This window comes from Balaenoptera borealis (genome assembly GCF_965194805.1).
Source record: "Balaenoptera borealis genome assembly, chromosome: 2".
Lineage (NCBI taxonomy): Eukaryota > Metazoa > Chordata > Mammalia > Artiodactyla > Balaenopteridae > Balaenoptera > Balaenoptera borealis.
Window position 1 is genome coordinate 26,186,791 of NC_138867.1, and position 72,089 is coordinate 26,258,879.

The 72,089-nt window shown below is 34.8% G+C and overlaps 1 long non-coding RNA gene across 1 annotated transcript; it reads right to left on the minus strand.

The window, feature by feature from the left end:
* Positions 1-20,737: 20,737 nt before the first annotated feature.
* LOC309624467 lies at positions 20,738-31,757 on the minus strand. Its single transcript, XR_014241950.1, has 2 exons — positions 23,008-31,757; positions 20,738-22,651 (listed from the first exon to the last, which is right to left on the minus strand). It is a non-coding gene; the product is annotated as an uncharacterized lncRNA (long non-coding RNA).
* Between the last annotated feature and the right edge of the window lie 40,332 nt (positions 31,758-72,089).

Here is a 72,089-nt window from a genome sequence, read left to right on the forward strand (position 1 = left end):
CTATCTTGACCTCCGAATACATAAAAAATCATTTATAGTTTCTTAAATCCCCCTGAGAGAGCCCAGAACACCATATTTAATCTTCAGAATAATTATGATCAGCTAGAGGAATATGTCTAAACTTTAAAAATATGGTCCAGATTATTTTCTTATCTTGAAGAAAAGCGGACATTAAATATGTGTAATATGTGAAACATTATCACTATTTATGACAAAATTACTTTTCAAGTGATGAAATGTTATTTGAAGACATTAACAATGTTAATTGTGAGAACTGCACCATAGTGAACCTTTTTTAAGCATTCTCTTTAACTAGCAAAACCAGCATCTAGACAACATATAGATTCTTGTTTTCAAAAGTTAATTTTTCAGGTCATACATTACTTTAAGCAATATTTCAAGAAATCTGCAAAACAAGAATTTCATATGAGCAACCAGGGATTAGAGGAGAATAACTGAATACATTTTATGAAATAAGCCATACATTCTTAGTAATTAACATTTTAAACATAAATGAATTCAACTATTACAACCATGCAGGCCTAAGTAGAAACATGTTTGCATTTAACTTCTAATCCTTGTTAATAGACCATTGGTGAAGACCTTCTTGAACTGTCTTCTTACTTTTTAGTCATCATGGTTTTGTGTCTCATAAATAAAATATTCATTTATAATTTTAAATTGCTCTCCTGGACTCACGGTATTTCATTTATGGCTATAAAAGATTATCCTTACTGTCTAAATTCAGTTTTAAATGTTTTCTCCCTCACCTTCTTGGAACCCATTAAATGTATCTCCAGTACTGTTTGCCTGTCTCTTTTCATATTTACTATGTACACCCTGAACAGTGCCCGGAATTGAATATGACTTATATGTCTCTACAATAACTCCTTTCCTTTACTGTGGTTATAGTTCTATTCTTCTTTTTATAGTAGTAATAAAATAATCAAGTTTACTTATTTTCTAAATGTTTTCTTTTGTTCTTTTCTGAACACTGAGCTATTTGTTCTGTAGTGAGGAAGAAAAAGACCTTATTTTTTCTAGTCTGTGTCTCCTGATATATTGGTTTACATGGAACATATCTTTATAGTTAAATTTCCCCAAGAGATTCACTGAAATTTGATTCTTACTCTTAAATGTTGACTGTTCCTAGTGTCACTAGAATTGCATTTGGGAATTGTCGACTTGCAAAAAAAAAAAAGCTCTCAAATTGTGTATTGATATTATGAAAAAAAATCATTCCATTCTACAAAATGAGGGAGTCTGGGTCCCCGATTTATGAATAATTGTCCCATTGAGGCACCCAGGTTTAGGTCTATATAGTATTTTGGGTTTATCTGTTACATTGAATTGTATTCAATTTAGAGACCAAAACATGACTCTGGTCTATTAGCAAGGTATAGCAGCACACAAGCCAATTCAGGAAAGGAAATACTCTGATCTTTGCTGGGGCATAGTGGCTTATACATGGTTCTTGGATACTCTGGGTTATGAAAGGTCAGAGAGCACTTTAGATGTCCAGTAGAAAAGTAAATGTGTAGTATAACCTATCCAGCTGGGGACAAGGAGGAGGAGAATTCACAGATAAGATCAAGGTTGGATATGGTTTCTGGGAACAAAGTCAGCTAGGTTCCGGTTTTTAGAAAGTATGTAAACAATTTCTGGGCTTGGGACATTTTCCAGGGGTTTCACAATAGTTTTATGACTCGTTTTCTTTATGTACTATTTCACTTTTCAAATAAATTTGAAACTGAAAATATGTTAATGTGATATGCACTAGATTCCATTACTATGCTCACATTTCATAAGATCTAGCAATGTGGTCTGTTAAACCATAATATTATATTTAATTGTTACATGTTGTTTTTATAAAAGCAATCATTTCGTTTTTTCATTAAGATGCTTTTATAGTATTTGTAATGAGAAACACCATAGTCCATTTCACAATTAACGCATGTTCTCAACTCAGGTCATTTCAGGTAATGAATAATTTCACGAAGGAGATGAAAATAATTTGTATAAAATACTTATAGTATCTATTTCTTTATCGTCTTTGATATGGAACTATATCTGTTAAAAGTACTTAAATACAAATCACTGAATACAAAACAAAATAAGTATTTGCTAGTCATTCAATTATTATGATGACTATGAAGAACTGGGGTGAGTCAGTCAACATTAACAAATGTTGTTTGGCTGCTTTCATTTGACTTTTCTGTTAAAATGAGATTGTAATGAATTAGAATGAGTCCTAAATCCAGTTACTGGTGTCCATATAAGAAGGCCATATGAAGACACAGACATAGAGGAGAGAATTCCAGGCAAATATGAAGGCAGAGATTGGAGTGACACATCTATAAGCCAAAGAACATCAAAAATGACTGCAACCACTAGAAGCCAGGAGAGAAGTGTGGAATTGATCCTTCCCTAGAGACTTTAGCAGGAGCATGGCCTTGCCAGCACTTTGATATTGGACTTCTAGCCTCCAGAATTGTGAGGGAACACATCCCTGCTGCTTTATGCTACCCAATTTACAGTAATTTGTTACCTTTGTCCTAAGAAACTAATACACAGGCATTATGCTGGTTGTCACTGGAAATTCAATAGAAGGCAAGATCTGAATTCTACTGTGAAGAATAGACAAGTAAGCAGATGATTACAAGGCATTATGATATGTCTTATAATGTGTTGTTTGGGAGTACTAAGTAGTTCATCTAACGTAAGAGTATCAGAAGTCAAGTAAAGCTTCTTGAGGCAAAAAATGTCTGAATAGAGACCTGAAGATAAGTAGATGTTAGGAAGAATGGGGATGGAGAATAAATCCTGCAGGAGAAAGTATGCAAAATCATCCTGGTAGCTATGGCAGGAATGATCTTTGCATATCTGTAGTGTAAGTAAAGTAGTAAAGGAAGTAAATTAGTTTTTACAAAGCTAAGGGTGTGGAGAAACATAAAGCAGAATAAGTAAGGTTTATTGGTCATTCACAACATTTACATACATACTGAAGGCAAGGAGAAGACTCCTTCTAAATTCAGAAACGTGGGGAGGAATGTTCAGCTTTATTGTTAGTAAAGGAGTAACTAATTTGCATATGAATCTAAAGTGTGTTCTTACACCTTTTGCCCAGTGAGTTGGATTTACTCTTCCAGTTTAAGGCAGAAGAGCTTACTACTTTCAAATCACCACCCACTAAGACAAACCCTGCACCAACAGGTTTGCTGGTCACACAGTTAGAATATATTTTTTCAGTTTCCTTTGCAGTTAGACATGGCCACATGACTGGGTTCTGGCCAAGAGAATATGAAGAGAAGTGAAGTATAAGGCTATAGACCTGTCCCATTAAATCTTTCCATGTGCATTCCCTCTTTCTTGAACCCCTTCCTGGTGATCTTAGGTGCAATATATTGACGATTAGAGAGCCATAATATAGAAGGAGTTTGGTTTCTTGATTTATGGACAGTCACCCCAATGAGGCACAAAGATTTAGGTCTATATTGGATTTTTTTATTTATCTGTTACAGCAAATAGAAGTATTCTGAATAATAATATAGGCAGAAGCAGAGAGAAGAACACTAGCAACTGTAGGGAAAGCATTTGTGAGAGAGAGAGTAGATTAGGCTACTTGTGGCCTATCTCCATTTTCCACAGATTCAGAAGGAGAAAGAGAAAAATGTATTTTCAAAACTCAGGAGTTTAGGATAGAAGACAAATAATGGGTGAAAGTTGGCATCTGTAATTTTCTTTAAATTGATTCCTCCCAATAATTAGAGGCTGTGTCTCTTCCTGTCTACAGAAATATAGTGTCAGATAATGAATGCTGTACCCCTTTTCTCACATACATGATGTAGCATTGAACACTATTAAGATTCATCACAAAAAGTCACCTAGATTGGGAAATAGATTGAAATTTTATGATAATGAGAGTTAGAAGATAATGGTAGTAATCCAAGTTATACCTTTGGTATTTCTAGTACAGATGGTAAGAATATGTGCTAATTCAAAATATAGTTAGAAGGTGGAGTTTAAAGACATTGGTAATCATTTGTAAATACAGGACACAAGTTGTTCACTAATATACTAAATATATGAAAAAAGATATGTAGAGGGTAGGTTCTTGATAATTATAAATAGTATCATCAGTCTGTAGGTTATTGAGTTTTAGTTGACTATGGAAATTCAAAGAGAAAATGCCTTGTAGGATGTGTGTGTGTGTGTGTGTGTGTGTGTGTGTGTGTGTGTGTGTGTGTGTGTGTGAATCTACACTGGAAGTACTTGTTCAGAGAGAAAGTAGAATGAGAAGAGAAAAAAGTTAAAAATAAAATTCTAGGTAAATATGAGATGAAGAAATCTATTAACATGACTCTTAAGAAGTCTCTTAAAGAGAATACACCTCAGTGCCGTTGTTAGCTGATCTATCTGACTGGAATGATCACTTAACCCTGTTTTTCCTATCATTTCAACATGACTTTTAGGCATTTTTTGGAAATCTGCTTAAAAGCTATTTCACAAAGTGTATTTTTCACATAAACCACTTCTGCCTACTCCAGGCTATGATATGATTTTATTGTACATATAACTGAAGAAGGAAGTCATTTTGGAAAAGCAAGGACAAATGTTAATTAGTTTTCTTCATTTGAATTTTAGCTTAGTAGAAAATATTTCACTTGAAGAAACTAAAACATATTATGGTGCTATATTTGATTTGTTGCAAATATATCTTAGCTTTCTTGTGACATTACTAGACACTGTCTACCCTTCTCTGTATAGGTTGGTTGTACTCACTACAATCCATCAGGTAATGTGGCCAATGCCAGAAACAAGATTACATAGCATAGCTGATAATAGGATAGTCATTCTGAATAAAAAACAGTGCAGGAAACATGACAATATGACCTTGAAGTCTAGCATTCTAAGAATAATTCACTTTTGAGCAGAGAAATTTAATCTGTAATATAGAAATGTATTAAGTAAGGAAAGAAAGATTTATGTAAACATCACAGTCTGTGAACATGCATAAATGTTTTATGTTGGATTCAGTTTGAACCTTTCTTTCCAGTTTTACTGAACTTTGGTTTATATTCATTGAAGAGAAAGGGAAAATCCCCAGTTTTATTGTGAGAGTTTGTTCTTGTTGTGTGTCACCTTTCACACCAAAATCCTTTCCAGTTCCACCTAGCTATAGAGGTAATAACATCCACTAAAGTGGAGGGAGTGAGGGTGATTTGTATTATATGCCACATAGTGTAACTTAGAATAACGTGCCTTCTATAAATATGGGCAAGAAATAAGCGTATGTGCAAAAGAAAAATTAATAGAATAAGCCTTTCTGTGTTGCATTGTTTTGTCTTTCAGCTTTAGTGAATATACTGTATTGTATTTTTATGTTTTCAACCTTTTTATATTATCCTGCATGTTGTCACATGAGAGATCATAAAAAAGGCAGTGCTTCTGAAATATTATAAATGTGATGAAGTGAACTGAAATGGGCATTTCAAATTATACTGTCTAGAGATAAGTGAAAGTACCTTTCTACATAGCTCTAATGGTAATCAGATCACTTACCTTGGGGAAATACATGTTCTAAATCTCCCTCTGATATTATTTTCTGCTCTTCATATGATTTGAGTCTAAACACAACTCACACACCTGTGTTTTTAAGAGTCTGTTGAGAGGTCATTAAGCCTTTCTGTACCATGTACTAGTCCTTAGAGCTTTGTTTTCTTTGTGCATGTTACTTAGTTTATATGAGTGCTGAACAACCTAAAAAACTTGAGTCTGAAGTAAACATATTTTTGGGTGGCCAACTAATTGTAGAGCAATTCTTTGACTTTTCCTCTCATTCACTGAAGCAAATCAAAGTGTATTTCAAACAGTGCTGCCTTAAGTCATTCTCAGAGAAAAGTTACAGCATAAAAGTAGTTCACCTCTGAATGTCTTAAGATAGTGATTCTACTCTTGACTCAGGAGAGTAAATAAAAAAAAAATTGAAGAAATGCTGTGGATGGCAGTATTCTTTAATAATGTCCAAAGGCCTTGCTGAGATAGCTTGTCCCATTTCATGTGTATGAAATGACAGCTTTGTAAGGTGTATGATTGAGACAACAATAACAAAATAACTCCAGAAGATACCGTACCCTGCAATTTTGAAAACAGTGCTATTCCTGAATATGACTAATTGGAAATTGCTTAAGTACGGAAAGTATCAGATATAAAGGAAAATGATATACAAAGTGAGTAAGAGGTAGCATTTTTCCCAGGCCATATAGTTTTATCTATAAACCAATCTCGGAAATTTTAATATTACTTACTTTACAATAGATTTTGATTGAAATAAAGACCAAAGTTATTGGTTACCCTGATCATATTGATAAGTAAAATCATATCCAAGCAGATTGAAAATGATTAAAGTTCCTAAGATCCTGAAAAGTTTTGACATAAAGTGTATAGATAGCACCTACTTTACTTGGTTTAGTAAAGTCTTAATATGAATCATGTAAATATAACATTAAGTTTTATTAAAACCCTGTAATGAGATAAACTTTTTCTTTGTTGGTAGTTTTACTCCATTTTTAATTTTAATCCAGAGCGAAATTACTGTATTTGTCAATTTATATTGTAACTATTATTTTAAGAATTTAATCCTTCATTGCTAATTTTTAACACTTGCTTAAGCACATTATAGATATCTGAAAATTACTATGAAATATAAGGTTTAAAATTGGAATTCATACAAATTATACCTGGTTAAAATTGTTCAACTATGAAACAGATACTAAAACTGCTTCCTATTAAATTCCTGAAAACTGAAAGTTATCAATTTAAATCACCATCAAAATGTTAATGAATTAGTGAATCAGTTCTATTTTAAGAGAGCTAGTTTATTCCATGTGAAGTATAGTTTTCTTTATATAAAAACACAACTGTCTTAATATATTTATGATACACATTTCCAGAGACTAACCCTGAGGTTGATCACACTATTGGCCCTCGTTGCTCATCCCTCCTGGGTACGTGCCCATTGATATATGACTTTTTAGTTCCTCCCACTAAAGAGATGTGTGGAGTGGGGAGGGATGGAGTGAATATTTTCGCACCCCTTGGATTTGGGTTTTGCCATGTGACTTGCTTTGAACAATTGAATAAGGTGAAAGTGATAACATGCTACTTCTGAAGCAAAGCATAAGAGGTGGTGCATTTTGTCTGTTTGTTCTCTCACACCTTTGCTATCACTATGAAAAGAACATCTCCAAACTAATTCATTGATCCAATAGAAAAGACTTGAAGACAAGTGAGCTACCCTTGTACAGCTGAATTACAGAGGCCAATCTAGGTCAGCCAAATCCCTACCAATGGGTAGGTGATGAGCAAGTCCATCCTACCCGAAGCAGGTTGGGCTGAATCTAGACCAGATGGAAATATGACCTAAAAAAATACTAATGGTTATAGGACAATGCGATTTGGACACTGCTTGATACATAGAATTGTTGTTACAAATAGCAAAAAGATGCATATATTCTAGATTTCAGAAATTTAAGAAAGACATGGGATGGAAACAATACAATTTTGAAAACGCTAGTAGTTCATAGTTCACATAATTAATCAAGAATAATTAATATTTTAGTCCCTTTCTTTGTAGATCACAAATACTATTAAATATCATAGGAAGACATCCTACTTACAAAAGAGCGTAAGCATCTTCACCACAGATTTGGCATACATATCTCCCGTGAAGACTCACTTAATGACTCCTTAGGAAATATTGAAAAAAATTCCATTTATAAGAAATTAGGAAGTATCAGTATATATCTGACTGTACTTTTGCAATGTCACTTATCCTTGCTTTAATTTCTTTCAAGGGCACTCATCTAAATGGAACTTTATCAAGACAAGAATGAGCTCTAAAAATAAAGTAAATCTTACAGGATACCCTCTACAGATGATGCTTGCAAGCTTACTTAACCATCTGAAAGAATCTGTGAAAGATAATATAAGAATACTACATTATAAATTTAGAATCTGAAAAAAATCCATGGCAAATTCAGGCATTGCGCCTACCTCTGAAGAAAATTATATCTGTTTAACTGACAATAATAGTGGTGAAGTACAGGATAAAAATACTATACAGAGGAAAACTGAATAATTATATGATAAAAAAAATGGATAACCTAGAAAATAAGCATCACTCATCTAATATGCCCTATAGGAATCCTAGAAAGAAGCATTAAAAAAAAAGTAAAACCTTTTCTGAGTTAAATCTGGATAGCATTAGATCAATAGTCCCCTTTATGTTTACTGGTAGCAAGACTATTCAGAAAATTACCATCCTAGTTACAATGCAGGCATTAGGTTCATTCTTTCAAATGCCTACACTTTAGAGATAGATAAAACCTGAGAATAAGGAGGAGGTTAAATGCCATAAAATTCTATTAAAATGATTTTAATGAAAATGTTCAAAATGAAAGTTTCAAATAATGTATAACTTTTCAATCATTCATTTGCATTTCTAAATGTTCAATATTGTGGCATTTATGAGCATGCAAATAGAATTTTAGTCAAACAAATTTATTTAAATTTTATTTAAACTAACTATGCATTTTATATACAAAACATTTTAAGAGCTGTCTCATCTCACATATTCTCAATATTACAATATTTTTTCAGATTCTATAACCTTTATAAAACTTTCTGGAAAAAACCTAATTATATTGTTATATGTCTTCATTTTTCTATTATAAGCATCATCAGAATATGCCTTTTGCATTTTTGCACCTTTAATAGAAGCCACATATGTAGCTATTCCCAGTTTATATTTATAAAAGATGATCGTGATAAAATTATAGCACCAGCAAGAGCTCAATGAGGAGACTGTATTTTGGTTTTAAAATGCCAAGTCTAAAAGGAAGTCATATTCTAAAATAAGCAAAGTTTGTTAAAAGAGTTTTTTAGGTTTCCTTTTAGCTGCTTCAAATTTATCTACTTTGTTCTTTATATTGTCTTCCAGAAAATCAAGACTTTTATTGGCTTCAACTCTGCCTACCTTTCCTGCATAGTATCCATGCTTCCAAAAGGCATCAAATAACTCCTCTTGTCCTAATATGGTCCCTCAATGAACTGAACATCCTGGAATTAATACCATTATGTGGCTCTCTTTCCAGTGAATCTGAACTGGAATAATATAATAAAACAATATGGAGAAAATCGTTGCAATTGCTGTTATATAGTAGTGGAAATTTGACAACACTGTTGCCTATAATAAAGTGGAAAAAGAGAACATAAAAATAAATTAGTGGATTTGGCTAAAGATTTACCAGACAGAATGTTTAAAATGTCAACTATATATAATATATAATGTAGAACATATAATATATAATGTGCATTATATAATGCAATATATAGTATAAGTATCGTATATCATATATAATAGACAATATATTCATATATATGCATTTATGTATGTATACATATATACATACAATAAATATGTGTATCTATTTCTGAATTTTTAGTTGCATCAGAAAAATGTATCCCTTTGCTTAACCTTTTGTTAGGTTTTCTGTTACATGTAGCTAAGCCCATTTCTCCTTGATAAAATTGTCAGAAGTTTATAACCCAGATTTCTTGCTGAGGTAAGTGAGAGCTTTCATAAGCTCACCACTACTTATATCTCCACCCTCAGATTTCAACATTCTGCAGTGCATTGTCTTTATTTTAACCAATCCATTCTCCAAATTTTATAACAATATAAAATAAAGATGCTCTTTTAAAATTATTATTTTGTTTAAGTAAGAATGGAAAATTCTGATTTCTTTATATTCTTCTGGAAATGCAGAATAGATATTGATAGTCTATAGGAAGTTCTTCAGTAAAAAATCTGAATGCTTTGAGCTAAATATTTTCTAAATGTATTTGACCACAAAATTCTTATTCAAGTAACACCTTGTATCAATACTCAATATAAGCATTATAGGAGAATGCACTGTGAAATACTGTGTCTTAGCACATGAAATTCTTACATTCTCTTAAACATGCTTTTTCTCCTCACTTCAAGGATTTGTTGACAGTGTTGCTGCTCTATCTAAATGCCCATTTCTTAACTTGTCTTCACCGGGAACACTGCTCTTCTTTACATACAAACTCCTCTGACTTGCATGGTGATGACACAGGATTGATTCTGTCCTCGAGAGCCAAGACTAACTTTACAGATAATCTTCGAATTTTCTTAGGAATGGATTCCTTTGCTGGACAATATGTCAGGTACACAAATGCTGGTGATCATTGAAAATCCCTAAAACCACACAGGACTAAGCAAGGAACTTGAAGTTATACCCAAATAGTGTTACTTCTATTGGAAATCTCCTATGAGAACAAGGTGTGTGTGTCACACACACACACACACACACACACACACACACACACACACAGAGTTAAGCTTAGTTTTTAACTTTTCCTTCAATCCTTTCAATCCCAATCAAATAGATCCGCATTCTTTATCTGGTAGTAGTCTGAACAATGTTATCATTAGACCACTTAGAGCAGATGAGTTCTGCCTTACGCTAATGTTGACTTCAGATGATTATTAAGTGTTTCTTAGTAGTAAAATGGTCCTTTTGGGGGTTTTGTCATAGAAAAAAATTACTCCCACATCATATTTAATTTTTCAACTTGAGGTAAGCTGATACAATTAAACACATGAGAGTCACTTTAAGGGGCTTATTGAAATGCAGTGACCAAATGGGAAATATTTTAGAGTCTTCAGCACTACATTACACTATAATTAAGTATAAGGAATAAGATGTATTTTTAAATTTTATTTTATTTTTTATGCAGCAGGTCTTTTTAGTTATCTATTTTATACATATTAGTGTATATATGCCAGTTCCAATCTCCCAATTCATTCCCCCCCCACTCCCCCACTGCTTTCCCCGCTTGGTGTCCATACATTTGTTCTCTACATCTGTGTCTCTATTTCTGCCTTGCAAACCAGTTCATCTGTGCAATTTTTCTAGATTCCACATATATGTGTTAATATACAATATTTGTTTTTCTCTTTTTGACTTATCTCACTCTGTATGACAGTCTCTAGGTCCATCCATGTCTCTACAAATGACCCAGTTTTGTTCCTTTTTATGGCTGAATAATATTCCATTATATATATGTACCACATCTTCTTTATCCATCCTTCTGTCAGTGGGCATTTAGGTTGCTTCCATGACCTGGCTATTGTAAATAGTGCCGCAATGAACATTGGGGTGCATGTGTCTTTTTGAATTGTGGTTTTCTCTGGGTATATGGTTTCCCAGTAGTGGGATTGCTGGGTCATATGGTAATTCTATTTTTAGTTTTTTAAGGAACCTCCATACTGTTCTCCATAGTGGCTGTATCAATTTACACTCCCACCAACAGTGCAAGAGGGTTCCCTTTTCTCCATACCCGCTCCAGCATTTGTTGTTTGTAGATTTTCTGATGATGCCCATTGAGGAATAAGATTAATCTCATAATTAAAAGAATAAATGTTAAAGACTTCTTCAAATTAAGAAGCTAGTAGGTTTATGGGAGGTTACTTCTTTCAGAAACACTCCAGAAAATTGGCATTGTTAGGACCTTAAATTTACTTGTTGTTGGGAAAGGGAAGAAAGGCATCCTTCTCATCCTCCCTACATTAATTGGCACATTGGTTTGCCTCTTTCACTCTATGCTTCTTGATATCACAGAAGTCAAAAATTACTCACTTGTTCTGTTATTAGTTATAAATTTCCTGGTACTTTTCATGTTTTCCAACAAAGGCATTTAGACATTTTCACTCCTCTTTTATGTACAGTCAACTGACACCTATTGGCCAGAGTTTGCTTAATATTTTTTGTATGTTGAGCATATATTCACTTGTAAGACATATTGCCATAGTAAGTCAATAGCTCAAAACATGCACACACACACACACACACACACACACACACACACACACACACACACACACACAAGAACTTACCAGTTTAAAAGTCTTTTATCCAATTCCATCCATCTAAATACAGAAGAAAGTGTACCTGGAAAGAATTAGGCTATGAAACATTGTTGCTTGTCTAATTTTGTCTCACAAGTATACATTCTTTCACAATCTCTACTTGGTGCCTTTATGATTATTAATACTATATTTTTTATAACATTGGACTCATTTATATATTTTTTAAGAAGGCAATTTATAAATTATCCAGATAACTGGCAAGCTTGGGCTATTTTGCTTTAGAATCAACTGGTTGTATCATTCTATATTCTATGATCTGTTGGCATTTATTTATACCTGCATGTACTGACAATACTATCATTTTTATTATACAAACTATCTGAATCCCAGAGAAATTATGTATCATGTCAAAAAGTCACAGAGCTAAGAACTCTAGATTCAGTATTGGGCTACATTTCTGCCATAAGCTCAATCTATTATAATCTTAACTCATATTTCCTACTTCTTTTAATTGAGTTGAGTCACAAAAATATCATATATTGAAATTAATAACCATATTATTAATAATTATGACAATTGTTTTGAGATGTTATCACATAAAGACATTGCATTGAGTAATTTATACACAATATCTACAATTTGTACATTTACCCTGGAATTAGATTTTCACAGATAAAGGAACCAATGCTGAGCCTTCTTCAGAGGACCAACAGTTCAAAAAAGGTAGAATTGGGTTGAACTCTAGTATCTGTAGTCTTTGTTCTATTTCACATTAATTTTCATTTTCTAGGGATTATATTTTTATTTGCTATAGAAAAGGGAAAAGTTTTTCAGTTCTACTAAAATAATCAAAATCAATTTCTATTAACATATTTGTTCTTTATGTTGCTATTTATAATTAAGGGCACATAATCCCTATGTAAATTTGATATCTGTCACAGAAGACAATTTTCTTGTAGGTTGGTACATTTCTAGTGTTCTTACCTTTTTCAGTTGCTTTGTCATTCCAATTTATTCTCTGCTCTTTTTATATCTCTCTCAGTCTAACTCTTGCTGTCACTTTCGTGTCCTTGCTCTCACCTTCTGGTTCTCCCCTTCATTTTCTCTGTATGCTTGGACTTATAGGTTAAACATTTACCTTTTTATATGAATATTTCCTTTTCAGTGTGGACAACTTAATATACTATAATACTGGACATTACAATAAGCATTCATGACTTATAGAAACAGTACAATCTAGAGATTGTGGTTATATGTATCAGATCTCACTTCAAAATAGACATCTAGCAAAGAGGGTTATATCACTAGAAGTAGCAACAGAGTTGTAGGTCTCTCTTTCTTCAATCCTAAACCCAAAAAACTCTCAGGGAATCTAAGGACTGAAAGTGAACGAAGATGCAAAAATAAGCAAATGGGAGCAGGGGTGAGGAGGCAGAGGACTGGCAAGGAAGGAAAAGAGACTTGATTCTGCAGGAAATCTGGGTACTAGTGAATCAATGGCCAGTGCAGAGAAAAAACTGCCGTGGGGCAGCTAATGTCTGGATCATTTCTATTCGGTAGGCAAATTCCTCAAGGTTTCCAAATATATTACAGCCCACTCCAAATGCTGGACAAACTACTTATCACCATTAATCAAAACTCACTTTGAGGGCGTCCTTCAGGTGCTTCCGAGAGCAATTTGAAACAAGTGCCACTTGCTGGTTCCCTTGCATTTCTTATGGCTGCTAGTGAACATCAATAATATGAATTCCATTTTAATTTTTCTGTAAGGGATCTTATTTATAGGGCAATTTCCAGTGCAGTGTCTTGTCTCTATGAAATGATTGCCAACTCAGGCAGCCGTTAAAGTTTACTGCGTAGGCCTTCCTTCAAGATACAATATGGATATTACTTTCAAAAGTAATTTGGAATATGAAGTGAGAAGAGTACGTTAACTCTTTGCAAACATCCTAACTTAGATAAGGAAATTCTTGCCTTTCGAACTGATGCTCTGCTTTTTTAAAGTAACATAAAATGCAGCATTAACACTTACTTTTTACTAACCTTATTTATAAATTAATGATGTCTCACTTTCAAGTGAGCATTACCTCACAGAATTCCAATTATTAATTGAAGGAAATGATCAATTTATTTCATTTCAGCTTTCATGCCAGTATTGTAACCCTCACTCACACACTGTGATAAACTACATAAGCTGTCACATTTTTATGTGCTCTCCTTTCTTGGGCAGAGGCATATTTCTACTTAGAAGCCTGTCTCCACACTCCTACACACAATCAAATAATGAGATTCTCCAGCTCTAATCTAGTTAGTGAAAGGTTCTATTCAGAATGGAACCTGATATTTCAAAGTTCAAATCTTTTTATCTGAAGCTTCAAGGATCATACTGCTCTATCTATATTTTATTTTATTTTATTTTTTTATATACAGCAGTTTCTTATTAGTTATCTCTTTTATACATATTAGTGTATATATGTCAATCCTAGTCTCACAATTCATCCCACCACCCCCCCCTCAACCCCCCTTTCCCCTCTTGGTGTCCATACGTTTGTTCTCTACATCTGTGTCTCTATTTCTGCCTTGCAAACCAGTTCATCTGTACCATTTTTCTAGATTCCACATATATGCATTAATATACGATATTTGTTTTTCTCTTTCTGACTTACTTCACTCTGTATGACAGTCTCTAGGTCCATCCACGTCTCTACAAATGACTCAGTTTCATTCTTTTTTATGGCTGAGTAATATTCCATTGTATACACGTACCACATCTTCTTTATCCTTTCATCTGTCGATGGGCACTTAGGTTGCTTCCATGACCTGGCTATTGTAAATAGTGCTGCAATGAACATTAAGGTGCATGTGTCTTTTTGAATTATGGTTTTCTCGGGGTATGTGCCCAGTAGTGGGATTGCTGGGTTGTATGGTAGTTCTATTTTTAGTTTCTTAAGGACCCTCCATACTGTTCTCCATAGTGGCTGTATCAATTTACACTCCCACCAACAGTGCAAGAGGATTCCCTTTTCTCCACACCCTCTCCAGCATTTGTTGTTTGTAGATTTTCTGATGATGCCCATTTGAAACATTTTCTAAACATGATTTTACACTGAAAGTTACATTGCTGTCTACGCATTCTTCTTTTTTATTGTAAATATGTGACTGATGGAAATACAGTCTTAGAGTGACCTAGGACATCTTGTTTGGCCCATTTTTATATGCAGAAAGGACTTCTATTGCCAATCTGCCTGAGAAAGGAAGAAACCTTATTGGGGGGCCAGTATCATTGTTGGACCTGCAAAAATAGTGTTCCAGTCTTTATTTTATTAAACTGAATTCCTCCTCTTGCATTCTGTGGTGCTTGTTCTGACTTCTTGAGTTGCAGAAACTATATGAAATTTTCATTTTACTTTATAGTTCCTTAAAACTCTGCCTAGCATATGACATCTCCTCTTAATTTTCTCTGAACCAGGTGTGTTATTAGTTCAACCATTCTTCATGTGCCATTAAGATTCCTCCCAGTGTTTTTGGCCTCTTCTAGATATTTTATTTAGTCAAAATTTATTCTAAAATGAATTGTTTTCATTTTGAAAATGTATCTTAGTTGTGTTCAGGCCACTGTTATTTCTGATAATGCTATTATCAATAGCTTACACAAAAAGTTTTATTAACACAAAGACTCCTTTTCCCCTTTAAAGTATATTTACCTCAACGGTATAGATTCAAATTGAGCAAGTTTCTTTTTTTTTTTTTCCTCGCCTGCTAAATTTAATCTTGCCAGAGTCAAGATAATCTTCTTCCACCTTGATGACAATTTAACTAGTTTGTATTATTTATTATATTTAATTTTAAACCAGCTGTCATCTAAAAGTTTTGTGAGTAAATACTTTTTATATAATTTCAAAGAACTGAAAGTAGTTTAGAATATAACAAAGAAAGATTTTCACAAGTCAGCTCAGAATCACCCAAGATGCTAAGAAAATGAGTGCAGGCTAAAAACATAAATAGATAACTTTTGTTATTTAGTTCTCATGTCTCTGTCTGATAAACAAGGCATTAGTACATTTAATTCAGATTATTAAAAGAGCATATGGAATTTCTCATCAACTTTGATATATGGAAATACCTCAAAATATTTTTATTTTAAGAAGTCTATATATATAATCTCTACTTCCCTAAAATATAAGCAATATAGAACAAGCAACAAGAGGTAAAACTCCTTATGGAGCTACTAAAAATGAGCTTCTGTGACAGTACTAACATTTATGGTTGCCAGCTTTTATTTGGGGTAATAGATTATACTGCGGTTAAAACATAGGATTTAGACTTACAAGTCAAACGTGTTTATTGAGTACCTACTCTATAAAAAGCACTATTATAGACGTAATGGTTACATCGATGAGAATGAGAGAGAGTCCTTGCCTCTTCATTAAGGTTTTCAAGAATGTAAAATGGGGATAGAAATGACTATAGATATTTTTTTTAGCAAAGGTAGTTGAGAAATATATCCCTCTGCAAATGATATTTGATCTCTCATTGATATGACAAGGAGAAAGCCAAGTAAAAATCTATGCAATGAATTTCCCAGAGGAAAAGAGGTCTTTGAGAAAAAAAATTTTTTTTTCTCAAAAAGAGAAGAAATACAAAGGACCTCAGAAACAAAAAGAGTAATGTAGGGAAGCAGAGTTTGTAGTAAATGAGGGCAAGTAACAAGGCAGAGAGTAGTAGATCATGTAAAAATTGGTAGACATGGTAAGAAGTTAGAAAGGTTTTCTGTTTGCGACGGGGAGTTTTAGGTAGGGCAACAACTTGATGTTATTTGAGCCTGTGAAAGATCATTCAGGCTATTGTGTAGTACATGGTTTGCAGGATACCAAGAAGTGAGGCATGGAGACCTGACAGGAGATTGTATCTGGAATCTGGATATTGGTGGCTTGAAGAAGGTTCGTAGTGGCATAAGTAATGAGGTTTAGATCTCTTTGGAAATAGATTTGAGAGGACTTTCTGGTGAAGTGGGTGTAGAATGTAAGGGCAAGATGCATCACAGATAAGTCTAAGATTTTTGGTCTGAGTAAAGGGTAGATTATGATCTATTTACTGTTAAGTAGTGTTTTTTCTAGGGCAGTCTGTATATTGATAATAATATGATGTAGATGATATTGACATTATTTTGACTGTATGATATCAAAATCGTCTTTTCATGTTTGGGTCTTAGGCAATACAATGCACATCTCCCACTATAAAATATACAAGTGCCAAATAATCAATTTCCCCAGGTAACTTGTATCAATAGCATGGGCACTAAACTAATGCTCTTGCAATCAGGGGCACATGCCCTAGATATTGACATAAGAAATTATAATCAAAAGAATTAACAGCAATAGTAAATTGTCCTCTCTGGCAGCAGTGGCAACTGTACAGTAGAAGTAGTGTTAGCAGCAGTTTCCAGGATAAAAGGGTTAATTGTGTTTGCAGCACACTGACAGTAGTTCAGGCTGGAATATCTAGAGTTCTGACAAGGTGGCCACTGTTTCCCTGCTAAACCAGTTTTGTGGAGGGATTTTGGGCGTGCTCTCAGGTTGCGTATCTTCTAAGAATGATACTCTAGGGATCCCAACAATTTTTTGAGTCAACCAACATCCTTTTTTTTTTTTTTCTTTTTATGCTTGAATTCACTAGACACATCTTCAGTGCTTTTGTTTGTTGTAAGATTTTTAATCACAGTCTCAATTTCAGTGCTTGTGATTGGTCTATTTATGTTTTCTGTTTCTTCCTGGTTCAGTCTCGGAAGGTTGTACTTTTGTATGAATTTGTCATTTCTTCCAAGTTGTCCATTTTATTGGCATATAGTTGCTTGTAGTAATCTCTCATGATCCTTTGTATTTCTGCAGTGTCAGTTGTTACTTCTGCCTTTTCATTTCTAATTCTATTGATCTGAGTCTTCTCCCTTTTTTTCTTGATAAGTCTGGCTAATGGTTTATCAATTTTGTTTATCTTCTCAAAGAACCAGCTTTTAGTTTTATTGATCTTGGTGATCATTTCCTTCATTTCTTTATCATTTATTTCTGATCTGATCTTTATGATTTCTTTCCCTCTGTTAACTTTGGGTTTTTTTCGTTCTTCTTTCTCTAATTGCTTTAGGTGTAAGGTTAGGTTGTTTATTTGAGATTTTTCTTGTTTCTTGAGGTAGGATTGTATTGCTGTAAACTTCCCTCTTAGGACTGCTTTTGCTGCATCCCATCGGTTTTGGACCGTCGTGTTTTCATTGTCATTTGTTTCTAGGTATTTCTTGATTTCCTCTTTGATTTCTTCAGTGATCTCTTGGTTATTTGGTAGCATATTGTTTAGCCTCCGTGTGTTTGTATTTTTTACAGATTTTTTTCCTGTAACTGATATCTAGTCTCATAGTGTTGTGGTCAGAAAAGATACTTGATATGATTTCAATTTTCTTAAATTTACCAAGGCTTGATTTGTGACTCACAATATGGTCTATCCTGGAGAATGTTCCATGAGCACTTGAAAAGAAAGTGTATTCTGTTGTTTTTCGATGGAATGTCCTATAAATATCAATTAAGTCCATCTTGTTTAATGTATCATTTAAAGCTTGTGTTTCCTTCTTTATTTTCATTTTGGTTGATCTGTCCATTGGTGAAAGTGGGGTGTTAAAGTACCCTAGTATTATTGTGTTACAGTCGATTTCCCCTTTTATGGCTGTTAGCATTTGCCTTATATATTGAGGTACTCCTATGTTGGGTGCATAAATATTTACAATTGCTATATCTTCTTCTTGAATTGATCCCTTGATCATTATATAGTGTCCTTCTTTGTCTCTTGTAATAGTCTTTATTTTAAAGTCTATTTTGCCTGATATGAGAATTGCTACTCCAGCTTTCTTTTGATTTCCATTTGCATGGAATATCTTTTTCCATCCCCTCACTTTCAGTCTGTATGTGTCCCTAGGTCTGAAGTGGGTCTCTTGTAGACAGCATATATATGGGTCTTCTTTTTGTATCCATCAGCCAGTCTATGTCTTTTGGCTGGAGCATTTAATCCATTTACATTTAAGGTAATTATCAATATGTATGTTCCTATTACCGTTTTCTTGATTGTTTTGGGTTTGTTATTGTAGGCCTTTTCCTTCTCTGTGTTTCCTGCCTAGAGAAGTTTCTTGAGCATTTGTTGTAAAGCTGGTTTGGTGGTGCTGAATTCTCTTAACTTCTGCTTGTTTGTAAAGGTTTTAATTTCTCTGTCGAATCTGAATGTGATCCTTGCTGGGTAGAGTAATCTTGGTTGTAGGTCCTTCCCTTTCATCACTTTAAATATGTCCTGCCACTCCCTTCTGGCTTGCAGAGTTTCTGCTGAAAGATCAGCTTTTAACCTCATGGGGATTCCCTTGTATTTTGTTTGTTGCTTTTCCCTTGCTGCTTTTAATATTTTTTCATTGTATTTCGTTTTTGATAGTTTGATTAATATGTGTCTTCGTGTGTTTCTCCTTGGATTTATCCTGTATGGGACTTTGCATTTCCTGGACTCGACTGACTATTTCCTTTCCCATGTTAGGGAAGTTTTCAACTATAATCTCTTCAAATATTTTCTCAGTCCGTTTCTTTTTCTCCTCCTCTTCTGGGACCCCTATAATTAGAATGTTGGTGAGTTTAATGTTGTCCCAGATGTCTCTGAGACTGTCCTCAATTCTTTTCATTCTTTTTTCTTTATTCTGCTCTGCAGTAGTTATTTCCACTATTTTATCTTCCAGGTCACTTATCCGTTCTTCTGCCTCTGTTATTCTGCTATTGACCCCTTCTAGAGAATTTTTAATTTCATTTATTGTGTTGTTCATCATTGTTTGTGTGCTCGTTAGTTCTTCTAGTTCCTTGTTAAACGTTTCTTGTATTTTCTCCATTCTATTTCCAAGATTTTGGATCATCTTTACTATCATTACTCTGAATTCTTTTTCAGGTAGACTGCCTATTTCCTCTTCATTTGTTTGTTCTGGTGGGTTTTTACTTTGCTCCTTCATCTGCTGCATATTTCTTTGTCTTCTTGTTTTGCTAACTTACTGTGTTTGGGGTCTCCTTTTCGCAGGCTACAGGTTCGTAGTTCCCATTGTTTTTGGTGTCTGCCCCCAGTGGCTAAGGTTGGTTCAGTGGGTTCTGTAGGCTTCCTGGTGGAGGAGACTGGTGCCTGTGTTCTGGTGGATGAGGCTGGATCTTGTCTTTCTGGTGGGCAGGACCACACCCGGGGGTGTGTTTTGGGGTGTCTGTGAACCTATTATGATTTTAAGCAGCCTCTCTGCTATTGGGTGGGGTTGTGTTCCTGTCTTGCTAGTTGTTTGGCATGGGGTGTCCAGCACTGGAGCTTGCTTGTCATTGAGTGGAGCTGGGTCTTAGCGTTGAGATGGAGATCTCTGGGAGAGCTCTCGCTGATTGATATTACATGGTGCCAGGAGGTCTCTGGTAGTCCAGTGTCCTGAACTCGGCTCTCCCACCTCAGAGGCTCAGGCCTGACACCCGGCCGGAGCACCAAGACCCTGTCAGCCACACTGCAATCTGGTTATGGAGTTTACTGCAGAGCTGACTCAAATTCAAGTCTGCCGATTGACCAGCAATGGGTGTTTCTACCCATGTGGGACCTGTCAAGTCAAAGTGCTGAGACACCGAGGTTTGCAGCTAAGAGAGGTTTTACTCACAAGGCAGTCCAACAGGGAGCAGGAGAACAAATCTCAAACCCACCGTCCTCCCTCCCTGAAGGCAAGGGGCTCAGGGTACCCCTTTGTGAAGTATTTATCAAGGTCGTGGGCTAAAGGGAAAAGGAAATAAAAGGTGTCACAGACGTTAGAGGAGAAAAGTTGAAAAATATTTTAACTAATAGAAAAATTAATGTATTAAGGAAGTGAAGTATAACTATTTTCCATGGTTATTGGTTAGTCTCTATATATATATATATATATATATGCTTTTCAAATAAATGCATGCACTATCCACAAATGTATACTTAATTATCTTGAGGAAATTCTCCTGGAATTAATGCATGTTTTCTTTCTGACTTAAAAGAATAAGTTAATTTATTACCATAGTGGCATTGCTATATTACTTTTTATTTAATGAAATATTTATTGAGGCAATGTGGCACTACCATACAAGGCAACATGGGAGATATGAAAATAAAGAAACAGATTAGGTGTGTAGAAAAGAAGAAGCATTCAAAAAATTGTGAATTTATTTGTTTGATTCTAAAATTTGAACTTTGGGGTAAAGAGTCTTTGAATAAGGGAAGCACAGACAGAAGAGGCTGTAAATGGTTTTAGAATGTCTTGAATGCTATACCTTCTCCATCCTTTCCCACTATACCTCTTTTGCCAGGTCTTAAATGTTCACCATCATCATTACAATAACAAGTTATGAAAAAAAATTGTATTGATATGGATTTATGTAGATAGCTTAACTGTAAGTAATGTCTACTGAAAAAAGAAAAACTGCAAAACCTAAAAGTTGAGAGTTATGTTTTATTCGGTGGACAAATCTGAGGACTTAAGCCTGGGACATAGCATTTCAGATAATTCTGAGAAACTTTTCTGAAGAGGAAGGGGGGATGCCAGGATATATAGGAGTTTTTGCAACAAAACCAGGTAGTCAGAATATCAAAAGATTACTGTTAATAAAAGAAAACCAGATATCTCGTGTTAAGGAATTTAGCACTTTTCTGTGTATGGCAAGATGCAAGAGTCTGGGATCACTGAAATCATTCCTTTGATATGCACCTCAGCTATCTGGGGCCAGTATCCTGTGTTTTCTCATCCTGTGTTTCCTCAGGCTGCACCATCGGGGGTGGCTGCAGTCTGGTGACTGCTAGGTGGCAGGCATTCTTTCTTTCCTTCCTGAGTTCCCTCAGCCTTTACCATCTGGGAGGCTGTAATGTGGTGGCTTGATCCTTCATTTACTGATATGGCAGGCAGCATTCTTAGTTCACAGTAATAATGAATATATTGATTGGTATAGTAAGTCAGCAGCTCTCTCTGAATAAACATCAATGACTATTACATTTCTGAAAAGATAATTTTTAAATTTAGATATTTTTATAAAGCTCACCTTTCCCAAATTTATAATATACAAATAAAAGTATCCAACACATTCCTGTTGAATGGCTTGGTGTAAAGAACAGTTCTCTAGCAATACATTATGTGCTGCAATTGTTTTTTATACGCTAGTTAGTAGAATACGTCAGTGAACCCTCATCCTCACTTCCCTGATGATGATATGAAGAGGGAAAGAGCCATCTTGTTGTACCAATGCACTGAATGTTGACTGGGTAGTATGGAATAGCTTCTGAAAATTGTTGGACTGATAGGGTAAAGCACTTTTACCTTTTTCAAAAGTCATACAGTGTCTTCTTTGAGAAATGAAATAGCATAAAATTGAATAGTATATTCACAACCTACAATTGAGGAGGCACTTGGCAGTTCAGAAGATCTTGTCATCTTCAAATTGTTTCTAATAGTTATCTCCAGCACTTCTTTCAATGAATGCATACAACAAATTTGTATCATTTCTATTGCAAATACATAGAGTTTTCTCAGAATCAGAATATGTAAAAATAGAAGAATAAAAGCATATTGCAAAAGAACTTTGGCCTTGGTGCACTGCAGATATTTTCAATCACATTTATTTTGATTAAAAATGAACAAGAGGGGCTTCCCTGGTGGCGCAGTGGTTGAGAATCTGCCTGCCAATGCAGGGGACACGGGTTCGAGCCCTGGTCTGGGAAGATCCCACATGCCGCGGAGCAACTAGGCCCGTGAGCCACAACTGCTGAGCCTGCGTGTCTGGAGCCCGTGCTCCGCAACGAGAGGCCGCGATAGTGAGAGGCCCGCGCACCGCGATGAAGAGTGGCCCCCACTTGCCGCAACTAGAGAAAGCCCTCGCACAGAAACGAAGACCCAACACAGCCATAAATAAATAAATAAATAAATAAATAAATAAATAATTAAAAAATATATATATCACTGTGGACATACTGGATTAAAAAAAAAAAAATGAACAAGATGTGGTAACATGTACTAAAAATATGAAGCAAAAGCAAGTTCTCATTTAAGCAACTGGAGAAGACCTTGGTCATACTCAAAGTCTGCATAATAATACAAATGCATTTTGAAAAAAAGAAAAAAGTTTTTAATCATCTTAAAGTTACCAATATAGCTGACTGGGTTAAACTGACAAGTATAAAAAGCAATGGAATATGCCAAGATAAATTTTTAAAACCTAAGGCTATTTCTACATGATAATCTTAAGATCTCTTTAAGTAATAGGTGAGAATAAAGTTAAATAAGTAATTTATTAATTTATATATATGGTTAAAATATGGGTATCTCTTTTGATCATATATTTCCTGAAAGTAAAAGCTTCATTATTTTGATTGAAAAAATGTATGTATATGTGTGTATATATTTATACATATAATATATATACATATAATTTTTAATTCAATAATGTATTTAAATAAATATGCTATTATTCAAATTTTTTCAAAACTAATCATGTGTGGTATTTTTAATTTAGTCTATTGACAGTCTCTGGCATACATTTAAATTTGGGCATTTATTTCATTTTCTTTACATTTCTCAGTGACTTGTTACTCCTTTATATCACATGCAAACATTAAGTTTTATCTCACATCCTAAAAAAGTAAAAATAAAAAGAAAAGCAAGTTTTCAACCCCTTTTCCTTCCTGTAATATCCCATTCTTTGCCTTTCTCATAAACCTAAACAGAATTGTTTATATTTGCCATCTTAAAGTATTTCCTCCTATGTTGCTTTAAATGCCCTTTGAACTTCATCATTCTGTCAAAATGCGACATCATTGTCTTTAAGTACCTTCGCTGTCTAACTGTGGCATCCCATACCTTTTACCTCTCCTCTTGAAAACTTGCTTTCCACCTGGCCCCCACATCTCCACCCTCCCCTAAATCTCATGCCTCTGTCTGATTGCTTCTCTTTAGGCCTCCTTACTGGTCATTACATAGAAATGTGATGCTTATTATTTTATATTTTTCATCGTTTGAATATTAAATTGCTTTTCTGTATATATTACCAAGCTTTCTTTTTTCTCTAATTTCCCAGATAGTTCAATTATCTGCTGTCTGAAACAGCTATTTGATGTCTTTTTAAACTTTTACCAACACCACTCCAAATATGAGCTGATGATTTTATCTTCTCTTACATATTTAAAAAGTATTTATTAGTGAATTTTACAACATACATAGTAGTACCAGGGACTTCCCTGGTGGCTCAGTGGTTAAGAATCCACCTGCCAATGCAGGGGACACAGGTTCAACCCCTGGTCCAGGAAGATCCCACATGCCACGGAGCAACTAAGCCCGTGTGCCACAACTACTGAGCCTGCACTCTAGAGCCCGTGAGCCACAACTACTGAGCCTGTGTGCTACAACTACTGAAGCCTACGTGCTCTAGGGCCTGGGCATCACAACTACTGAAGTCCGTGCGCCTAGAGCCCGTGCTCCACAACAAGAGAAGCCACCACAATGAGAAACCCATGCACTGCAATGAAGAGTAGCCCCTTGATTGCCGCAACTAGAGAAAAGCCCACGCACCGCAATGAAGACCCAAAGCAGCCAAAAAAAAAAAAAAAAAATGTAGTACCATGTTAATATTCTTGTATCTTAGCTTTTGCTCAGTCTTTTCAAGATTTATATATATTTTTATGAAAACATTAAATCAATTTAATACTTTAAAGCAATTTAATAATATGCATACTTTTTTACTGAACCGAACTTGGGTCTGCTCACCAGATGAGTAGCAAAGTCAATCTACTGACAACAGGCTGTGGTGAAGAAAAGTACAGCCTTTCACATTGTCCTATTTTCAGAATTATATTGAAGTAAATATACCTTTACCAACCTCTCAGAGGTGTCACACAGTCAAGCTTAATTGGATTTTGTTTATGAAAACCACTCTTTTTCTCTCGGGCCCTAAAAGAAACTTGGTGCCAGGTAATTAAGGATAATCATGTTAATAGGTCATCTTCATTGTGATTTTATCTGTTAAAAGCAAAGCAAAACAAACAACAACAAAACTACTTCTGAGTCTGGAAAACTATATCTAGAAAACATCTTCTCTATTATTCATAGTCTCAATAAGGCATTCTTCACCAGTGTCTTAAGGCCATGGACATACTGACCAAAAATGGTCATGGCCTCCACACTCAGAATTTTCCAGGCTCAGGGAAGCTCTTTCTAGACCTGCTCTCCTCTCCTGATTAAGTTAGTTTCTAAGCAGGAACCGCTAATGAGTCAAGCATCCAGGCATTTACTTCTTCATGTAATCAATTTCAGTTGACTTTGACCTGGTCATGACTTTGAAAAATAGAATGGAATACAGGCGATCAGTGTGGTATCTGAGGCTAGATCATAAAAAGCCTTGGAGCATCTGCCTAAATTTCTTGTTAGGGTTGCTTTTTTTCTTTTGATACTACTTCCCAGGACATAGCTACTATGCTTTGACAAACATAAATTAAATGCAGAAGTCAGAAGTAGGTGCTCTGGTAAACAACCCAAGTGAGGTCCCAGGCAACAGTCAGACACTGCCCGTCTTGTGACGTAACCACCTTGGCCCAGCCTAGTGGCACTTTAGGATTACTATAGTTCAGCTGTACTATAACCATGTGAAAAACCTCAGGCAAGAACAGTTCAGCTAAGTCCAGTCAAGGAATCACATTCCTTTGCTTCTATTGTATGGCTTCTTGTGAATTGTTACAAACACATGCTGTGGTTTATGGCTCCATTTCAACCCTCCTTTGTAAATAATTCTTTATTAAAATATGTGCAGCATAAGTATTGATATAATTATTCTGAGATACAGAATACAGATAACATAAATGGCATTTATGAATAAGACGTATAATTTTTAAAAATAACACTTTATGTAATGGGAATATAAATGATCACATAAACAAATACAGAAATTAACCTTTCTGTGTATTTTCTACAGGGCATTGATAATACAGATGAAATCATAAGGAGGTGCATTTATTATCCTTTTATTTCATTCAAGCCAATGTAATTTAAAAATTCACTTAGATTAGTTTTAACTTTAATTAAAATGTTTGCATATATTTTCTACAGAGTGAGCCATAAAATTGAATATAGTAGTAAATGGTTCTGAATAATGCCTTTAAGATCATTAAGGTGAACCAAAAACAACATAAAGAAGCAAGAAGCAACATAATTAACTGTTAAAGAATGTATTTTTAGCAATTTAAGCTGAAAAAGATTAATTGCAATGTTAATTTTATTAATTTTAATTTGAAGAAATAAATATATTTTTGTTCTAGGTTTGTTTGTTTTCACTCAGAAGGAACTTATCTGATAATTTAAGAACTTTGAATATTTATTTCTATTATTTTTCCTGAGCCCACTGGCTCATTTAAAGGCTGTCCATGGCCAATTTGCAAACGTGTAGTATCTCTGTCATGGTTTACCTGAAAAACAAAGAGGTATCCCCTATGCAAACTGTTCCTAATTATACTTTTTAGCATGTTGTGGAAGTAGCAGACATAATCTTCAGAATCTTCCAAGCCTGTTTACTGACAGGCTTTACTGATCTTTCTAAAGTCTTTTCCTCAGTGATGTGTTAATTTTATTTTTTAATCTCATTAGTAAAAAGAGTTTCCCACTTATTTAACAAAGACATAATCTTCATAGGCTGGATTGGATAATAATCCAATCCAGAGTGAGAGTGAAGATTATTTTATAATTTTAGTATTATGTCTCTGACTTTGTTGGAGGAGATCATTAGAAGAATTTGGTTTCTAATTTAAACTTCATGTTTCCAGACTTTTCCTCTAGAGATCCTGACTCACAATGTCTGAAGTATGACTATTTAATTAGCCAACCACCTGATTCTTATCTGACAGACTTGAAAAATACTATCAAGTTATTCATTAACTTATTATAACAAAAACTTATTATGGGGCAGATTGTAGACATTACTAATATTTGATTTTGAACACAAAAATATCACTTCAAAGAATGAGGAGAAAGGATTGCCACTCTAGATGTATATTTCAAATGCCCACTTTCTCAAGGCTACTTACAGTCTTTACTCACAAAAAGCCACTGTTATTTAGTATACTCTTTAAAGGATTTATAAGATTTCTAAATATTGCATAACACATTAAATCCTGGAAAATGTAGTTTATCTTGAAGTACTTTTGAAAAAAAGTATGTGAAAATAAAGTTATTTTTAGAATTCTATATTATATTTAGTTATCACAGCCCCTCCTTTCCAGTATGGTACTATAGTATCTAGCTAGATCTAACAATTTAGCTTTAAACGATAAAAAAAATATTAATAGATGGACCATATCAATGTCTGGTCAACAAAAAATAGTCAAGGTGTGAAAGAACCAATGGTCACATCCAATGGTTTTTAGATTTTTTCATTGCCTCTGCTGATTTTTTCTCTGCTCTTGTTCTTGGTAAACATCTCACCAGATATTAAAATATTTTAGCTTTTCAATATAGATTTGGCTTGTCGGGGTTTTTGTATTAGAGAATGGTTTACTAAATACAAAATCGTAAAGTTTATGACTGTCACCTCCTACATCTCTAGCTGAGAAAATAACAAGCCATTTTAGAAGAATGGATGGATCCAGTACTTATATTCCAACTTTTTAATGATAATCAAGTTCTGCAAATCAGCTAAGATTTAATTAAATTAAAATTTCAATATAATGACTTGATTGCCAAGATAAATGGGAAAAAATAGCATCAGGAAAAATTAGTACTGAATATGCAGATGAATGAAATTGGACCCCTCCTGCCATCATATACCAAAAGTAACTCAAATATGTCCTAAGGCATAAATGTAAGAGCCAATAAAAGAACTCTTAGGGAAAAACATATGCATAGATCTCAAATTATACAATGGTTTCTTAGACATGACACCAAAAACACAAAAAATAAAATAAAAATAAAAAGATTAATTAGACTTAATCAAAATGAAGAACTTTTGTGCTAAAAAGGACACCATCAGGAAAGTGAAAATACATTTCTCAAAAAGATACAAATGGATAATAAATACATGAAAAGATGTTCAGTATCATTAGTGATTAGGGTAATGTGTATCAAAACCACAGTGAGATACCCCTTCACACCCATTAGGATATCCATAAGCAGAAACATCGAAAATAACAAGTGTTGGTAAGGATGTGGAGAAAGTGGAGCCCTCACACACTGATGGTGAGAATGTAAAATGGTGCAGTAACCTTGAAAAACAGTCAGTTCCTCTAAATTTTAAATATAAATATACCATATGAAATAATTCCAATTCAAGGGATATAAAAACTTGCATGCAAATGTTTATAACAGCACTATTGATAATAGTGAAAATCCAAATGCCCATCAACTGATGAATGAGTACATAAAATGTTGTATAACCATACAGAGTATCATTTGGCAATAAAAAATGAATGAAATACCAATACGTGCTACAACATGCATGACCCTTTTAAATTTATGCTAAGAAAAAGGAGCCAATAATAAAAGACAATGTATTCTATCATTGCACTGATCTCATATGCCCAAAATAAGCAAATCTCTAGAGACAGAAAATAGATTCATAATTGTCTATGCCTGGGAAGTTGGTTAGTATGGGTAGTAAAGGGGTGATAGCCAAAACCCAAGAAATTAAAGGAGAAGATGTCATCTCTAAAGAGAGGTTTCTTCTAGTCTTCATTTATAATATTGCTCCCCTTCCCTATTCACTCTCTTTCATCTAAAAAAAAAAAGACATTTTTATATTGCTTACCACAATCAAAATAATTTCATATATTTATTGGTTTACTTGTTTATAGCCTGAAGGAGAGTAGGTAATCAATATTTTAGTGAATGTATGAATGTGTAAAATAATAAAATTGTAAATTATTATTTCTCTAAAATGTAGAGTTAGCTAATCTAAATTTGGCAGTTTTATACATGTCCATATTCATTCATACATATTTATGAAGAGAATATTGGGGAAATAGGCACTGTATTTTGTTTCAGAAAATCTATTAGTAATCACTGCTGCTGGTTAATGCCTATGATTATTAGAAAGGACAATTTTGTGTGGAATCTCTGCTTTAGCTGGTGACTACAATGAAGAACATCATTGTTTAATTTTTCTACAAACTGAAGTAATTTAGAAGGAATAGAAATGATAAGACTTATTTATGATCACACCACAAAAAATTGCGATATGAATAACATTAGTCTTCTGCATCTTTACTATCTTCTCATTAATGTTCTCTCACTTCTTAGTGTGCTTCTTACTTTGGGTGTCTTCATGTGTAATTTTCTGATGTTCTATCTTAGTTTCCCTCTACTTTCTCAGCTCTTGTCCCTCAATCTGACAAATAAAACCTAGTTATTAATGGTCCTTCCATCAGGGACTTTGTCATCTCCACAAAAGTATAACAAATTGCTCACAGCACTTAAATGTTTGAAAATTACAGCTCTATAGCCAAAAAATGGAGATATTTGGAGCATTTAGGAAACCTCATGTCATAGTGCATATGTCTTGTCCCTTTTAACACCATAAGGATTATAATCTGATCACTTTTCTAAAGTTCTAGAAGTTGTTGTCTTCCACACTCCAGAATGAAGAAGGAAATATCAGGTGCATTAGGATACATGCCAAGATTGTCAGGAAACAGTACTGTTAATTAGCCAAAATACTGGTGGGAAGCAAAACTGGACAACACTTACATAAGTCTAAGAAACCATTGAATGAGATGAAGGTTCTCAGTGAATGCTTTTTATTAATTTACTAAAATTTCTGGTTGTATTTGAGATAGTTGATTTAGGTTCTTAGAAATTGAAACTGTATATGTATATTGAATGACTCACACTAAATACCTAAAACTGAAATTATAAACTATTTAAGTAGATACTCACATACTTAGTTTTAAGAAATAAAGTAATTCCAGCCAATAAAACGGAATTATATCTCTGTTTGGGGGATATTGCCTGTTTAAGTTCCTTGACTCACTAAATTCTTATATTATCCTATGTGTTATAGAAAAAAATATCTATTTTTCATATACAAATTATCTAGGAAGTATTTTTGTTAACTGAAGAGAAAATAGATTAACAGAAAGAAAATGACAAGTATTTTACAGATCTAAACATTTTTACACTCCAGACTTGCATTCTGTAATGATTTAGGCCAACTACTGAGTCCTCAATATCTGTCTTTATAATGTGGGGACATCCCACACAACATCCACAAAAAGTGATTAAAATGAGGATAAGGAATGATGGAGTCAGAAGGAATAAAAACTCTTGGAAAGGGGAAAAAATGACTTTTAGCTTTACCTATCTCTTCCTACCTTTGTGTTTTGAAAACCAAGTGATAGACAAAAGAGCTGAAAGAAAAGGTAATGAAATAAAAAGCTATTTAAGACAGCAGTCCCCAACCTTTTTGGCACTAGGGACCAGTTTCGTGGAAGACAGTTTTTCCACGGATGGAGTGGGCAGGGCGGGTAGGGTGGGGTTTGTTCAGGTGGTAATGTGAGCGATGGGGGCGATGGTTCAGGCGGTAATGCAAGTGATGGGGAGCCATGGGGAGCGGCAGATGAAGCTTCACTCGCTCGCCCGCCGCTCACCTCCTGCTGTGCGGCCCCATTCCTAACAAGCTGGGGACCAGTGCCAGTCCACGGACCAGGGGTGGGGGGGCCCCTGATTTAAGAGATTAAAGAGACTTTGTCAAAATGTTATAGATTTTGTGTTTCTCATCATTAAGTCCAGAAATTGTGTTTCTAATTTTGTTTAAATCTGTAGCCTATTTTAATTTAATTAAAAACCTAGAAGGAATAGGAAGATATTACCTCTATAATCTTTGACTTCCTAGGAAGGACGTACAATATAAGAGTTAGCTTTGATGCATAATATAAGAACTAGCTTTTATTGTGATTATGAGTAATGTTGCTATGAACAATTTCATTCAACATTTTCATTTAAAAATAAATGTGCCCTACTAATCTTGAAAAGCAGATTAAATTAAAATGAATATTTCTTAATCATTTGCATTTAACTAAAACTTTAATTAGATGGGCTCTAATAGTTCAAAACCAATAGGTTTTAGAAATAGCTCTCAGATGTTCAGCCTGGTTTTCTTCAATATAATGATTTGTATATGAGTTCATGAAACTTTTGCTCTCAAAGCATTGAAGTAGGCCAGCTAGGTTCTGATACCAAACAGATACATTTTTTTCTTTGTTTATAATTAAAACATAAAGTCTTTGGGAAAAGAAAAAGAAATGAAAATTGCAGTGTTACACTGAAAAGAAAACTATGAGGGTCGAATAGCATGTTAAAAAGTTTAAGACATTTAGATAAAAATTGGAATGTTGATCTGCTTATTTACAAATCAGGACAGCATGTCCACATAAGAGAATAGGTAGCAGATATAAGCAAAAGGACCTTTCTTGTCCAAACAGCTGAAGAGCAGCCTTTGAAAGGGGGCTGGTCATATTTGTATTACAATATTAGTAAGGTAAGGTTAATAATTAAATATATATGTATATGTAGTATTTAAATCAAAATTAAGGACTTCCTTTTGTTTCTCACATTAGCTATTCATAAAACTCAAGTAAGTTTTGAAAATCTGCTTATATAGTTGGAGATCAGTACAGTTTTAAAGAGAAATTTTAATTGGACTAAAATATATCTATAATTAGAGGTCAGAAATTAAATTTTTTAAAAAATTGAGATGGAAAAGTAATACTCATAATATATTCAACAGTATATTAGGGGAGGAGAGAAGATGGCGGAAGAGTAAGACGCGGAGATCACCTTCCTTCCCACAGATACAGTAGAAATACATCTACACGTGGAACTGCTCCTACAGAACACCCACTGAACGCTGGCAGAAAACGTCAGACCTCCCAAAAGGCAAGAAACTCCCCCCGTACTTGGGTAGGGCAAAAGAAAAAAGAAATAACAGAGACAAAAGAATAGGGACGGCACCTGCACCAGTGGGAGGGAGCTGTGAAGGAGGAAAGATTTCCACGCACTAGGAGCCCCTTCGCGGGCAGAGACTGCGGGTGGCGGAGGGGGGAAGCTTCGGAGCCACGGAGGAGAGCGCAGCCACAGGGGTGCGGAGGGCAAAGCGGAGAGATTCCCGCACTTCCCGCACGGAGGCTCGGCGCTGACCAGCACTCACCAGCCCGAGAGGCTTGTCTGCTCAGCCGCCGGGGCGGGCGGGGCTGGGAGCTGAGGCTCGGGCTTCGGTCGCAGGGAGAGGACTGGGGCTGGCTGCGTGAACACAGCCTGAAGGGGTTAGTGCACCACAGCTAGCCGGGAGGGAGTCCGGGAAAAAGTCTGCAGCTGCCGAAGAGGCAAGAGACTTTTTCTTCCCTGTTTCCTGGTGCGCGAGGAGAGGGGATTCAGAGCGCCGCCTAAACGAACTTCAGAGACGGGCGCGAGCCGCAGCCAACAGCGCGGATCCCATAGCAACAGGGGCGCAGAGGGAAAAACGGAGAGACTCCCGCACAGAGGCTCGGCGCCGAGCAGCGCTCACCAGCCCGAGAGGCTTGTCTGCTCCCACGCTGGGGTGGGCGGTGCTGGGAGCGGAGGCTCGGGCTTCGGTCGGATCGCAGGGAGAGGACTGGGGTTGGCGGCGTGAACACAGCCTGAAGGGGTTAGCGCACCACAGCTGGCTGGGAGGGAGACCGGGAAAAAGTCTGCAGCTGCCGAAGAGGCAAGAGACTTTTTCTTGCCTCTTTGTTTCGCGGCGCGCAAGGAGAGGGGATTCAGAGCGCCGCCTAAACGAACTCCAGAAACTGGCACGAGCCGCGGCTATCAGCGTGGACCCCAGAGACGGGCGTGAGACGCTGGGGCTGCTGCTGCCGCCTCCAAGAAGCCTGTGTGCGAGCACAGGTCACTCTCCACACCGCCCCTCCCGGGAGCCCGTGCAGCCCGCCACTGCCAGCGTCCCGTGATCCAGGGACAACATCCCCCGGGAGAACGCACTGCGCGCCTCAGGCTGCTGCAACGTCACGCCGGCCTCTGACGCCGCAGGCTCGCCCCGCCTCCTCTGTACCCCTCCCTCCCCGCGGCCTGGGTGAGCCAGAGTCCCCGAAGCAGCTGCTCCTTTAACCCCGTCCTGTCTGGGCGGGGAACAGACGCCCTCAGGCGACCTACACGCAGAGGCGGGTCCAAATCCAAAGCTGATCCCCAGGAGCTGTGCGAACAGAGAAGAGGAGGGGAAATCTGTCCCAGCAGCCTCAGAAGAAGCGGATTAAAACTCCACAAACAACTTGATGTGCCTGCATCTGTTGAATACCTGAATAGACAACGAATCATCCCAAATTCAGGAGGTGGACTTTGGGAGCAGGATATATTAATTTTTCCCCTTTTCCTTTTTTTTTTTGTGAGTGTATATGTATATGCTTCTGGGGTAGATTTTGTCTGTATAGCTTTGCTTTACAATAGCTTTATTTTACTTCACTATATTATAGCTTCTTTCTTTCTTTTCTTTCTTTCTTTCTTTCTTTCCTTCCTTCCTTCCTTCCTTCCTCCTTCCTTCCTTCCTTCCTTCCTTTCTTTCTTTCTTTCTATTTTTTCTCCCTTTTACTCTGAGCCGTGTGGACGAAAGGCTCTTGGTGCTTCAGCCAGGCATCAGGTCCGTACCTCGGAGGTGGGAGAGCCAACTTCAGGACACTGGTCCACAAGAGACCTCCCAGCTCCACGTAATACCAAACGGCAAAAATCTCTCAGAGATCTCCATCTCAACATCAAGACCCAGCATCACTCAATGACCAGCAAGCTACAGTGCTGAACACCCTATGCCAAACAACTAGCAAGACAGGAACACAGCCTCATCCATTAGCAGAGAGGCTGCCTAAAATCATAATAAGGCCACAGACACCCCAAAATACACCACCAGACGTGGACGTGCCCACCAGAAAGACAAGATCCAGCCTCATCCACCAGAGCTCAGGCACTAGTTCCCTCCACCAGGAAGCCTACACAACCCACTGAACCAACCTTAGCCACTGGGGACAGATACCAAAAACAACGGGAACTACAAACCTGCAACCTGTGATAAGGAGACCCCAAACACAGTAAGATAAGCAAAATGAGACGACAGAAAAACACACAGCAGATGAAGGAGCAGGGTCAAAACACACTAGACTTAACAAATGAAGAGGAAATAGGTAGTCTACCTGAAAAAGAATTCAGAATAATGATAGTAAGGATGATCCAAAATCTTGGAAATAGAATAGACAAAATGCAAGAAGCATTTAACAAGGACGTAGAAGAACTAAAGAGGAATCAAGCAATGATGAAAAACACAATAAATGAAATTAAAAATACTCTAGATGGGATCAATAGCAGAATAACTGAGGCAGAAGAAAGAATAAGTGACCTGGAAGATAAAATGGTGGAAATAACTACTGCAGAGCAGGATAAAGAAAAAAGAATGAAAAGAACTGAGGACAGTCTCAGAGACCTCTGGGACAGCATTAAACGCACCAACATTCGAATTATAGGGGTCCCAGAAGAAGAAGAGAAAAAGAAAGGGACTGAGAAAATATTTGAAGAGATTATAGTTGAAAACTTCCCTAATATGGGAAAGGAAATAGTTAATCAAGTCCTGGAAGCACAGAGAGTCCCATACAGGATAAACCCAAGGAGAAACACGCCAAGACACATATTAATCAAACTGTCAAAAATTAAATATAAGGAAAACATATTAAAGGCAGCAAGGGAAAAAAAACAAATAACACACAAGGGAATCCCCATAAGGTTAACATCTGATCTTTCAGCAGAAACTCTGCAAGCCAGAAGGGAGTGGCAGGATATACTTAAAGTGATGAAGGAGAAGAACCTACAACCAAGATTACTCTACCCAGCAAGGATCTCATTCAAATGTGATGGAGAAATTAAAACCTTTACAGACAAGCAAAAGCTGAGAGAGTTCAGCACTACCAAACCAGCTTTACAACAAATGCTAAAGGAACTTCTCTAGGCAAGAAACACAAGAGAAGGAAAACACCTACAATAACAAACCCAAAACATTTAAGAAAATGGGAATAGGAACATACATATCGATAATTACCTTGAATGTAAATGGATTAAATGCTCCCACCAAAAGACACAGGCTGGCTGAATGGATACAAAAACAAGACCCATATATATGCTGTCTACAAGAGACCCACTTCAGACCTAGAGACACATACAGACTGAAAGTGAGGGGATGGAAAAAGATATTCCATGCAAATGGAAATCAAAAGAAAGCTGGAGTAGCAATTCTCATATCAGACAAAATAGACTTTAAAATAAAGACTATTACAAGAGACAAAGAAGGACACTATATAATGATCAAGGGATCGATCCAAGAGGAAGGTATAACAATTGTAAATATTTATGCACCCAACATAGGAGCACCTCAATACATAAGGCAAGTACTAACAGCCATAAAAGGGGAAATCGACAGCAACACAATCATAGTAGGGGACTTTAACACCCCACTTTCACCAATGGACAGATCATCCAAAATGAAAATAAATAAGGAAACACAAGCTTTAAATGATACATTAAACAAGATGGACTTAATTGATATTTATAGGACATTCCACCCCAAAACAACAGAATACACATTTTTCTCAAGTGCTCATGGAACATTCTCCAGGATAGATCATATCTTGGGTCACAAATCAAACCTTGGTAAATTTAAGAAAATTGAAATCGTATCAAGTATCTTTTCCGACCACAACGCTATGAGACTAGATATCAATTACAGGAAAAGATCTGTAAAATATACAAACACATGGAGGCTACACAATACATTACTTAATAATGAAGTGATTACTGAGGAAATCAAAGGGGAAATCAAAAAATACCTAGAAATAAATGACAATGGAGATACGACGACCCAAAACCTATGGGACGCAGCAAAAGCAGTGCTAAGAGGGAAGTTTATAGCAATACAAGCCTACCTCAAGAAACAGGAAACATCTCGAATAAACAACCTAACCTTGCACCTAAAGCAATTAGAGAAAGAAGAACAAAAAAACCCCAAAGCCAGCAGAAGGAAAGAAATTATAAAGATCAGGTCAGAAATAAATGAAAAAGAAATGAAGGAAACAATAGCAAAAATCAATAAAACTAAAAGCTGGTTCTTTGAGAAGATAAACAAAATTGATAAACCATTAGCCAGACTCATCAAGAGAAAAAGGGAGAAGACTCAGATCAATAGAATTAGAAATGAAAAAGGAGAAATAACCACTGACACTGCAGAAATACAAAAGATCATGAGAGATTACTACAAGCAACTCTATGCCAATAAAATGGACAACCTGGAAGAAATGGACAGATTCTTAGAAATGCACAAACTGCCGAGACTGAACCAGGAAGAAATAGAAAATATGAACAGACCAATCACAAGCACTGAAATTGAAACTGTGATTAAAAACCTTCCAACAAACAAAAGCCCAGGACCAGATGGCTTCACAGGTGAATTCTATCAAACATTTAGAGAAGAGCTAACACCTATCCTTCTCAAACTCTTCCAAAATATTGCAGAGGGAGGAACACTCCCAAACTCATTCTACGAGGCCACCATCACCCTGATACCAAAACCAGACAAAGATGTCACAAAGAAAGAAAACTACAGGCCAATATCACTGATGAACATAGATGCAAAAATCCTCAACAAAATACTCGCAAACAGAATCCAACAGCACATTAAAAGGATCATACACCATGATCAAGTGGGGTTTATCCCAGGAATGCAAGGATTCTTCAATATACGCAAATCAATCAATGTGATACACCACATTAACAAATTGAAGGAGAAAAACCATATGATCATCTCAATAGATGCAGAGAAAGCTTTCGACAAAATTCAACACCCATTTATGATAAAAGCCCTGCAGAAAGTAGGCATAGAGGGAACTTTCCTCAACATAATAAAGACCATATATGACAAACCCACAGCCAACATTGTCCTCAATGGTGAAAAACTGAAACCATTTCCACTAAGATCAGGAACAAGACAAGGTTGCCCACTCTCACCACTATTATTCAACATAGTTTTGGAAGTGTTAGCCACAGCAATCAGAGAAGAGAAAGAAATAAAAGGAATCCAAATCGGAAAAGAAGAAGTAAAGCTGTCACTATTTGCAGATGACATGATACTATACATAGAGAATCCTAAAGAGGCTACCAGAAAACTCCTAGAGCTAATCAATGAATTTGGTAAAGTAGCAGGATACAAAATTAATGCACAGAAATCGCTTGCATTTCTATACACTAATGACGAAAAATCTGAAAGTGAAATTAAGAAAACACTCCCGTTTACCATTGCAACAAAAAGAATAAGATATCTAGGAATAAACCTACCTAAGGAGACAAAAGACCTGTATGCAGAAAATTATAAGACACTGATGAAAGAAATTAAAGATGATACAAATAGATGGAGAGATATACCATGTTCCTGGATTGGAAGAATCAACATTGTGAAAATGACTCTACTACCCAAAGCAATCTACAGATTCAATGCAATTCCTATCAAACTACCACTGGCATTTTTCACAGAACTAGAACGAAAAATTTCACAATTTGTATGGAAACACAAAAGACCCCGAATAGCCAAAGCAATCTTGAGAACGAAAAATGGAGCTGGGGGAATCAGGCTCCCTGACTTCAGACTATACTACAAAGCTTCAGTAATCAAGACAGTTTGGTACTGGCACAAAAACAGAAATATAGACCAATGGAACAGGATAGAAAGCCCAGAGATAAACCCACACACATATGGTCACCTTATCTTTGATAAAGGAGGCAAGCATATACAGTGGAGAAAAGACAGCCTCTTCAATAAGTGGTGCTGGGAAAATTGGACAGGTACATGTAAAAGTATGAAATTAGAACACTCCCTGACACCATGCACAAAAATAAACTCCAAATGGATTAAAGACCTAAGTGTAAGGCCAGACACTATCAATCTCTTAGAGGAAAACATAGGCAGAACACTCTATGACATACATCACAGCAAGATTCTTTTTGACCCAGCTCCCAGAGAAATGGAAATAAGAACACAAATAAACAAATGGGACCTAATGAAACTTAAAAGCTTTTGCACAGCAAAGGAAACCATAAACAAGACCAAAAGACAACCCTTAGAATGGGAGAAAATATTTGCAAATGAAGCAACTGACAAAGGATTAATCTCCAAGATTTACAAGCAGCTCATGCAGCTCAATAACAAAAAAACGAACAACCCAATCCAAAAATGGGCAGAAGACCTAAATAGACATTTCTCCAAAGAAGATATACAGATGGCCTACAGACACATGAAAGAATGCTCAACATCATTAATCATTAGAGAAATGCAAATCAAAACTACAATGAGATATCATCTCACACCGGTCAGAATGGCCATCATCAAAAAATCTAGAAACAATAAATGCTGGAGAGGATGTGGAGGAAAGGGAACACTCTTGCACTGTTGGTGGGAATGTAAATTGATACAGCCACTATGGAGAACAGTATGGAGGTTCCTTAAAAAACTACAAATAGAACTACCATACGACCCAGCAATCCCACTACTGGGCATATACCCTGAGAAAACCATAGGTCAAAAAGTGTCATGTACCACAATGTTCATTGCAGCTCTATTTACAATAGCCAGGACCTGGAAGCAACCTAAGTGTCCATCGACAGATGAATGGATAAAGAAGATGTGGCACATATATACAATGGAATATTACTCAGCCATAAAAAGAAATGAAATGGAGGTATTTGTAATGAGGTGGATGGAGTTAGAGTCTGTCATACAGAGTGAAGTAAGTCAGAAAAAGAAAAACAAATACAGTATGCTAACACATATATACGGAATCTAAGGAAAAAAAAAAAAAGGCCATGAAGAACCTAGTGGCAAGACGGGAATAAAGACACAGACCTACTAGAGAATGGACTTGAGGATAGGGGGAGGGGGTGGGGTGAGATGTGACAGGGTAAGAGAGTGTCATGGACATATATACACTACCAAATGTAAAATAGATAGCTAGTGGGAAGCAGCCGCATAGCACAGGGAGATCAGCTCGGTGCTTTGTGACCACCTAGAGGGGTGGGATGGGGAGGGTGGGAGGGAGGGAGATGCAAGAGGGAAGAGAAATGGGAACATATTGTATATGTATAACTGATTCACTTTGTTATAAAGCAGAAGCTAACACACTATTGTAAGGCAATTATACTTCAATAAAGATGTTTAAAAAAAAAAAAAAAAAAAAAAAAAACAGTATATTAGTATGTAGAACCCATACGGATAACACCAACTGAAAAGGAAAGTATGCTTCTGATTAGGTTAATTTTTGGTTGGTAAATATCTAAATAAATGTTAAATATAAAAATATATTTTATAACTTATTATCAATATGCATATATAAATGATTTCTTAAAAATCAGTACTCGTCTATGTAATTTCTTAATTTGTCTACAGTAAAACAAGTATTCAGATATGTTCCTACTACTTGTGTCTGATAATAAGATAAATGATGTTACTTATGTTCAGTGATATAGTATAATTTTTGAAATAAGTATACCACAATAAAAATATTCCTAATAATTTGGAAATTATACAGATATTCCTAATAGGTTGCAGGACCTGCAAAATCATGATATACGTAGCAACTAGCAGTTACATAAAATTTTATTTTATTTAAAAATTCTGACTGTTTGAAGATTATGGCAGTCTTACTATGAGTATATAGAGTAGTATCAGGCAGAAAATATCTAATACCATTTTGAGATATATTTAACAGACTAGAAATTAAAGGGCTAGGTATTAATACTCCATCCATCCATATCCAGTATTAGGCAGTCATTGTCTGAATTATATTTCAAATGCTCAAACTGCCAAGCATCCAGGAATGAGATAAAAGTATAATCCAACTTAGTTATTATCTGGAAAGTTGAAAGGAATTCGATTTGGTGACAGGATCGGAGTAGAATACTACGCAATGGTAGGAACCAAAATTAGTTTCTCAAAAGCAATGACATTTAGCAAAAATATGTGGAGAATAAGTTGAAACTTGGTAGAACAGAAAGATATTTAAAATATAGGAGATATAATGTAGGAATAGGTTGGTAATTCCTGTTTTAAAATGGTCTTAAATAAATTTAGAAAGCTTATTTCTGGATTTTCTTCTTTCACTGGCCATAAACTAGAACTTGTTTTATTTTTGTCCTGTGCTATATTAGTCCCAGTTTGTTATGTAATGAAATAGTCTCATGCTTATTCATGGCTTTTAATATGTATTGCTGTTAATGCTTAGTCTTTCTATTAGCAAAATGCTTAAAGTTAACACTTTGTTATATTCAAATTCATAGAATGAATTAAGGATTAATTGTGTAACTATAAAAAGATATTTTTTCTAATGCCGTTGGATTTTTCCTTACCATACTTTTCAGTGTTCAATCATTTAACCATATGAAGATTAAAAACAAAAAAGCTTTTCGAACTATTTCAAGCATTGCCTGTAATTACATGATATTTAAATGATTTTATCCAAGTTTAACAATATATATTCAACAACAACTGAGTTATGTAAACGTTTTAGTATTGTCAAGCTTTGATACCTCAAACTCATAAAGCACATTACTTAGCTTGATCTTTCCATTAGGCAAAAGTACTTAGGATGTAACCTTTTGAATCATTTCTACTCCTTCCTATCATACATAAATTCTAACTAAGGGGAAATCATTTGTTGTTTTTGAGTCTCTGGATTTTGCACCTTATATTGTATAACCTATATTACCATGCCATTAAAAATAATGTTGGTAGCAGAAGAATATAAACATCAATAAATATATTCTTACAAACTTTTAAATCCAAACGTAAGTGACATATGGTGAGAAACATCTGTGTTTGTAAGAGGGTGAGCTTGTTTTTGCTGGACTGTGATTTGCTAAATCATTTCTGGTTGGCTTCTAAGAAGTCATCAAAAGGTCCTGAATCTTACAACTCATAGATTCAATGATTTTTCAAAGGGTTGTGGGTTTTAGTTTTTATAGATCTTGACATTTTGCTAATGCATAAGCACTTTGGAAAATAGAGTTATGTCAATTGCACAAATTTACCCTCCAAAATTACCACAGTTACCTTTAACATAATATTTAAACTTAAAAAATGAGGCAATATATTGATATTACCATTCATTAAAATATTGAACCCAAGGTCAACTCCCTGTACTGAAATTCCAAAACTCCACATCTATATACGTTTGAAGCCAAAGCACACTTTGTAGGAAAATTTGACATGAACATGATAAAACTGTAATATTTATTTTACTTAGTGTGAATATTCACATATTTTACTAGAGCAATTGTTTTTGATTTGAGTATGCTTCCACAGATTTCCTTGTAAATGCTGCTTATTATAGAGAATACACAATCTTCCAAAGTCTAAAAAGTTCTGAAGCCCAAAACATATTTGTCTGTAAGGATCAGGTAAGATATTCTGTTCATATATAAAAATAAAATATTACATTTACATAGCAAATAGACTTTATATATTGTGCTAGTTACTGTAATGCATGCTTCTATAGCAAATAACTTCTCAATATCAGCAGTTTATAAACAAGAACTTTATCTCTGTCAACATAACATTTCAAGGCTGCTGTAACTAAGCAGTCACCTTTCTGTCATATTAGGCTTCTGGAGTCCAGGTTTCTTGCTGTGGATGGGTCAACCCTTAGTTCTTTTGATTACCAGCTGGTGCAGTGGAGTAAAGTGTATGGAGTAGGAACACTGCTTTCCTAAAGCTTTCTCCTAGAAATCATGCTCATCAATGTGTCTTGTCTTTTAAGGCTGAGAAGTAACTGCAGGACCACACTATACGCTAGAGGGATGGGAATACAGTCTGTGATTGGACAGCCTCTTTTAAGAGACATGTCTCTATTGTAAAAGAGTGAGCACAGATTTTTGGTGGATAGAAAAAAGTCTCTTCCACAGGTTCTGTTAAATTACACATTCAACTACTTAATTTTTTCTATTTTCTATTTTAATTCACATCTAAATTGTGTTCCACAAGCTATGAAATTTAAGAATATTCTTTGTTGTGGTTGTATTGTTGGTTGTTTAAAAAAATGAGAAAAGTAGCATTTTTCTTCCCATCTCAAAGAGATAACAATGACAAGTAATGTTTCTCCTTGCTCTCTCTCTTTCTCTCTCTCAGTCTCTCTCTCCCCTCTAATCGAAGGTCCTTTGGCTGCATTTGTAAATCTATCTCTACAGGATCCCAGGAAACCTCTCTTTTGGATGCCACAGTTGCAGATTTTACAAGGTCCCTTAGGAAAGCAGTATGCACTTAGAATTGAACATTGCATATGGATACATCAATAGCATGCTTTTGTCAAAACGGACAAAGTTCCAGTTATAAGATAAATAAGTATGAGGGATGTAATGTACAATATGATGACTATTAACACTGCTCTATGATATATAAGAAAGTTGTTAAGAGAGTAGATCCTGAGAGTTCTCATCACAAGGAGAATTTTTTTTTCTTTTCCTTTCTTGTATCTATATGAGATGATGGATGTTAACTAAACCTATTGTAATCATTTCACAATATATGTAAATCAAACCCTCATGCTGTACACCATAAATTTATATGGTGATATATGTTGCTTATTTCTCAATAACACTGGAAAAAAAAGAACTGGGTAAAATTTTTCTTAAATATCATGTTTGCTAAGATATTAATATCACTAATAGTATAAATTGTCTTTTTAAAGCTGGCTTTTTTTTTCTAATTTTTATTTCCCAGTAGTTTGGGATTTGTATTTCTTATTTTCTTCTTCATTTTTATGTTATTTCTTGTTGTCAAGGAATACAATCATCATCTGCACTCCTTGATGGAAAATAAACAAACTATGTACATTTACCTTTACTACCTCTCCCTCCTCTGGCCAGAATCTAAACAGCAGCAAGCAAGCAAGGGATGCCATGAGCAGGAAGAAAGAGGAGAGCAGAGGAATCCAGCTCATCCCATCATAGCAGGCTTCCAGCCTGAAGCAGGTCCAAGCTGTTCAGAAGGAGAACAGTTAATGATAAATCAAGTTCAGAGTTTTGAATAATATCTTGGTTTGAACATTCTAATTACTGAATTGGGACGGCTTTATGATTTAAAGTTGCTGGAAGTTTTCTGACTTCTAGTTATGAAAATGTCAGCCACCAAATCACTTACAAAAAACTTGAAAATCAGACATATATAAATTCATTGAAGGCCTACTAAGGCAGGACTAAATTGAGGAGACAAGATTTTAGAGAAGTGAGAAATATGAGTGAACGGAACATTATGCAATTCTTTCCCTATGAAGCACTGGGGAGACAGTGCAGCTGTGAAGAATACAGCAGACAAGAGATTGAGAAGCTGAGCAGATTCCCAGAGTTATTTTGTGTATTGCAGATTTAATATTAGTCTTCGAGGTCCACTAAGGAGACATGGTCTGGTAAACACCTCAGACTTAAAGCTGGTACACCTAAATATTAAAACTTATAGTAAAGAAAAGAAACAAAAAATTCTTAGACTTGAATTAGCTCAATATCTCATTGGAATAATTTATCCTACCTACCATCAAGAATCAAATGTAACCAACTCTGGAAAAAGATTACATAGCCTCAAGTTACGTTTAAAACTTTACCTATAATATATGTCTTTCAGTCAAAAACTAAGCATAGTATCAAGCAATAACAAATGAGTGAAAACCAAATGAAACAGTAGATAATATAAACAAACTCATAGTATTCCAAAATTTAAGAATTGACGTATATGGTTTTGGAAGAAAAAAACAACTGTGATTGTATATTTAAGAAAATGATAATGGTCATTTCTATAATGTTTGTAATATCCCTAAATCTGGATACAACTCAAGTGTCTGTTAAGAAAAGAGTATATATATTATTTGTGATATTTTCATAAAATTGAACATTGCATAGCAATGAAAACAAATATCTTGATTCTCTATGAAGCAACATGATAAAAACTTGCGCATATAAAATCTAGTGAAAAAAATCATTCACAAAAGAGTACCTAAAGTGTGTTTCCATTTACATAACATTTTTTAAAAGATAAAACAAATCCATAGTCTTAGAGATTAATATAGTAATTGCAGTGAGTGAAATGGTCTCTCTCTTTCTCTCTCTCTCTCTATATATATATATATCTCCACTACCTAATGCTTGCAATCTATGAATGCAACTTTAATGTGAAAAATGATCTTTAAAATGTAGTTAAATTAAGATCTCAAGATGAGATCATCCTCAATGATCCATATGGGTCCTAAATCCAAAGACAAGCATCCATATAAGAGGCACACTGAGAAGAAACACAGAGGAAAAAGACATGTGAAGAGGAAGGCAGAGATTGGAGTTAGCAGCCGCAAGTAAAGGAATGCCAGGGGCCACCAAGCTGGAAGAGGCAAGGAATAATCTCTCCTAGACTTCTGAGGGATTACAGCCCTGAGAACATCTTAATTTCAGACTTCTGACTTCAAAATGTCTTCCATTTATGATAACTCATTGTACATGTATGAGTGATAAATTTTTTATTTCTATATTTTTTAAAGATTATTACAAAACAACACAAATTTCTTTGGTAATAGAGGGCAAGGGAATTGGATTAGATGAGAGAAGCTCATTATTCCCTTTAACATTTATCTGCAGTTTAAACAAAATTGGCTATAGCATACAGGACTATATTACAGACAGTTTTAAAATTAATATAGTCCTATACATGGAGTAAGTTAAAATTATAGTAATGGAGAACAGATGAAATATGTTTTTCTTTTTTCTGACACCTAATATTTTTAATATACTTCAGTCTCCAGAATCAGTTTGTAATAACTATTTTCAGCAAGGTTTCCATATAAAATGATGAGGGGAAAATGGACTCAATCAATTCAATTCCTCAGTAAAAATCTCCAAGCTCATTTTAATCCAAACTGAGGTATCTAGCTGTGATCATTTAATAGATTATGGTACTATCTTCTGATTATGTTAATATAAATTTTATTTGAAATGTCAGGGCCAGAACTGAACTTTTACATAAAGGACTCATGCTTAAATACTTCTAAGGAATACAGTCAATCCTAGTGTGGTATAGGAATCCCTCTGGATATCAATACAAACAAGAATAAACAGTTCTGACTTTGTAGTATAATGTTTTCTTTTTAAGAATATAGAAACTATTGTTGATAAGAATATGAATAGGCATTTTAGGTGGCAGAAAACCCAAAAGGCAATAAACATACGCAAATATGTACCAATTACCAGAAAAATACACATAAAAACAATGAGATTTCCCTTTACACCACGTAGACTAAAAAAAAATTAGAAAACTGAATGAGGTCAGTTGGTGAGGAATGGGGTTTGGGTTATCTAGTATCCTTCATGGATTGCTGGTTGAGGCTAGACTGATGTGTAGCCATTTTCATTTGTAATCTGGCACTGCTTAGGTAAATTAAATATCTGTATAAACCATAATCAGGATATTCCATGACTAGCTATATATCCCAGAGAAATTTTCACACTGGTCTGGAAGGTGAAATGTATGTTGCCATTACTGTCATGTGTGTATACTATTGTGTTGATGAAGAGTTAGTGTATCTGCGAAAAAGAAGAAAATTACCAGGTAAGATATGGTAGATGTATGTCATCTATGTAAGTGCTATGCAGTAATTAGAAGCAATGGGCTAAATGTACAATAGCAACATGAATTCTTTAAAAATCGTAATGCTTATTGAAAAGAAAGTAAGAAACAGAATAAAATATGTAACAGAAACCGTTTCTGCAAAGTTAAGGATACACATACACGAAAAAGCAAAAAACAATGTCAAGAAAAATACAGGCAAAAAGATGAACATTAAACACATCAAAATAATTGCCCATGGGGAGGAGTTAATGAGGTAATAAATGAGGACAAAGGGACTTCCCTGGTGGTCCAGTGGGTAAGACTCCATGCTTCCAATGCAGGGGACCCAGGTTCGATCCCTGGCTGGGGAACTAGATCCTGCATGCATGCCGCAACTAAGAAGCTCGCATGCCTCAACTAAAGATCCCGCATACCGCAACTAAGACCTGGTGCAGCCAAAATAAATAAATAAATAAATAAATATTTTTTTAAAATGAGGACAAAGAGGATAAATAAAAAGCAGAGAGACAGATCAGAGAAGGGTCCTGTAGGACCATAGATAATACTGTGCCCAGAGCTATAAAGTATGACTATGTCCATCAGCACTCCACATCTAAGGTAAAAGAAAGGTTTAACTGACCAGCAAGTAAGAAAATCCTTAAGTATCCTTCAGAATTGGGTGATGAAGACTGATAAGTCAGGAAATATCTGGGAATAGATGACCACCACCTCAGAGGGGAAAAAAAAAAAAAGAATAGACTACATGTAGAATATTCTTGAATTTGAGGTCATATGGAACCCCCATATGAGGGGTTTGATATTCCAAAGCATCTTTAACTTTGTTTCTCCAATATGTGTTATGAAATTCTGTACTTCTTTTGCATTATTTGATTCTTATGAATAGCATTTGACAAATTGTAAAGCAATGGTGATGGTGATGATGATGATGATAACTTTTACTTTTATATGAATCATGAATATATATTCATTTTTCTTCTGCAATCTAAGGAAAAATTCTCTAATATGCATTTTTTAGAGATCTGAAGGTATTTTTAGAACAGGAAATATTTTTGTTTTATGGAAAGAGAAACTATTTTATTGAAGGACTTTTCTCCTCACCATCTGTCCTTCTACAACACATAGGACTTCAAGCTCCTCAAGAACACAGATCTTTTCCCATTCATAGTAGTAGTTTTGATTCCTGTTATTGTAGTAGTTGATATTATAGGCTATAAATATTTTTTTATTTATTAAGTAAATTATTTAATTCAGAAAATATTAGTAGATATGGGGTTAGATATTTGAATTAGAATTGATAGTATGTCTTACAATGTACATTTGCTCTATAAACAAGCAATTCCACTGCTAGGTATACACCCAAGAGAAATGAAAATGTATGTCCACAGAAAAACATGTACACAAATGTTTATAGAAGCATTATTCATAATAGACAAATAATAGAGACAATGCAGATGTCCATCAACTAACGAATGGATAAACAATAGGTGGTATAACTATACAATGGAATATTTTTTTTGTAAATTTATTTATTTTATTTTTGGCTGCTTTGGGTCTTCGTCACTGTTCATGGGCTTTCTCTAGTTGCAGTGAGCAGGGGCTACTCTTTGCGGTGTGCAGGCTTCTCATTGTGGTGGCTTCTCTTGTTATGGAGCATGGGCTCTAGGTGCACGGGCTTCAGTAGTTGTGGTGCATGGGCTTAGTTGCTCCATGGCATGTGGCATCTTCCCGGACCAGGGCTCGAACCCGTGTCCCCTGCACTGGCAGGCAGATTCTTAACAACTGTGCCACCAGGGAAGCCCAACAATGGAATATTATTAAGCCACAATAGAAAATATAGTATTGATATTGATAAGATAAAGATGAATCTTGATAACACTGTGTCAAGCAAAAGAAGCCAGACACAAGATATCATATATTGTATAATACCATTTACATGAAATGTCCAGAATAGACAAATCTGTAGAGACAGAAAGTAGGTTAATGTTTGTCAGGGGCTTGAGGGGACAGGAGGCAGATATTGGGAGTGACTTACAATGGGTGGGACCTTATAACGGTTCATATCTAGTCTTTCTGTGGTAAGGAAAATATCTTGGAATTAGACAATGGTGATGGCTGTATAACCCTGTGAGTATACTAGAAAACACTAAATTGCTCACTTTAAAAGATGGACTTTATGGTATATGAATTATATCTCAATAAAGCTGTTTTTTAATAATTAATTTTATGTGTACTATTGAAATTCCCTTGAAAAAAATTATCTTATTTCTTTCCTATTCCACCAATTAGTACATAATATTTTTGCATATAACAAATTATGTGTTTAAAAATATGTGAATAAAAGATCTCTAACAGAGGCTTTTTTATGAAAGGCCTTTTTCTAGGACCTTTGTGTATATTATTCAGTGCAGGTTAGGATTTTTATACTTGTGTAAACCCCTGATGTTTCTTCTTCCCCTTTGAGTCTTCATGATCATTACTGATCTTCATCGTCATAGATCCAAAGTGTTGAGCGATTGCAAAGTTTTTTTTATTGAAGTATAGTTGTTTTACAATGTTGTGTTAATTTCTTCTGTACAACAAAGTGACTCAGTTATACACATGCATACATTCTTTTCTATATTCTTTTCCATTATAGTTTATCCCAGGAGATTGGATATAGTTCCCTGTGCTATACAGTAGGACCTTGCTGTTTATCCATTCTAAATGTAATAGTTTTCATCTTCTAACCCCAAACTCCCAGTCCACCCCTCCCCCACTCCCCTCCCCCTTGGCAACAACAAGTCTGTTCTCTATGTCTGTGAGTCTGTTTCTGTTTTGTAGATAAGTTCATTTGTGCCTTGTTTTAGACTTCACATATAAGTGATATCATATGGTATTTTTCTTTCTGACTTATTTCACTTAGTATGATAATCTCTAGTTGAATCCATGTTGCTGCAAATGGCATTATTTCATTCTTTTTATGGCTGAGTAGTCCATTGCATGTATGTACCTATCTTCTTTATCCATTCATCTATCAATGGCCATTTAGGTTGTTTCCATGTCTTGGCTATTGTGAAGAGTGCTGCTATGAACATAGGGTTGCATGTATCTTTTTGAGTTGTAGTTTTGTCCTGATATATGTCCAGGAGTGAGATTGCTGGATCATATGAGTCACTGCAAATTTTTATGGAAGTTTGCTGTACTCTACATAGGAATTATCTGATTTGTTCCTGAGAAACTCTATATGATGTAGGTTGTCTTATTATATGAACACTTTAGATCAGAAAACTGAAGCTTTTAGTGTTTAAGTAAGTCATCCAAGATCAGTTAGATAGTAGAGAAGCCAACACTGAAATCTAGGTGAATGTGATACCAGAACAAGAACTCTGAAAACTTCTCCTATGTTGTCTACAAAGTAAATTAACATAGAAATTGTTAAGACATATAGACACACACACGGACATCTGTGTAGTCTATGAATTTTACAATATTTAATTTAAAAGTTTATCTTTTTATTTAAATGCATTTTTATTCTTCAGAAACAATATTCGCTATCTTGCTAGGTTATCTTTTGCTCATTGATTATTCAATATACTTTCAGAAACCATTATCAGTAAAAAATGCTATTCTTTTTACAAATATTGGATTCCTAAACAGCATGTCTTCAATAATTAAACCAATTTAAAACTACCAGTCCAATGTGAGTTAAAATCATCAGAGGCAAGTGTCTCTGAGTTACAGAAATAAGTGACGGCTATTCTTTCTGGTTTTAATCAGCAGTGTCAATGACAGTGCTAAAAATGCAACTGCTAATTCAGTAAAAAGTTATCACTAGATACCTTGCAGGCAGCAAAGAAGAGCAAAAGCAATTAAAGATTGCTAAAAATAGTTTTCAGGAGATTTCTCTAATTCATTTCAGGAGAAAAAGGAATGCACTTAACATTGGTTTTTGTCTTATTTTAGAAACAATTTATTATAGAGAGCAGAGTTTAAAAAAAAAGTCAAGAAGTATTTGATCTCCTCATGAATAACAAGTCAATTTTTCCTAGGTTCTTTTGGAATGTGGAATAATTTTCTTGTTCAAGACAATATCCAGTAAGGATTTATTTCTAAAATATGTAATACATACATATGAGTCCCCAAAGTACTGAAGTTTGGTGATTTTCCTGGCAGCCAAAAAAGAAAGCAGTCTTATCTCAACTCAAAAGAATTTTGCTCAAATATACAGCAAGCCGGGCAACTTGGAGAGCTGCTGTGGCTCAGATTTAAAACAAAAGTAGATTTTATACCTATGGGACTCAGTTACCATAATATCACATGTGCATGACTAAGCATTTTTGGCTTCCCATTAAAAAAATCATATATATAGTTAGATTTCATTTCATTGATCAATCCTGTTTCTATATTATTGCAAAGTGGTTATTGGCATGTCTGTACATACCTATGTAGATATCTTTCTAATTATTTCCACAGATCAAACTCCTAAAACAGAGTAGAACTGTAGAACTGTTGGATCAAATAACATAAAATATTTTAAGGCTTTTAACAAAAATTGCTAAGTTGTCTTAAAACATCAATACTATTTTGCATTCTGTTCTGCACTGTATTGGAATTCCTGTTCCATCACAATATTGCTAAAATTTGGTGTTAATATTAGCTAATTTGATAATGGGCAAATATCCTCTATGAGCATCTTCATAGCTATTCATTTGGATTCTACAGGACTACGCCCTTTGTTTATATTTATTGAACTTCTGTAGTTTCTCCTTTGTGTACGTGAATTGCTTCTACAATTTCATTAATAGGTTGATATTTCATTGTTTCTTTTTGTTTGTTTTTGGCAGCATGCTATAATTGAAGTGCATATGCTTTGGTATTAGAGAGTTATCAGTTCAAATCCCAGCTCAGTTAGTTAATACGTAGTTTTGAATATGATAACACATGCCATTTCCATAATAATACAATAGGATTGATAGGTACAAAATAAGAATACTAACAATAATCACTAAGACATTATATCCAGGTAGTTATGGATGTCTCTTACAGTATAAAGGCAAACTGCACGTGCAAATATGTTTGCCTCAATTAATAAACAAGGAAACTTATTTATCTGTTTATATTTAGCATTGAAAGATGGGAAGTGTTTTGGAATGTATTAGGATAGAGATGTATAGTCTATAACAATATTGAATCACTATGCTGTACACCGGAAACTAGTATAATATTGTAAATCAACTTTACTTCAATAACATCAACCTAAAAAAATAATGAAGTGTCTTAAATGACTCTTCTCACCCGCAAATTCCCTTAAAATGAAGTGAAGCATCTAAAGATAGAGGAATTAGAATCAAATATGACAGAACAGTTCCAAAGATTCTTTGTAAAACTGGGCATAAGAAATGTCCAGAGGGGCATTAGAGATGTGTGGCTGAGAGTGTGGCAAATACCTTTTCTAGGATTCAAAGAAACTTGGGATCAATCAGAAATTCTAACCATTGCATAAATATCATTCTCATAATGGGTTGTGGCAGTCAAATAATCCATTCAGTGTGTTGTAGAAAGTAGATAGGGATAAATAGCTATGAAATAAAACTGCAGTTCACAGAGTACAGTTTTGACCCTTTGGAGATCCTCATAACTAACCACAGAAGTGGGCAGAGACCTGCTCTTATGCTGAAGGGACTACTGGGCTAGCAGACATTTAGGTTACAAAGATTTTTTTTTTTAAGGAAATTTTGTATGCAATGTTACTTCTCCTTTCCTTTATATGTTGCTATACTTTCCACATTCAAGGCTAATAAAAATATTCTGTTATATTTATTTTCAAAATAACTAGTTTTATTCACCTATGTTAAATATTTGATTTATCTGGGATTTATTTTATTATAAGGAGGGTGGAAAATAAACTATAGTTGAATAGCCAGGTGGAAGATGAATTTAGAAAGAACTCTTCAAGAAAGTTTCCTACTTGGAAGTGGCATCTAATGTCAGCAGGAGATGAATCAACATAAAAAGAGGATGATTAGCAATGGGATCAAGCAAATATGGCCTTGTCCTGGGTGGCTGGTGATACCTTGGAGAGATAGGGGAGTGTCATATCAAGAAGGCTGTTCACAGTAGCTTCCTGTTTCTGACCTTGCTTAAGTTCATTTTAGCCAAGACAACGTGCTCTGTTCATCCAGGCAGTGAAACCGCACCTATAATTAAGGTATCAAGCAGAGCAGTTAGGACAAGCTGATATTTCTCTGTCAAATGTTTTCCTCTCATAGTCTTTCCCATCTTAGCCAATGATACTTTATCTTTGATTCCTTTTGTTTTTTTTCATGTTCTGCATTTAACCCATCAGCAATTACTGTTGGATGTATCTTCAAAATATACCAAAGCTTGACCACTTCTCACCACCTCCATAGTTACCACCTTGTCCAGGCTACTGTAATAATCTTCAGTCCCATCTTCCTCTTAGGCCTTTACCCCATTCTCTTCTACTCAACACAATTAGAGCGATATTTTCAAAATGTAAGACACAGAAGTACACTCCCCAGCTCCAACCCCCTAATGACTTCCTGTCTCATAGAGATTTAAATCTAAATTTTTAAAACAACCTGGGATTCCCTCTAGGCTCTGACCCACAGTAGCCTCAGGTTTCATCTTCAATTCTTGTACCACTATTTTCTCTCTTGCTCACTAGAAGCCAGTTGTGCTGGGCACCTTGTTTTTCCCAACATCACCAGGTATGTTCCAACATAATGGACTTCAGTCTTATGAGCTCACATGCTTAGAAAGGTCTTTCCTCAGAGACCTACTTAACTTGACCACTCTCTAAGATTCTGTACAAATTTTACTTTCTCAGTGAAGCCATCTCTTTTATACTACTTAAAACTGAATGCCATCTTTTATACTATAGACTCCTCAGTCCTCACACCTGCTTCATTTTGTTTCATAATCATTTTAACTAAGACATTTCTGTTTGAATTGTCTGTCTGGTTCTCAAGGAATATAAGTTGTATGAGGGAAAACATATTTTTTCTATTTTTTTGTTCTGTGCTATATTTCTGTTGCCTAGAATAATATTTGACATTAAATTGAGCTCAACAAGTATTTGTCAAATAAAAAATAATAATAACAGCTAACATTTTCGTAGTTTTTAATATATGCTAGGTCCTGTTGTAAGTACTTCACGTATATTAGTTTATTTAAAATTAATGATATATTGAACCAGTGAATCAATGAATAAATATTTTGCGCATTTTAAGCTTTAATCAAATTATAAGGTCTGGGTAACTGAAGTCATCTATTATCCTTCATGTTATAAATATAAATGGGATTTCGTTTCATGAACGTACAAATGTATCACTTTAATCATTAGTCCTGACACAAGTACTTTGTTACAACAATTGGTAGGTATGTTTTATTTCAGTATAAAAATGTATTTCAGTATGAATATAAATGAATGGAATGAGTAATATTGCAACACATTTTCTTCTCCTTTGATAACAAAGATAGATAACAGGATTAAACATAGTTTTCATTCTTGTTACATGTTCATCATTATGCTTACCAGAAACACATAAAAATGAAGCAGTTGCTCTCTGAACCATTGATGGTCACCTTGGCAGAGGGAAGAGGGAATTGGAGAGGGATGTAATCCATCTTAAAGCTTATGGCAGAACATGCCACAGACTATTAACATTTACTAGTCATTGCCAGAGTAAGTAATGTGGCCATATCTGACCTCAGGTTGTTGGGGAAGTGTCATCCTGTCATGTGCCCAAAGGGGGAAGAATTAGACCACTAGTGGGTCAGTGCTAATGCTAACTACAAAGTATATTTTCAAAATTGAATAGACTAACCTATTTATATTTTAAAAAATGAATTCAGAACCATGTCATTATTTTTACATTAACTTTTTTCTGATTAGTAACATTTATTGTGAAATGAGATTTTATCACATGTTACTACATCAATTAAATGTATCAGTTGTTTCTAAATAAGAGTTGGGAAGAAGAAGACCACTGCATCAATAGTATAATATGTTTTAAAGAGTATACCTTATCGTTTTTAAGGTAATAAGAAATAAGTACAAGGACTGGAAGGATTTGTTTAAGACAAGCTGTTAATATATTAGCTGGATAAATGACAGATATGAAATATTACATATAAATTAGAACATACACAAAACGTAGTTAATTATGTCATATTTATTGAATTTTGGTATCATATTTTACAGTATTAGTTGATAGAGTTTGGGGAGTAACCACTATTAACTAGTTTTGCTTAAACATTTTAAAATATTATACTTGGTTTTAAGTTTTATATAATATCCAAAATAATAATGATTGTTTTGAGGGGATAGGTTTTCTGAATTATAATTATGAGGAAGGCAACAGAAGTTATTATGTTTTTTATAGAAAACTTCCTGTTATACATAGTTGAAATTGTATTACAGAAGTTCAATTTTTTACATATTTTGATTTAGTATTTAGAGTATATATATTTTTCTGCCGTGATTTTTCCATATATATTACAAATGCCATCATGTTGATTAATAAGCAATTTTTTTTTTAAATTTATTTATTTTTGGGTGTGTTGGGTCTTCGTTTCTGTGCGAGGGCTCTCTGCAGTTCCGGCGAGCGGGGGCCACTCCTCATCACGGTGCGCGGGTCTCTCACTGTCGCGGCCTCTCCCATTGCGGAGCACAGGCTCCAGACGCGCAGGCTCAGCAGTCGTGGCTCACGGGCCTAGCCGCTCCGCGGCATGTGGGATCTTCCCAGGCCAGGGCTCGAACCCGTGTCCCCTGCACAGGCAGGCAGACTCCCAACCACTGCGCCACCAGGGAAGCCCTTAATAAGCAATTTTAAGGAAAAAATATATGGCATCTGATGAAAGCCTATTTAAACAAATCATTGGTCTATACCTTAAAATCATATAGAGGGACATTTTATTAGTCACACTTTGATTTTTTAAAAGAATGAAAAAACTGTATGAAAATAGATGGAAAAATCTCTTGCAGAATATTTTCAAATCAATCTATAATACAGGAAAACTAATTTAATCTGGTAAGTCACAATATATTTGTATATTTACCATAATTATTTCAGCTCATTTTTAAAATCAAATTCCTTTTATTTTCTTTTATTTTAAAAAATAATTTATATTAAGTGTTGGTGAATTTTTGATCCAGCAACACATTTAATGTTGTGTAAAAATATAACTCAATAAGTGTTCATTCATTCATCTGTTTAATATTTATTCCAGTAGTCTTTTTATGCAAATAATAGAAAAATGAAAGAAATAGGCCTTGTTTTATGAAGCACCAAGGATGGTGAACAAAGAAATGTCAATAATTTACAATATAAACTGTATGCCATGTTAAAGAGAAACACAAAGTACTACACAGGAATAGGGAGAATGTGAGATGTTGGGACAGAGCCAGCACCTGACTTAGACTGATGGGGATCAGGGGATGACAGAGAAGCAGCTGATGAAATGAAGTTTAAGGAACTGTAGGATAACATTATAGGAGGAGAGAGAAGTATGTACAAATTAGTGAATTATAAGAAATCATTGTTATTTTAATTTCTAATATAAAGAACTGGACCAATTCAGGGAAGGCACGGTGGAGAATCCTTACCTGAAGATCCTTTTGTTGCATGAATATTAATCAACTTTGGTGGCACCTGCTCAGCTCAAAAGGCTTCTCCTGTCTCTGAGGACTGTCTCTCAGGGGTACATATTCAGGTTCTCCAATAGCTGGATTTATACTGCATATCACTGGTCCCTGGCTTATTTGAGGGAAACAGAGGTGTCTAGCATACCCAAACTAAGATGTTTACCTTTTCTCTTTACTAGCAATTTGAAGGGGAAAAATATGTCAATCTCTGAGATCTTTCTTCTTGTTTACATGAATTCAGAAAGGAAAAAAAATTGCATTATGAAAGAGCATATAATGGTAAACAAAGAAAGGGAAAGAAGAGATGATAAGTTTTGAAGACTTTTGGGTACCTACTCACTATCTTTTCCTCAGGCCTACTGCATATTGGACTACTTTACTTTAGATAGTTTATTCTAAATATAGCCAGAAGTTGTAACAAAGCACATGAAAAATAACTTTCCACAAAAAAAATATACAAAACTGTGGGAAATTTTAAGATCTGTGTTTAAATTAAGGAAAAATCTTACTTTCTTTCAAAGTGAATATCCAGGTCTGGAGAAAGCAGTATTCATTATTTTCAATTATGTCTACAAATTAATACAGAGTTAAGCACTCTCTATTCAGCCACCATAAAAGATTTATGATTTTTTCTGAAAGTTAATTTTATTTAATTCAAAAGCTGACCTCTCTTAATTTATTTCCTGATTTTCATTTTCTGAAACATTAATTTAAAAAGTTAAACCACATTTAAACTATTGAGAGATAAAATAAATTACATGTGTAAAATAGAGTAGAAGGAAAAAATAAAATGTAACAGCCAAAAAATGTGGATTTTTCAACAATGCCCAATATCAGAATTTAGGAAAGAATGACCTGATGTTTTAAAAAAATGATGTATAGAAAAAAATGATGTAACATACATATGTCTCCAATTTTTTTTTAAAATTCAGTACAACATAGGTAATTATGAAACACAAGCGAGAGTAACTATACCCTATGATGTCTATATTAAATATCTTGAAATTAAAAGTACTAGATATAAACAGAAGGAAACAAAAACCAAAATTCAAAACAATAATAGAAAATAATGAAACTCTCCTCAGAATTAAACATTTTTTGTTAAAAAATGCTTATGTCACAATTTTAATATATTTCAGTATCTTATGTGGCCAGTTTTCCAAGTGAGTCCCTCATGTCACTCTTTTACAGAATATAGCAATAACATTTTAGTTTCCTCTAACTAGGATTTATGGATAATAATTTCTCAGCCCAATATTCTCCTTTCTACAAAATAACTCATTAACCCAAGGTGTTCAGGCTATCAGTTGCTCTGAGGTTAGAAACCATAAGTCATTTGGAGTTCAGTTTTCTATTTTAGATATGAATTTTGGATTTCACCTTTAGCCATAGTGAAATTCTTTCCATTTTTCAAATATGCTACATGTCCCTCATTACCAGGCCTTCCATGGAGATCTCTTCTCCTGGCTTCTTTTCAGCACAAGCCTCACTCTCTGCCCATCAGTGATGTATTTGTGTCCCAGAGGTTTTGTGCATTAGTTTTTCCTGTCTTTTTCTAACTCAGCTTCCTTGGATGATCCCATCCAGTTACTTGGCTATATAACTGTACAATGATGAAGCCCAATGCTGTAGTTGAGCCAGCTCTCTTGTGAAATCCAGTCCTTGACATCATAGTTCAAATGGTCACATGAATGCCCCCCAGGTATCTCAAATTTAACATGTTCACACCTCAGCTTATATTACCTCATAAATCTATATTTATTTTTGTTTTTCTTATCCTGATTTATATTACAGCAGCCTTACTGGAGTATCATCTTTAAATTGTCCCTCTGTAATTTCCCATTCCCTTCCTACCAATTATCAAGCTCTAGTAATTTGATTTCTTCTCTCTTAAATATGTCCACTTCATTTCATGTCTACTGCCTATGGCTTCTATTGCCATTTCTAACTATATTACCACTTCCTGAAATAAGCAACATTTCAAATAAATGATTTTTCAGAGATATAAATTCTTAAAAGACCTAAGTTTAAGAAATGAGATTATAAAATTAAAAGATAAAAGTAGTATTTTATACTAATAATCCTGCTAGTAGAAAAATAAATTCACAAATGCTCTATTATTAAAATCTTGAATAGAGAACATAAAATAAAATATATTTTGTTAGTATGCCAGTCACTTGCACAGGAAAAGAAAATAAGCCATTTTTGTGCAATTATGTTGTAAATATTAACTCCATTGAGACCAACCTGGGTATTATAAGAAAAAAACACTGTTAAAAAATAGAACCAATGGAATAACGGAGGGACCTGGAATAATAAACAAAAGGGAAAAGGGGTTGGTATTCATTCATCTCTGCAATGGTATTACCTGTGTTCCTAGAAGTGGAGCAATTTCTTCTCTTCCACTTTAATACCTCGTTGAGGCAATTAGAAACAATAAAATAACTCACACTAAAGTGATATCTAAGTACATTTTGCATCTTCCTCTGACCAGATAACAATGTTAATTCCCTTGTGTTTATTTCTACGTTTAATCTTTATAGAATCTTGTCTTTTCCTAGACTGTTAGCTTTTAATTCAACACACTCATTTGTTGACTTAATAATGTATATTTCATAGTTTGTGTCCTCTAAAAGCTTATATTCCTCCCAATATCTATAAATCTAGTTTGGGATACAAATAATGTAACAAATTGCTTAATATTAAATACCTTTGCTTAAAATTTCATATGCCAAGCTTGTGGTGAAGTCCATATTTTCTTTCTTGAAGCTCTAAACTCTAGCCAAAATCAGTCTCTCAGTGTGAGTCTTTCTTCTTGCTTCCAAATAATCCTGGGCCATGTTTCTACCATCATCATTTCTGTTTTTCTAAGACACTGTCAAATTTAAAACAAGGCTCACAAGAACCTAATAAATGAACCTTTCCTTTCACAGTATCATTCTGGAGCTATAAAAATCCAGGTGTTTGAGGAGAATAACATTTTGCCAAAACAAAAAATAATGTCTTAGGGGGAAAAAAAAGTAAAACAAAGAATGACAACTGAAAAGAATGTTAAGACAAAAAATTTCCCCGTTAACTAGACTTATTGTGGTGATCATTTTGCAATATATAAAAATATTGAATTATTATGTTGTACACCTGAAACCAATATAATATGTCAATTATATCTCAGTACAAATAAATAAATTGCAAAAAAATTCCCCTTTTGAATGAGTGCCAAGCTTTCATCAAATGTAGATGATTTAGTAGTTTTTTCAATTGATTTTTTTTGTCATTTTTTTAATTTTTGAATTTTATTTTATTTTTTTATACAGCAGGTTCTTATTAGTTATCCATTTTATACATATCAGTGTATATATGTCAACTGATTCTTAATAAAATAAGGGGTATCTGAACAATGGTGAATTTCTGTTTCTACCTATAGAGAGGAAGTAACTCTTGCACAAAAGAACTCTTCAGTAAAGAAGCATGTAAATGTATGCATGCATGCATGCATACAAATCTTCACTTTCAAAGCTTCCTTACTAATAGATTCGATAGAATGCATAGCTCCTAAAATATAGGAAAAGTTCACAAATTTTACATATGCTTTAAAAAGCATATAGTAAAAAGTATAGTTGATTTACAATGTGTTAGTTTCAGGTGTACAGCAAAGTGGTTCAGTTTTACATATATATGTGTGTGTTCTTATATATATATTCTTTTCAGATTCTTTTCCCTTATTTTTTTAATTGGAATATAGTTGATTTACAATGTTGTATTAGTTTCAGGTGTACAGCAAAGTGATTCAGTTATACATACACATATAACCACATTTTTAAAAATATTATTTTCCCATATAGGTCATTACAGAGTATTGAGTAGCGTTACCTGTGCTATATTCAGTAGATCCTTGTTGGATATCTATTTTATATATAGTAGCATGTATATGTTAATCCCATACTTCTAATTTATCCCTCTCTGCCCTTTCCCCTTTGGTAACCATAAGTTTGTTTTCTATGTCTGTGAGTTTATTTCTCTTTTGTAAATAAGTTAATTTGTGTCATTTTTTAGATTCCGCATGTAAGCGATATCATAACACCTCTCCTTTATCCGTTCATCTGTTGATGGGTATTTAGGTTGCTTCCATGTCTTGGCTGTTGTAAATAGTGCTGCTGTGATTATTGGGATGCGTGTATCTTTTTGAATTAGAGTTTTTTCCAGATATATGCCCAAGAGTGGGATAGTTGTATCATACGGTAACTCTATTTTTAGTTTTTTAAGGAACCTCTATACTGTTCACTGTAGTGACTGCACCAATTTACATTCCCACCAACAGTGTAGGAGGGCTCCTTTTTCTCCACATCCTCTACAGCATTTATTATTTGTAGACATTTTTATGATGGCCATGCTGGCTGGTGTGAGGTGATACCTCATTGTAGTTTTGGTTTGCATTTCTTTAATAATTAGCAATGTTGAGGTTTTTTTTTTTCATGTGCCTGTTGGCTATCTGTATGTCTTCTTTGGAGAAATGTCTATTTAGGTTTTATTCCCATTTTTTGATAGGGTTGTTTTTTTTTGTTTGGTATTGAGCTCTATGAGCTGTTTGTATATTTTAGAAATTAATACCTTATTGGTAACATTGTTTGCAAATATTTTCTCCCAGTTTGTATGTTCTCATTTCATTTTGCTTATGGTTTCCTTTGTTGTGCAAAAGCTTTTTAGTTTAATTAGGTTCCATATGTTTATTTTTTTTAATTTCCATTACTCTCGGAGATGGATTCAAAAAAATTATTGCTGTGATATATGTCAAAGAGTGTTCTGCCTATGTTTTCCTCTAAGAGTTTTATAGCATCTGGTCTTACATCTAGCTCTTTAATTCATTTGCAGTTTATTTTTGTATATGGTGTTAGAGAATGTTCTAATTTCATTTTTTTATGTGTAGCTGTCCAGTTTTCCGATCACCACTTATTGAAGACACTGTCTTTTCTCCATGGTATATTCTTGCCTTCATTGTCATAGATTAATTGACCGTAAGTGTGGGTTTATTTCTGGGATTTCTATCCTGTCCCATTGATCTGTATTTCTGTTTTTGTGCCAGTACCATACTGTTAGGATATCTGTAGCTTTATAGTATAGTCTGAAGTTAGGGAGTGTGATACCTCCAACTCCATTCTTCTTTCTCAAGATTGTTTTGGTTATTCAGGGTCTTTTGTGTCTTCATACAAATTTATCTTATCAAATCTTTCAAATCCAAATCTTTTAAGTGTATTGTACGCTTACAATACATCTCAATTTGTATGCTAAATTTTTTTTGAAACACTTGATCTGCATCCAAATTTCATAAGATTTACAATTGAAAAATTAAAAAAATTTTTGTTCTAGTTCTGTGAAAAATGCTATTAGTAATATGATAGGTATTGCATTGAATCTGTAGATTGCCTTAGGTAGTATGGTCATTTTAACAATATTATTCTTCCAATCCAAGAACAGAGTATATATTTCCATCTGTTTGTGTCCTCTTCAGTTTTTTTAATCAGCATTTTATAGTTTTTAGAGTACGGGTCTTTTGTCTCCTTAGGTAGGTTTATTCCAAGGTATTTTATTTTTTTGATGTGATAGTAAATGGGCTGTTTCCTTAATTTCTCTTTCTGATCTTTTGCTGTTAGTGTACAGGAATGCAACAGATTTCAGTATATTAGTTTTAGATACAGCAGCTTCACTGAATTCTTTGATGAGCTCTAGTAGTTTTCTGGTAATGTCTGGTGAAGGTCACTTTTGTCTAAATTATCTCTGGAAATTTATCTCAGATTAGAGTTTCTCTTTGTTAAAGAATACTGGCCAAGTTGTATCACTCATGGCCTGGAAGGTAGTATTCCATTGTGTGTGTGTGTGGTGTGTGTGTATACAAATGGAAGAGGTAATATATATATGTGTGTGTATATATATATATATATATATATATATATCTCACTTCTTCTTTATCCATTTATCTATTGATGAACACTTCGGTTGCTTCCATATCTTAGAAATTGTAAATAATGCTGCTATGAATATTGAGGTGCAAGTATCTTTTTGAATTAATGTTTTCAAGATTTTTTGTTTTTTGTTTTTTGGTTTTTTTTTTAATAAATACCCAGTAGTGGAATTGCTGAGTCATATGGTAGTTATATTTTCAGTTTTCTGAGAAATTTCCATACTGTCTTCAATAGTGGCTGCACCAATTTACATTCCCACCAACAGTGTCAAGGATTCCCTTTTCTCCATATCCTCGCCAACATTTGTTATTTGTGGTCCTTTTATTGATAACTGTTCTGACAGGTGTGAGGTGATACCTCACTGTGGTTTTGGTTTGCATTTCTTTGATGATTAATGATGTTGAGCATCTTTTCATGTGCCTGTTGGCCATCTGTATATCTTCTTTGGAAAATTGTCTATTCCAGTCTTCTTTTATTTCTTTTTCTGCTCTGATTGTTGTGGCTAGGCTTCCAAAACTATGTTGAATAAAAGTGGCAAGAGCAGACATCCTTGTCTTGTCCCTGATCTTAGAGGAAATGCTTTCATCTTTTCACCATTCTCTTTGATTTCTTCAGTGATCCATTGGTTGTTTGGTGGCATATTGTTTAGCCTCCACGTTTGTATTTTTTTGCAGTTTTTTTTTTCTTGTAGTTGATTTCTAATCTCACAGCATTGTGGTCGGAAAAGATGCTTGATATGATTTCAGTTTTTTTAAATTTCCAGAGGCTTATTTTGTGGCCCAGCATGAGATCTATCCTGGAGAATGTTCCACGTACACTTGAAAAGAATGTGTATTCTGCTGCTGTCAGATGGACTGCTTTATAAATATCAATTAAATCCATCTGGGCAAATGTGTCATGTAAGACCTGTGTTTCCTTATTGATTTTCTGTCTGGATGATCTGTCCATTGATGTAAGTGGAGTGTTAAAGTCCTCCACTATTTATTGTGTTACTGTCAGTTTCCCTCTTATGTCTGTTAACATTTGCCTTATATATTCAGGTGCTCCTATGATTGTTGCATATATATTTATAATTGTTATCTCTTCTTCTTGGATTCATCCTTTGATCATTATGTCGTATCCTTCTTTGTCTCATAACATTCTTTATTCTAAAATCTATTTTGTCTGATAAAAGTATTGCTACTCTGGCTTTCTTTTGCTTTCCATGTGCATCAGATAACTTTTTCCATCCCCTCATTTTCTGTATGTGTCTTTAGATCTGAAGTGAGTCTCTTGTAGGCAGCATATATACAGGTCCTATTTTTGTATTCATTCCTCCAGTCTGTGTTTTCTGGTTGAAGCATTCAGTCCACTTACATTTAAGGTAACTATCAATATGTATGTTCCTATTGCAATTTTGTTAATTGTTTTGGATTTGTTTTATTTTTTTAACGTCTTTATTGGAGTATACTTGCTTTACAATGGTGTGTTAGTTTCTGCTATATAACAAAGTGAATCAGCTATATGTATACATATTTCCCCATAACCCCTTCCTCTTGCGTCTCCCTCCCAACCTCCATATCCCACCTCTCTAGGTGGTCACAAAGCACCGAGCTGATCTCCCTGTGCCATGTGGCTGCTTCCCACTAGCTATCTATTTTACATTTGGTAGTGCATATATGTCCATGCCACTCTCTCACTTCATCCCAGCTTACACTTCCCCCTCCCTCTGTCCTCAAGTCCATTCTCTACATCTGCGTCTCTATTCCTGTCCTGCCCCTAGGTTCTTCAGAACTTTTTTTTTTTTTTTGAGATTCCATATATATGTGTTAACATACGGTATTTGTTTTTTCCTTTCTGACTTACTTCACTCTGTATGAATGACAGACTCTGGGTCCTTCTACCTCACTACAAATAACTCAATTTCATTTCTTTTTATGGCTGAGTAATATTCCATTGTATATATGTGCCACATCTTCTTTATCCAGTCATCTGTCGATGGACACTTAGGTTGCTTCCATGTCCTGGCTTTTGTAAATAGTGCTGCAATGAACACTGTGGTACGTGATTCTTTTTGAATTATGGTTTTCTCAGGGTATATGCCCAGTAGTGGGATTGCTGGGTCGTATGGTAGTTCTGTTTTTAGTTTTTAAAGGAACCTCCATACTGTTCTCCATAGTGGCTGTATCAATTTACTTTCCCACCAACAGTGCAAGAGGGTTCCCTTTTCTCCACACCTTCTCCAGCATTTATTGTATGTAGATTTTTTGATGATGACCATTCTGACTGGTGTGAGGTGATACCTCACTGTAGTTTTGATTTGCATTTCTCTAATGATTAGTGATGTTGAGTATCCTTTCATGTGTTTGTTGCCAATCTGTATATCTTCTTTGAAGAAATGTCTGTTTAGGTCTTCTGCCCATTTTTAGATTGGGTTGTTTATTTTTTTGATATTGAGCTGCATGAGCTGCTTGTATAGTTTGGAGATTAATCCTTTGTCAGTTGCTTCATTTGCAAATATTTTCTCCCATTCTGAGGGTTGTCTTTTTATCTTGTTTATGGTTTCCTTTGCTGTGCAAAAGCTTTGAAGTTTCAATAAGTCCCATTTGTTTATTTTTGTTTTTATTTCCATTTCTCTAGGAAGTGGGTCAAAAAGAATCTGGCTGTGATTCATGTCATAGAGTGTTCTGCCTATGTTTTCCTCTAAGAGTTGTATAGTGTCTGGCCTTACATTTAGGTCTTTAATCCATTTCGAGTTTATTTTTGTGTATGGTGTTAGGGAGTGTTCTAATTTCATTCTTTTACATGTAGCTGTCCAGTTTTCCCGGCACCACTTATTGAAGAGGCTGTCTTTTCTCCATTGTATATTCTTCCCTCCTTTATCAAAAATAAGGTGATCATATGTGTGTGGGTTTATCTCTGAGCTTTCTCTCCTGTTCCATTGATCTATATTTCTGTTTTTGTGCCAGTACCATACTGTTTTGATTACTGTAGCTTTATAGTATAGTCTGAAGTCCGGGAGCCTGATTCTTCCAGCTCCGTTTTTCTTTCTCAAGATTGCTTGGTTATTTGGGGTCTTTTGTGTTTCCATACAAATTGTGAAATTTTTTGTTCTACTTCTGTGAAAAATGCCAGTGGTAGTTTGATAGGGATTGCATTGAATTTGTAGATTTCTTTGGGTAGTATTGTCATTTTCACAATGTTGATTCTTTCAATCTAAGAACATGGTATATCTCTCCAACTGTTCGTATCATCTTTAATTTCTTTCATCAGTGTGTTATAGTTTTCTGCATACAGGTCTTTTGTCTCCTTAGGTAGGTTTTTCCTAGGTATTTTATTCCTTTTGTTGCAATGGTTAATGGGAGTGTTTCCTTAATTTCTCTCTCAGATTTTTCATCATTAGTATACAGGAATGCAAGAGATTTCTGTGCATTAATTTTGTATCCTGCTACTTTACCAAATTCATTGATTAGCTCTAGTAGTTTTCTGGTAGCATCTTTAGTATTCTCTATGTATGGTATCATGTCATCTGCAAACAGTGACAATTTTACTTCTTATTTTCTGGTTTGGATTCCTTTTATTTTTCTTCTCTGATTGCCATGGCTAAAACTTCCAAAATTATGTTGAATAATAGTGGTGAGAGTGGGCAACCTTGTCTTGTTCCTGATCTTAGTGGAGCTGGTTTCAGTTTTTCACCATTGAAAACGATGTTGGCTGTGGGTTTGTCATATATGGCCTTTATTATATTGAGGTAAGTTCCCTCTATGCCTACATTCTCGAGGATTTTTATCATAAATGGGTGTTGAATTTTGTTGGAAGCTTTTTCTGCACCTATTGTGATGATCATATGGTTTTTCTCCTTCAATTTGCTAATATGGTTTATCACATTGATTGATTTGCTTATATTGAAGAATCCTTGCATTCCTGGGATAAACCCCACTTGATCATGGTGTACGATCCTTTTAGTGTGCTGTTGGATTCTGTTTGCCAGTATTTTGTTGAGGATTTTTGCATCTGTGTTCATCAGTGATATTGGCCTGTAGTTTTCTTATTTTGTGACATCTTTGTCTGATTTTGATATCAGGGTGATGGTGGCCTTGTACAATGAGTTTGGAAGTGTTCCTCCTCTGCTATATTTTGGAAGAGTTTGAGAAGGATAGGTGTTAACTCTTCTCTAAATGTTTAATAGAATTCACCTGTGAAGCCGTCTGGTCCTGGGCTTTTGTTTGTTGGAAGATTTTTAATCACAGTTTCAATTTCAGTGCTTGTGACTGGTCTGTTTATATTTTCTATGGATTTGTTTTTGTAGGTCTTTTTTTCTCCTTTCTTCTTTTGTTCTCTTCTCTTGTGATTCGATGACTATTTTTAGTGTTATGTTTGGACTCCTTTTTCTATTTTATATGTATATTTGTTATAGATTTTAGTTTCCTTGTTGGCATGAATTTTTTTTATAGAACTCTCTCTCTCTCTCTCTCTCTATATATATATATACACACACACATATTTATACATATAATGTGTGTGTGCTTGTTATAAATTGCTGATCTCTTAATTTCAAATGTATTTTAGATACCCTGCACTTGTACACTCCTTCCCTCATGATTATTCTTTTTGAAATTATATTTTACATCTAATTGTTTTGTGTATCCCTTAACTGCTTTTGGTGGATACAGATGATTTTACTACTTTTGTCTTTTAATATCCTTGCTAGCTTTGTGTATGGATGATTTCCTACCTTTATTGTATATGTGACTTTACCAGTGAGGTTTTCTTTTTCATAATTTTCTTGTTTCTAGATGTGGCCTTTTCTCTTCCACCTAGAGAAGTACCTTTAGCCTTTGTTGTAGTGCTGCTTTGGTGATTGTAAATTCTTTTAGCTTTTGCTTGTGTGTAAAGGGTTTGATTTCCATCAGGTCTGAATGAAAGCCTTGCTGGGTAGAGTATTCTTGTTTGTAGGTTTTTCTCTTTCATCACTTTAAGTATATTGTGCCAGTCCTTTCTGGCCTGCAGAGTTTCTGCTAAAAAATCGGCTGATAGCCTTATGGGAATTCCCCTGTATGTTATTTTTTGTTTTTCCCTTGTTGCTTTTAACATTCTCTCCCTGTCTGTAATTTTTGTCATTTTGATTACAATGTGTCTTAGTGTGTTCCTCTGTGGGTTAATCCTATATGGGTCCCTGTGCTTCCTGGACTTGGGTGACTCTTTCCTTTCACAGGTTAGGGAAGTTTTCAACTATTATCTCTTTACATATTTTATTAGGCCCTTTCTCTCTCTTCTCCTTCTGGGACCCCTATAACATGAATATTAGTGCACTTGATGTTGTTCCAGAGGTCTCTTAAATTGTGCTGAATTCTATTCATTATTTTTTTTCTGTTTGGTAGCAGTGATTTCCACTACTCGGTCTTCCAGCACACTGATCTGTTCTTTTGCCTCATTTAGTCTACTCTTGATTCCTTCTAGTGTGCTTTTCATCTCAGTTATTGTATTCTTTAATTCTGTTTGGTTATTCTTTGTGTAATCTAATTCTTTGTTAAAAACTTCTAATTTCTCACTCTCTGCATCCATTTTCCTCTTGAGTTCTCTGATCATCTTTATGATCATTACTCTTAACTCTTTCTTGGGTAGATTACCTATCCCCACATCACTTAGTTCTTCTTCTGGGGTTTTATCTCATTGCTTCATGTGAAACATATTCCTCTATCACTTCATTTATTATAAATTTCTATTTGTATTTTTATGTGTATAGTAGGTAAGTTACATATCTTGACCTTGGAGAAGTGGCCCTCTATAGGTGATGTCCTGTGTGACCCAGCCCTCCTCTCATCACCTAAGGGCCAGGGGCCAGCTGGTCCCAGGGTAGTGCCTAGCCTGTATTTTTGGACTTGGTCTTCAGGCTGCAGGGCTGTAGTTTTCTTCCTTCTAGTGTCTACTCCCTCCTAGGTGAGGCTGGTCTAGAGGCTTGTTGGCTACCTGGCGGAAGGGGGGTGCCTGCCCACTGCTGAGTGAAGCTGGGTCTTGGCCCTCTGGTAGGCAGGGCCATGTCTCAGGGCATGTATAGAGACGGCTGTGGGCTCAGGAAGTCTTTAGGCAGCCTGTCAGCTGATGTGTGGGGCTGTGTCCCTGCCCAGTTTGTTGCTTAGCCTGTGGCTTCGCATCACTGGCTGTTAGGTTGGGCCAGGTCTTGGTGCCAAAGATGTCAGCCTCCTGGGGAGCTCACACAGATGAATCCTCCCCAGTATGTCTACCACAAGTGTCTATGTCCAGGGTGAGACACAGTTGCCCCCTACCTCCCCAGGAGACCCTCCAAGACCAGCAGGTGGTGTGGCCAAGGCTCCTATCAAATTACTGCTTTTGCCCTTGGTCTCAGTGCGTGTGAGATTTTTTGTGAGCCCTTTAGTAGTGAAGTCTCTATTTCCTGCAATTCTGTGGAGTTCCTGCAATCAAGCCCCAGTGGCCTTCAAATCCAAATGCTCTGGGGGTTCCTCTTCCCGGTGCTGGACCCCTGGGCCAGGGGGCCTGAAGTGGGGCTCAGAATTCTCATTCCTGTCTGAGAACCTCTGTAGTATAATTATTCTCCAGTTTGTGGGTTGCCCACCCAGGGGGTATGGGATTTGATTTCATGAGCCTGCCACTCCTATACATTTTGTTGTGGTTCCTTCTTTATGGCTTTATTAGTAGAAGATCTTTTCTGGTAGGTTCCAGTCTTTTTCATCAATGGTTTTCCTGCAGTTAGTTGTGATTTTGGTGTGCTTGTGAGAGCTTTCTACTCCACCATCTTTGCCATTCTCAGGACTAGGAATGCAGTACTGATACAGGATACAATATGGATCACTTTTAAAATAATTATGTTGGATGAAAGTAGCTAGGCAAAAAACAGTACATGCTGTAAGTTCCTAATTATATAAATTTACAAAATTCTAAGGGTATGAGTGGAAGAGATTACAAAAGGATACTAGGAAATATTTGGGTATGGTAGTTATGTTGATTGTTTTGATTGTGGTTATAGTTTCACAAGTATATACCTATGTGATCAAAATGGACACAAAATATATGAACTCGTTTGTATGTTAATTGTATTTCAATAAATATGGTAGGAAATAAAAGTATCTGTACTGTTGATATTCAATATTGAGCTTCTAAAGGCTGATTTTAGGAATAAAGTCTAATATCTGAAAATTCTATAGATGTTTTATAATTAAATGTTATGATTTTGCCAGTTCTTTGTAAGAAATATTTATTTTACCATGTTGTAGATTTTATTTTCTACTGAGGACAAGTGAACTTTAAAGAGTAAACATCTATATTTATAAAATATAAATATATTTCACAGATATATAAAAATATATGGCTCACTTATTCTTTAATAACAGAATCAACAAATATCATCTTTTTTTATCAAGTAGAGAAAAAAATAAAGGCTTATTTCAATTGAACACTATGGCTAATTATGTAGAAATAACATGGTTTAGAAAGCTATTAAAGCAGAAAGAAAAATAGTTTAAAGGGTAGGAGAAAGAGCTATGATTATAATAGTAAAAAATGAATGGAAAGTAAGAGCTAGACTCACAAATGCAAACACAATTATATGAGTGCATATACACAAACACAATAATATACAGCTTCATAAAGAAAAGAAATACAGAGAATCTGACAAACACACAATGCCTCATTAATGTATGCAAATAAGAAAATAATAGAAAGATGTCTGAGGCTTCCTTTGGTGCCCACTAGGATTCTAGAGCTAAACATTTTTAAAGCCATGTTTTGTTATCACACTGCAGGCATGTGGATTATAACTGTAATTATTTTCCCTGTAAGCCACAAATATTTTCCACTCCTTATGTCTCTATTTGGCAAACAACAAGTTTGCATTTAACTTAAATTTTGGGAGATTTAACATCTAATCACCAGACAGAGAAAAAGATTATATTTTAAACATTAAAATTTTCAGATTTTTCTCTATATAGTACTGCTTTTAGTCCTACCTTTTGTTTGTAGATGTATGCTATTTTCAGTTTTATACAAAAATAATTTTTTAAAAATCAGTGCTAAAGCAAGAAAATACTTAAAGTTTATCCTATTCAACTGGGACATAAGAGTATTTTTGTGTGTTTGTGTCTCTGTTTTGTTCCATTTTTTAAAAAAAAGGCTTATATGTGTTTCAGTGACATATAATAGAATTGTGACTATATCTTGATCTACTGAACTGCAGCTCTCTTTTGTACTTGCAGATGTCCATGAGTCATTCCCTTTTTCTTTGCTCTTATTTTTCTCTCTCAGAATTAATATACAGAGGTTTTCTAGCTTATGTTCATGCAACCACTTAAAGTTAGAAATTTTTACTTTGTATATTTACCAATCTGTATTTTAAATAACATATTTTAAGCATGGGAAAATTTGTATAGATGATTTGGGACACTCCTTACCAAAGTTATATTTAAAGGTTTTCTACAGGAGCAAGACCTTACAATACTGTTTCTTCTGTCTCACAAGTTCTCTCTTAAACTATTGATATGAAAAAATAATGCAGTTTTGCACTCAGGTGTCGTTTCCTCTATGAAATATTTTTTGACATCAAGCCCGGATAAAAAATACTATTTCTTTGTGTTTTTATCCTTATCCCACTTATTCTCATATTACAAAGACATGTGTCCCTGATCCCTTATATCAAAAGCTCCTTCAGAGCAGGGTTCTCATATGATACTTAAACCACATGAGGCAGGGAGAAAATTTTAATGAAAGAATCTGTGAATGAATAAATTAAATTGCTTCAAGTCATTTACACTATTTGTTTTTTTTTCTAAAGAATGTACCAATGTTGTTCACGTAGTTGCATTTTACCTGAAACAGTTATTATGAATTATTGCATATTAAATGTAAAGCATTCGGTTTTATAAAATTAATACCAGAAGAAACACTAATATTTTGTTAAGCAATTCTTTCCCCAAGTGAGCTTTTGAGAGGAGATATTCTAAATTACTTTAGATATGAGTCTATACTCATATGTTTATTTAAATGTGTTAGCTTATAAAGTTAAGGTTAAGAAATTTTTATTATGAATATCCCCAATAGACTAATGGATAGAGTTTTGTTGCTTTTCTCCTCTTTCCAATCCCAATTGAAAAATGTATACATGTATGCATGTGTATTTGTGTATTATGCATGTGTATATGCATATCCATATATCTATGCATATATGTGTATATATTAATGTATATGCACAAAATAACATATTTTATATTATTATATAATATCATATTATATATATTACTTATTTTATATTGTGTACATTATATATTAATAAAATATTGTATGTATAAAATGAATATATAACATATGATATATTGCTATATGTAATATATCCTATTATAATTATAATAATAGGATATATTATATTATATATCATATTATATTAGAGTGGTGAGAGCAGGCACCTTTGTTTTATTCCTGATCTTAGAGGAGAAGCTGTCAAGCATTCACCACTGAGTATGATGTTAGCTGTGGGCTTGACATATATGTCCTTAATCACGTTGAGGTATCCTTCTATACCCAATTTGTTGAGCATGTTACCATGAAAGGATTTGAATTTTGTCAAATGAATTTTTTACATCTATTGAGATCATCGTATGAGTTTTTCTTTCATTCTATTCATGTGGTGTATCACCTTTATTGATTGGTGTATGTTGAATCATACTTACATCCCAGGGATAAGTCCTACTTGTTTATAGTCCTTTTGATGTGCTGTTGAATTCGGTCTGCTAAGATTTTTTTTAATATTTGCATCTATATCCATCAGGGATAATTTCTTATAGTGTCTTTATCGGGTATCAGGGTAATTCTGGCTTCATAAAATGAGTTTGGGAGTGTTCCTCCCTCTTCATATTTTTGGAAGAGTCTAAGGAGGATTGGCATTAATTCTTTAAGTGTTTCATAGAACTCACCACAGAAACTATCTAGTCCTGAGTATTTCTTTGTTGGGAGATCTTTAATTGCTGGTTCAATCTGCTTACTTGTTTTTGGACTGTTCAGATTTTTGATTTATTCATGATTCTTTTGTGTCTTAAAAATTTTTTTAGTTAGCTAGTAATTCTGCTTTTTCTAGTCGGTGCTGGGATTGGTAGATATCAGCCTATTCACTCATATATCTGCAGAAACTTGAAAGTTTTACTGGTGTCTGGCCTGTTCCAGATGGTCACTTTCACATGCTGGGCAATGGCAAGCATTCTACTGAAGTGATGGAGTTAACTGGAATGTATCACAGACGATTTGGTACCAGTTCACATATCAGTAGAATTATAAGGCATGAAAGCAAAATCTGCAAGTCCTGTTGAATTGTATGCTTTGATATAGAATAGGGTAATTTATGCTGTATCTATTGGTCAAACCAAGTAACAAAGCCGGTCTTGATTCAAAGGGTGGGAAAATAGATATTACTTCTTAATGGGAGAGATGCAAAGTCTGTCATCTTTTTTGAAAGCTATTACATTTTATCTCTGTATTTTTCTAATTCCTGATTCTCTTCATCAACTTTAATATTTTCTCTGGTCCCCTTTATTGTCACAAAATATTAAATACCTTTGACATATTTGAACATTAAATCACCTCTAAACCCAACTCAGACATTGTTATAGTTCCCTCCTTTGTTGCTAGTAAGAATCTCCTGCTGCCAGCACCATGGTCCAAAAGAGCCCCATCGGTTTGATTAGACCAGTCATATGAAAGAGGGATATTTGAATTTAAGTGTGATTTTTCAGGCCTTTTTACTTGCAGTATAATGAAGGACGTGCACAATGTTCAGATCTTTTAGAATAATATGGGAGCAAACACAT